The following is a 72,089-nucleotide window of genomic DNA, read 5'->3' as shown; positions in this document are numbered from 1 at the left end:
AGGTTGTAAGATATGGTCTCTCTCAGCAAGAGGGCAGCCATGGAATAGGTCAGATTAGGCTAGTATGATATCATCCATCCTAAAAATCTGTCATTTCCACCTTAAGATCTTCCTATCAAACTTATACCATTACAAAAACAGAATTACCTGGAAAACTCAGCAGGTCTGGCAGCATCGGCGGAGAAGAAGAGTTGACGTTTCGAGTCCTCATGACCCTTCCGCAGAACTGAGTAAAGTTAGGAGAGGGGTGAAATATAAGCTGGTTAAGGTAGGGGGGCGGTGGGGGGAGAGAAGTTGGGGGGGTGGTTGTAGGGACAAGCAAGCAGTGATAGGAGCAGATAATCAAAAGATGTCACAGACAAAAGGAACAAAGACGTGTTAAAGGTCGTGATATTATCGAAGAGAATGTGCTAATTAAGAATGGATGGCAGGACACTCAAGGTACAGCTTTAGTGGGGGTGGGTTGGAGAGACTGACAGGGTATTACAGTTATAGATTTAAAAATAATGGAAATAGGTGGGAAAAGAAAAATCTATATAAATTATTGGAAAAAACAAAAGGGAGGGGGAAGAAACAGAAAGGGGGTGGGGATGGGGGAGGGAGTTTAAGATCTAAAGTTGTTGAATTCAATATTCAGCCCGGAAGGCTGTAAAGTGCCTAGTCGGAAGATGAGGTGCTGTTCCTCCAGTTTGCGCTGGGCTTCACTGAAACAATGCAGCAAGCTGTGGGCAAGAGAGCAGAGTGGAGTGTTAAAATGGCAAGCAACAGGGAGGATTGGGTCTTTCTTGCGGACAGACCGCAGGTGTTCTGCAAAGCGATCGCCCAGTTTGCGTTTGGTCTCTCCAATGTAGAGGAGACGGCATTGGGAGCAACGAATGCAGTAGACTAAGTTAGGGGAAATGCAAGTGAAATGCTGCTTCACTTGAAAGGAGTGTTTGGGCCCTTGGATGGTGAGGAGAGAGGAAGTGAAGGGGCATCTTCTGCGTGGGCATGGGGAGGTGCCATAGTTGGGGGTTGAGGGGAAACTTTTACCATTATTGTGCTGGCTATAGCGTAGTGGTATTGTCGCTCTACTAGTAATCTGGAGACCCATGGTAATGCTCTGGGGACCAGGGTTCAAATCCTGCCACGGCAGATGGTGGGTGGAATTTGAATTCAATAAAAATCTGGAATTAAAAGTCTAATGATGACTATGAAACCATTGTTGATTGTTGTGCTTTCCCGCCGATGAGGGCTGACAATCCAGCAGTGGGGGGAGATGATCCTGGCGGGAAGGCTGAATAATGATATACTGACATATTACAATGAGATTCCCAATGTCTGATGGCAGAGAACGATGGTGGGCCAAGTGGACAATCGTGAACTGATTTCACGCCATCGTGAAACTGACTGCGCCATACTGTCCACTCATGCCATCAGACACGCCCAATGATGGCAGGCACAGAAAATCCCAGCCACTCTGATAAAAAAAATCTATTCACTATGCTTAAGTTCATTTAATCCCTTATAAAAACAAGCATTGGAATTCGTAGTCCCACTTTAAAAAGTCTATAGCCACTTGGAGCTGTCAATCAAACTGTGAACTGAAAGGCACCCCATTGTGATAATGGAAGGTTATGAAATCAGTCATGCAGCACTAATCCAGTAATGATAACCCTCAGGCATATGTCAACAAAAAGACTGAAATAACAGGCACTGAGTTTTCTAAACGCTGCAGACAGTTTTTCCACCAAATATTTAAAGGGCAGGAGTTTAAATTGCCTTGGCAGCTTGACAGTTCCTTTTGACATTGCTAATGAGCTTGTCAGTTCCAATGAACTTGAGAGTTTCAAGGAGTTTATGCACATTCACGTCTCCTTTTAACAATTCCAAATAGCACCTTCCTTTCCCATAGGGCCTCTGACCTCCCCCAAAAATGTCCTGGGATCATATCCATAGGGGTGCCATATCTCTCCAAAAGGGTACCCCACCTCTCCAAAGGAGTTCGCAAAGTATATACCTGCCCCGACCAGGTTAAATATGCACACGTTGTGTTTCTCACTCCTGGCTAATGACTGGAGGCTGTTGCTGTTTTATATGAGCAGCTGCCTCCATGGAACGTATATGCTCGAATCTCGTCCCCATTTAAGAGGCGGGATTTCTGGATTTCAGCCTCCTGCACCATTTTCACAATGATAGAGATACTTTCTATCATCATGAAAATCCAGGCCAGGGTCTTCCTGGTCTCTGTGGTTCAATCCAATCTGGCCAGTGCATTTACCAACTAGGCCATCAGCAGAGCTTGGCAGTTTTAATAATTAGCACAAGAGGATAGAAATTGAAAATAGTGGAAAACATTTGATAAAAATTAAAATTTTGTCTTTGGTTATTTACATCTGTAAAATCTTATGCAGTTGAAATAGTTTCCACATATTCTGTAATACTCAAGATAACAGAACAAATATACCAACCAATTAATCATTAACTGAATTGCTATTAAAGATCTGATTTAATCTGTCTTTCAATCAGAAAGAAGGAATACTGCATTAATTTGTGCACACTGTGGAAGACAGTTACAGTTATTTAATCATGAGGTACTACAAATGCGCAAACAAATGAATATCCCTGGTTAAAGTTCAACATTAATGCTCTATCGTTGTATTTTAATTTATTCCTGTTTTGCGTATGTTATGTAGCATTGTTTTTAAATTTAGAGTAATACATAAAATAATAATTTATTTGTCAAATAGCAAAACCGTATTGGCTCTTTGATCTATGATTGTGAGATCAAAGCGATCTTGATCTTTTAGCTGGATGATTTTACTGTTCAGGGAGTTCACTTGTAAAATCAGTTCAGAACAATTGCTGTGTCATGGAACTAGGATCCTTTCCCAGAATCCAATCAGTGCAGATGGATGTTTTGAAGAGGCTTTTAAAGTCACAAAGGACTATTTCAGTTCAACTAAAGTCCTTCTCAAGACTAAAGAGGGAGTTTGAAAAACATAAACTAACTCTCTGCATAACGCAAGGAGTGCTGTGTGATATTTGTAACTTCAATGACTATTTATAGCTGATGCTGCATTGTTGTTTAATTGGTAAGGAAATATTGCAATGATATTGATGTGAACAGTTCCAGGAATGTATGAAAAAAAGACATTAAAAGATCAGCTGCTTCAAGTCTGCCCTGTACTGACATGGTGTAATATCTGTACACATGAGAGCTAATCCTAAAAGACGTCTGTTCGCGGTAAAGCCAGAGGCAAAGGGGGTGCCAAGGCCAAGACTTGCTCCTCCAGAGCCAGTCTCCAGTTCCCCGTCAGCTGTATCCACCGGCTGCTACGCAAGGGTCACTATGCCGAGCGTGTCGGGTCTGGAGCCCCCATTTACTTGGCCGCCATCCTTCAGTATCTGACAGCTCAGATCCTCGAGCTGGCCAGCAACGCGGCCCAGGACAACATGAAGACCCATATCATCTCCCGCCATCTGCAGCTCACCATCCGCAACGACGAGGAGCTCAACAAGCTGCTGGGAGGGGTCACCATAACCCAGGATGGGATCCTGCTCAACATCCAGGCTGTGCTGCTGCCCAAGGAAACTGGGCACTCTAGCAAGGTTTATGCCTGAAGGGGCGAGATCAGAAAAAAGATCACACTCATATATCTCCCTGCCTACCTAAACCCCCCACCAAGAACCCATGGCCTCAACCCCACCCACAAACACACACCACCAACCAGCCATGAAATTTTCAGGGAGGGACAGAGCAAAACAGAATAAACTTTAGACTAATTAGGGGAAAACTCTAGGAAATTCCTTTCCAAACCTTGAAGGTGATAAAATAATTCCAGGAGATTATGGTAACAGTGAGACATAGACCTTAATACTAACCAACTTTTCACCTGCAGTTATGTTGCCACTTTTAGAAATTCATCCAACTTCCTTTTGAATACGTACAGCAAATCCACACACTCTCCGTGTGCTGGAATCTTGTTCAAAAGTTCACCAACACCCTGAAAAAACAAGTACCTTCTAACATCTAACTTGAAATGTAACTTATACTTATGTTCCCTGCTCCATCTTAACCTATCCAGCTTAAATAACCTATCCAGATGGAATCTAATGGTTGTTCTCTAAACCTTTCACAAATCTTCTATATTCCACTGTATAATGGACTAGATGAGATCCAACCAAGGCTTTATACAGCGATAGAATACTCATTCTTGTTTTATGTTTAATTGCTTTGGCAATACATCCTAACAGATTTTGCAATAGCCACTGATTTTACACGTGATAGCCCCGATATTTATCCAGAGGTGGTGAGGAGAGGAGACCAGGAGGGTGCTGGTGAGGTCGAGGGGAGAAGGTCAGCAATGAGAAGGCTGTGCTGGATGGGAATATCAGGTCAGCAACTGGGGCGTTGAGGTCTGTGATTAAGAAAGTTTAGGTAAATACTGAGGTGGATATTTCTGCTATTCTGAGAAACTGGAGCCATTAGGACATGCGTATTAAAATCCAACATGCAAATTATGGATTAAGTACATTGCAAATGACATTAGTTATAAAAAGCACAGTTGTTCATTGTGGAGGACAAGGTCTAGTCAGGGAAAATACTACATAACCGTTGATGAGAAAATGGCAGTTTAAAAGTGTTAGTCAAAATAAAAAATAAATTTTGCGCTACAATTTTACCTAATGCAGGTTAAATACATGACTACAGCCTTGATCCCTAAGGACAAGACTTCAATTGTGTCTGAATGTTGGGGGTGAATGGGTGGGTGGAAGCACTAAAAGTTGACACAAGTCAACATAACAGTGGGCTGTATTTCCGTTTGCATTTCATACAGGGAAAATTAGAAGATAGAATTTTAATTTCCCAACACTATTTCCACCTCCTTAGTAGACAATCATTGCCTACAACCAGTTTACCCAGGTGGCTCAGGGTGTCTGTGATGTGCACACATCTAACTATAAGATTCCAGGTCATAAAATGCTGGTTGTTGAAATTGTGTTATGTACATGTGAAAGGAAGTCTCCAAGTATGCAACACTAATTGAAAAACAAACAAATGAACTTGTATTTATATAGTGCCTTTCCTGACCTTAGCAGGTCCCAGGGCACATTACAGTTAATGAAGTGCTTTTGAAGTATCTGTAGTGACTGTTGTAAATGTAGGGAGACACAAGCAATTTGTGAACAGCAAGATCCCACAAGCAGTAGTGAGATAAATACATGCCCATTGCCCTTTTCATATGACAGCAAATTTCAAGACATCTGAGTACCCTGATAGCAAGAAGCAGGACTCACCATTATCATATTAAAATCAGGCTCCCTAGTGCAATTGAAAGCTTGATATCAATCTTACAATTGCTGAATGGGTTTCCCAGGGCATCAGAAACCCAGCAGTGAAACAGAGGCCTTTTACAGCATTCCTTCTGGGCCAAGAAGAGCACACCCCCCAGTCCATCATGTAGCTTTCAGCTCCCTCTGCTGATTGTGACATTTTTGTCGTAATTGATTTCCTCCACCCCAGAAGTCCCAATTTCTCACTCCTTCCTTCCCATGGTGGTCTCAGCCAAGCCCTAGCCTCAATCTCCCTCCTGTGATGGCCTTTCTCTTCCCTGCCGCTCATCCCTAATCTCTCACTCCCTCCCCCTCTCAATTTCTGGGGACCATTTCCAATGGTCCCTGGCTGCAGCCTCTTGTTGCTAATGTTCCCATCAGGGCACCAGGAGAGAACTCCCTTGCTCTTTTTCAAATGGTGTTATTTTGTACATCCATTAGCAGACAAGGCTATAGTTTATCATCTCATGCAAAAAGACCATACTTTTGGCACTACAGCACTCTTTCAAACTGAAGTGTTAACCTAGATTATGATCAGATCTACCGCCTGCAGCAGGGGTACAAAACTCACAGTATTGGATCAGCTGTTTTGTTTACAGCCCACCTGATATTCCTTTCCACCGACTCCAAAAATTAAATGGATATAGTTTCATGCTACACTGTAAAGATAGCGATGCAATTTATCCCCGGAAAGGAGAAGCAGTTGTAGCAGGTTTTAACCTGACTCCAGTATAAGAAAGTTATGGCTTGTAACCTTATGCACAGATATACTTTATAATTCATTCAGTGTGTGTTCACAAAGCTTGTGCTGGCTCCTTCCCTTAGAGTGACATTACAAACTTAATGAACTGAGGCTAACTGGGTTGAGAACTTGTCATTTAATGCAACATGCATCTGCATCACAACACTTTGTGCAAGGATTTTTACATCATTTACATAAAGTAGAATTCAATCCAGCAACTTTCACATGTATTTGTTACACATCAACATCCTTTTCCCAATGAGTAACTGTATGTTTCATTAACTGATATGAATTTCACAAATCCATCAGATCTTGGCTCATATTCAATGTTAAAATTTGAGGCAGGCGTGCGCCCGACCCGACCAGTTGTAAAATAGCACGCGATGACTTCAGGCGAGCGTTCCAACATCTTCACGCACTCGTGCGATATTTCAGTTGGCGGGTGTGCACGAGAGTTGGCAGCACAATTTGAGGCCTATTAAGGCCCTTAATCAATTAATTAAAAGCAATTTTTCGCTGCCTGTCCAAACTTACGGTTGGCAGCTGGGCGAATCAGCCAGGCGGCCTGTGGATGGTTTATGAAACTTCATCCAAGAGCAGGATGAGGCTTCCAAAAGTAATTTTAAAAAAGTAAAAATTTTTAGATATCATTTTTAATATGTCCCTGTTCATGTGAATGAGTCATATGTGGGGACATGTTTTTCTCATTTTTAAAATCTTTATTTCGTTCTCAACAAATCTTCAGCTCCCTGCTTTCAGGGAGCTGTCAGTGTGCACTCCCCCACGCATGCGCAGACTTCCGCGCTCGCATTCCTCCTGCCTCACCCCGGTAACGCTGAGGTTCTCAGCGCGCATTTCACGCTGGCTGGTTATTAATTGGCCAGCCAGTGTGAAATTGTGGTTGGGGGCCGATCACAGGCAGCAGACCATTTCCCGGCTGCTCCCGGGGCCGGGCCCACCCGCCCCATCCACCCGCCCCATCCACCCGCCCCATCCACCCGCCCCATCCACCCGCCCCATCCGCCCGACAACCAGGAAATCCTGCTGCTGATTTTTGTATCAAATTGTGAATTGCAGGAGAGTTACTTTAAGAAAATAAAACGGTAAAAACTGGAGGTCATTTGGCTGCAGTAATTCAAGATTTACGATGCCTGTATTTCAGAAAAGTTCAAATGCTGAATGGGTCCACACACCAACCCTCCCAGCTCTTTCCTAATGGGCTGTAATTCATTGTCTACAAAATTCTATGTCCTAAGGGCTGATTTTAACCTCAAATGCCAGGCAGAAACTAAGCATAGGGGCAGATAGAAATGACTAGAGCAACTTAGCTACATCGATCCCACAGCTTTCCAATGGATTCCAATAATAACCTGCTCTTTCAAGAAGGCAGAAGGGACACCAACCAGAAAGCAGAGATATCCTTTAAATGTGCAAGTCAGGCCCACTTGATGTCACTGGGGCCTGACTGCAATTTGGTAATTGGTAGCTTGCTCAGGGAGGTCATTGTGTCTTCCCTCAAATTGAGAAATGTTCTGTGAATAGCACTTCTATACATGGAATTTGCATGGTGGGCAGCATTAAAATTGGCCCTATGTACACATTTATGTAGATTTGAACTTGGAGATACATGCAAGGACATTCGCACACATACCTATGCACTGATACAGATACATAGACACACACAGACATGCAGCCACAGATACTTTCACAGAGATATGTCAATACAGGTGCACAGAAATGTATTTATAGACACACAGATTTAAAGGGTTTTAGAAGCAGGCGTTCATGTTCAAATGAAGCAATGTCAAATGGATATGGTTATTGCTGTTTCAAGCATATCGTTACTGCCTGATATCATGATCAAAGCAATCTGAATATGTTTCATTCCATCTGTACTAATAAGTAAGCACTGACATCTGACAAATGCACAAAAGGTCTTTAGTTATATCTTGGAACCCTTAGCGGTGTGAATGTGCCTGTATCCTACTGAGATGTTTACTTCTAAATACATCCAGTGTTAGGCTGCAATTTAGGATAATAAGATCCACAGAACAATCCTTGCACCTAAACTGACAATGATACAATTATGTATTATGGAACTGCTTAAAGTAATAAAAGGTGCAAAAAGAGAATATGAAAAAATGCTAGCAGCACTATTTAAGCTAATGGCAAAAGATTTTACAAATATATTAAGATGAAAGTGATAAATAGAAATGTGGATGCATTAAGGAGAGATGCAACTGAGACTATAATGGATAATAAAGAAAAGGCAAACTTGTTAAATTAAAACTGTATCTGTTTTCACAGTGGAGGAAGAAAGCAAAATGCTGGCGTTACAAAGGAACCTAAAAAAATGTCAAGGGGAGTAACATGCTGAATTTAAACTAATGTTAAAAAAAGAGTACTGGAGAAAACAGAGACATTTAAAATAGACAAATCTCTAGGGTCTGATTGTTTCCACCTTTATGTGGTAAAATAAAAAGTTGAGGAAATTGCAGGTATATTAGTCATAGTTTCCAAAACTCTACACTTAGGAATTGTACGCATGATTTTCAGTGCCCTTTTGCTGGGGCATGTTGCAAGTCCAATCACTTCCTGCATGGCACACCATCTTGGGAAGGGCAGCCACCTGACATGCCCACATGCACCAGAATAGGAATTGGAAGAAGCGCATTCTTGACATCACACAGCCCCACTAACTGATGTAATACCAGGAAGCCTCTCAGGTCCAGACAATTAATTTGTGTATGACTCTACAAAGAGCAAGCACTGAGCTGCAAGATGGACCTGGTATTCAGAATGCCAGGCACCTAACTTGCAGATAGGGCTTTTTGGAATTTTTGCCTAGGCTGAGTTTGTGGAATCACTGTGGAGTGCTTTTGGAGTTGGGATTTGAGAGCTGATACTTACAGTCAGGGAAAGCAGAAGAATCCCTGTCTCAGGTACAGGGGCTATGGTTGCAATGCCTCTTAATCTGCAACATAACCAGGAAATGAATCAGAGGGTGCATATCAGGTAAGCTCTGCATCAAGGGAGGAGGAGGAGGAGAACAGCAGGAGGCAGGGAAACTCTTTCGAGTTACCAACAGTCACAGATTGCAACTTCTTTCGAGTACAATCACAGTTCTTGGTTTTCCGGGAGTGGGACATGAACCCACAACCCTCTGATTCAAAGGCGAGGGTGCTATGAACTGAGCCACAGCTGACACCTCCGGGAGGCAGGGAAGAGGCATTCTAGACCCCACAGCAATTAAAAAATCAATGATTTCATTTTTACAATTTCCATAGACCAACATGAATGCATCATTCCCCATCATTACATCTACCTGAGACATTCAATCAGAGCATCCTCTTGGCCACCAGCCAAATAAGAGCTAACATTCACAACCTTATCATTGACATCTTTATCCAATTACACAAATGAAATGAGCTACTCACCCTTGTGCATTCCCTTAGTGGCTGTCTTGAGAGTGCCTTTGCCTGTCTTTATGTTCCTATGCAGTGCAACCCCAGTGGCTGCAGCATAGCTGATGGAAAGCTGCTGACTCACACTGGAGGACACTGCAGATGGCCTTTCAGGATGACCTCATGCAGCTCTGGACCAAGTTGGCTCAACTTCTGATGGCACCATATTGGCATGGTTTGCAGCAGTCTGGGCTGGCTGACTGAGAGGCACCAGGATGGCACTGGCAGAGGGGCAATGATGGGCGCATGAAGGCTATCATCTTGAGATATGAAGCTTTGAAACCCTGCAAGCCCCTTTGAGATCTGATCTATAGAATTGATGGGAGCAGTCTGAGTCTGCAGAGCACCACGCATGAACTCAGCCTGAGCTTCCACTGCAGCACTGGTCCATCAGTAGGATTTTGCTTGTTCTACGGTGGAAGCTGAGATAGCCACCACCAGACACTCCATCACTACTGGGTGAAGATATGGAGTTGGTCATACCTTCCACAGTGGAAAGGATGGAATCCAAGCTCTGTGCGATACCCTCAGCTATGATGGAGTCAAACTTCTCTATGTTCCTTCACAGTGACAAAAGATGCTGTGTACCCAGCATCTCGGTATGCATTATCATCAGTGCTCTCCTGGATGCCACCCCATCAAAGTCCTCATCTGAGTCCCCTGCTGCAGAACTCATCTGCAACCTCACCGTCCAGGAAGCTCGCAAAGGAACCACCCTTTCTCACTGCCTGCCTGTTGCTCATTCATGCTCAGTGATGCACCACGTACTGATCCCGATTCTAAGGTACGTGCACTGCCAGTAGCTGAGCTGGTGGCTGGAGTTTTAAATCAGGTGATGATGCCTCCTCATTACTTCCATGGGGTTGTTTTTCCTTCTAGCTGTGCTGAGGCTATCCAGGTGGTAGTTCTTGGCTATCTGAAAACATACACGCAGAAGGTGAGCGTTGGCGTGAGGGAAGAGGCTGGGGAGGAAAGCAGGGGGCTCATGATCGCACCATCTGCAGCTTGCACTTGATGACACATCTCGGGAAGAGGGTGCGAAGAGGCACAAGACAGTCACTTACCATCACCTCGGATAGTAACTGTGGATTCAGATACCATGGGCTTTGTTGCTGCTGACTCCATTATTCTAAGCACCACCTCCTCAAGGGGGTCCGAGATGGAGTCATGCTGGTCTCCAACAGTTCTCTGGATCTCCCTGTTGTTTTGGGCCACTTCCACTTGCGAGCAAGAGGACAGAATATCATGTGCTTGTGTTGAACTCTGTTTGGGTAATATCCCTCACATAGCTGATTAGCTGGAAATATGTGGAGGCAGCGAAAGGTGAGTGTGAGGCTGGTATTTGGAAGATGTGTGTGGGTGAGTTGGAGTATGTGAATTGGTGCGAATCTTGAGTGTTAGTGAGTGCTGCTGGGTGAGTAATGAGCATATGGCGCTGTGAGCAACTGGAGAGGTTGGTGGGATGGTGGGCATGGGATGTCTTTTGACAATACATTCAGTAACCTTTCCAAAAAAGTTGTGAGATAATTAAACTTCTAGTGGCACTGGTGCCAGATCCCCAGGGACATACTACAGGCATTCACCTCCCTTGCCACATGCTCCTATTCCCTTCAGAGGCTGTTGTTTGAGGATCTCCTAGCAAACATGGAAGCATGGCCTCTCTCCTGGTCACCGCCTGGGTCACCAGTGCCCCCAATCCAGCGTCACTAAATCTTGGCGCCCTCTCCCTTGCAAGCTATGCCATTTTGTTAGCCTTCAGTGTTATGAAATCACTTTCTGTCAGCCTTCAGTTCAGCGGTGCATTTTCCCTTTAAGAGGGACAGTCTGTCAAGCAGGAAGTTAGTTGCAATACATGCTGGCCTCGCACGTCTTAGGCCATCCCATTATAGGAGCATCAAGCCAGCAGCATGCAAACACCCAGCCGCATGCCACAGTTATGGTAGTGAAGTGATAGCAGCAAACGTAACTGCTGGCCACCACAATGGAACCAGCACAGATAGGTCGCAAGCTGTGGCCTTCATACCCGAAAACCAGGATAAGTCCATTTTTAGGCTTGGGCCTTTAAATTGGAAAATTGCAAATGTCACTTCCTTATGTAAGAAGTGAGGGAGGAACACCATAGGTAACTACATATCTGCCAATTCAACATCAGTTGTATGGAAGTTGTTGGCATCTATCATCAGAGACAGGGTGACTAGCACTTGGACAAATATCAGCTGATCAAAGAGAATCAGCAATGAATTTCAAAAGATAAAAGCAAAATACTGCGGATGCCGGAAATCTGAAATAAAAACAAAAATAGCTGGAAAAGCTCAGCAGGTCTGACAGCATCTGTGGAGAGGAAGACAGAGTTAATGTTTCGAGTCCATATGACTCTTCATCAGAACTAAAGAGAAATAGAAATGAAGTGAAATATAAGCTGTTTAAGCGGGGTGGGGCAGGTGGAGTTGGATGGAGGGACAGTGATAGGTGGAGGCAAAGGAGGGATTGCCAAAGATGTCACAGCCAAAAGGACAAAGGGGTGTTGAAGGTAGTGATATTAGCTAAAGGATGTGCTAATGGTAACATTAAGCGTAGAAAGCAGGATGAGCAAGTGACAGATGGCCTTAGTAGGGGTGGTGTGGAGGGAAGGGATTGAAATAGGCTAAAAGGTGGAGATAAAACAATGGATGGAAATAAATTTAAAAATAATAATAGAAATAGGTGGGAAAAGAAAAATATATTTTAAAAATATAATAATTATTGGAAAAAAGGGGATCGGAAAGGGGGTGGAGATAGAGGAGAGAGTCATGATCTGAAGTTGTTGAACTCAATGTTAAGTCCGGAAGGCTGTAAAGTGCCTAATCGGAAGATGAGGTGCTGTTTCTCCAGTTTGCGTTGAGCTTCACTGGAACATTGAAGCAGGTCAAGGACAGACATGTGGGCAGGGTGGTGTGTTGAAATGGCCATTGACAGGGAGGTCTGGGTCATGCTTGCGGATAGACCGAAGGTGTTCAGCAAACCGGCACCCAGTCTGCATTTGGTCTCTCCAATGTAGAGGAAACCGCATTGGGAGCAGCGAATGCAGTAGACTAAATTGACGGAAGTGCAAATGGAGTGCTACTTCACTTGAAAGGAGTGTTTGGGACCTTGGACGGTGAGGAGGGGGGAAGTAAAAGGGCAGGTGTTGCACCTTCTGCGGTTGCATGGGAAGGTTCCATGGGAGGGGGTTGAGGTGTAGGGGATGATGGAGGAGTGGACCAGGGTGTCCCAGAGCGAACGGTCCCTACGGAATGCCAACAGTGGGGGTGAAGGGAAGATGTGTTTGGTAGTGGCATCATGCTGGAGTTGGCGGAAATGGTGGAGAATGATCCTTTGAATGCGGAGGCTGGTAGGGTGATAAGTGAGGAAAAGGGGGACCCTATCATAGTTCTGGGAGGGAGTGGAAGGTGTGAGGGCGGATGCGTGGGAGATGGGCCGGACACGGTTGAGGGCCCTGTCAACCACCCTGGGTGGAAAACCTCAGGTAAGGAAGAAGGAAGACATGTCAGAAGAACTGTTTTGGAAAGTGACATCATCGGAACAGATGCGCCGGAGACGAATGAACTGTGAGAATGGGCTGTTCTCATCACATCCTGAGATCCCCACTCAGTGCCATGCGCCGCTATATGAACACATTTGACCTCTCCCTCAGCAGCACCGACTCACCCCTCTCTAAACTGTCCTTGCCCCCAGTTTCATTTTATTCTTCGTCTCATCCGACGTCTTAACAAGAAACTTTATCTCTTTCTTTCAGGTACAAAAGAATGCAAGCTCAATAACTCATCAACACCAACACCCATCCAGGACCCTCCACCACTGCCTGTCCCTCTGTCCCCATCCCGTCATCCAATCCCATCCCTGGCCGTGTATTCACCATACCCCCTGACCTTCCCCTCTCTGATGCTGAACGTTCAGTGCTCAGCAAATGACTCAGTTTCATACCCTTACGCCCTCATCTCAATGAATTCCAGGCTTGGCTGAACTCTTCTTCCACCGCCTTCATCTCCGTGCTCACTTCTTTGGGCAGGAGTCCTCCCCCCGTTCAACGGATCCTTTTACCCGTCTCCAATATTCTCCCTCTACCTGGACCCCTCCCTCTGGATTCTTACCTGCTCTTGATCTTTTCATTGAGAACTGTCAGTGTGATATCAGTCGTCTCAATTTCTCTGCTCCTCTCACCCACTCTAACCTGTCTCTTTCTGAACTTGCCGCATTCCGTTCTCTCAGGTCCATCCCTGACTTTGTCATCAAACCTGCTGACAAGGGTGGGGCTGTTGTTGTCTGACACACTGGCCTCTACCTCGCAGAGGCTGAGCTCCAGCTCGCAGACACTTCCTCCTACCTCCCCCTAGACCATGATCCCACCACTGAACATCAAGCCATTGTTTCCAGGACTGTCACTGACCTCATCTCCTCTGGAGATCTTCCCTCCACAGCTTCCAACCTCAGAGTCTCCCAACGTCGGATGGCCCGCTTCTACCTCTTACCCAAAATCCACAAACAGGACTGTCCCGGCAGACCGATCGTGTCAGCCTGTTCCTGCTCCACGGAACTCATTCCTTGCTATCTTGACTCCATTCTCTCTCCCCTTGTTCAGTCTCTTCCCACTTACATCCGCAATTCCTCTGACGCCCTACATCATATCAACAATTTCCAGTTCCCTGGCCCTAACCTCCTCCTCTTCACCATGGACGTCCAATCCTTCTACACCTCCATCCCTCACCGGGATGGTCTGAGGGCTATCCACTTCTTCCTCGAACAGAGGCCCGAACAATCCCCAACTACCAACGCTCTCCTCCGTCTGGCTGAACTTGTTCTCTCACGGAACAATTTCTCCTTAAACTCGTCTCACTTCCTCCAAATAAATGGTGTGGCTATGGGTACCCGCATGGGCCCCAGATATGCCTGTCTCTTTATGGGGTATGTGGTACATTCCTTGTTTCAGTCCTACTCAGGCCCCCTCCCACAACCCTTTCTCCGGTACATCGATAACTGCTTCGGTGCCGTTTCATGCTCTCGTCTGGACCTGGAACAATGTATTAATTTTGCTTCCAATTTCCACCCTTCCATCATTTTCACATGGTCCATCATTGACACTTCCCTTCCCTTCCTTGACCTCTCTGTCTCAATTTCTGGTGATAGACTGTCCACCAATATTCATTACAAGCCCACCGACTCCCACAGCTACCTCGACTACAGCTCCTCACACCCTGCTTCCTGTAAGGACTCCATCCCATTCTCTCAGTTCTTTCGCCTCCGTCGCATCTGTTCCGATTATGCCACTTTCAAAAACAGTTCTTCTGACATGTCTTCCTTCTTCCTTAACCGAGGTTTTTCGCCCATGGTGGTTGACAGGGCCCTCAACCGTGTCTGGCCCATCTCCCATGCATCCGCTCTCACACCTTCCTCTCCCTCCCAGAACCATGATAGGGTCCCCCTTGTCCTTACTTATCACCCTACCAGCCTCCGCATTCAAAGGATCATCCTGCGCTATTTCCGCCAACTCCAGCATGATGCCAACACCAAACACATCTTCCCTTCACCCCTCCTGTTGACATTCCATAGGGACCGTTCCCTCTGGGACACCCTGGTCCACTCCTCCATCACCCTCTACTCCTCAACCCCCTCCCCCGGCACCTTCCCATGCAACCGCAGAAGGTGCAACACCTGCCACTTTATTACCCCCTCCTCACCATCCAAGGGCCCAAACATTCCTTTCAAGTGAAGCAGCACTTCACTTGTGCTTCCATCAATTTAGTCTACTGCATTCGCTGCTCCCAATGCGGTCTCCTCTATGTTGGAGAGACCAAATGCAGACTGGGTGACCGCTTTGCGGAACACCTTCGGTCTATCTGCAAGCATGACCCAGACCTCCCTGTTACTTGCCATTTCAACACACCACCCTGCTCTCATGCCCACATGTCCGTCCTTGGCCTGCCGCAATGTTCCAGTGAAGCTCAACGCAAACTGGAGAAACAGCACCTCATCTTCCGATTAGGCACTTTACAAGTCTTCCAGACTTAAATTGAGTTCAACAACTTCAGATCATGAATTCTCTCCTCTATCCACCCCCTGTCCAATCCCCTTTTTTCCAATAATTATTATATTTTTTAAATAATTTTTTATTTTCCCACCTATTTCTATTATTATTTTTAAATTTATTTCAATCCATTGTTTTATCTCCACCTTTTAGCCTATTTCAATCCCTTCCGACGATACCACCACCACTAAGGCCATCTGTCACTTGCTCATCCTGCTTTCTACCCTTAATGTCAACATTAGCACATCCTTTAGCTAATATCACCACCGTCAACAACCCTTTGTCCTTTTGGCTGTGACATCTTTGGCAATCTCTCCTTTGCCTCCACCTGGCCCTCTATGCAGCTCCACCTGTCCCACCCCACTTAAACAGCTTATATTTCACCTCATTTCTATTTCTCTTTAGTTCTGATGAAGAGTCATATGGACTCGAAACATTAACTCTGTCTTCCTCTCCACAGATGCTGTCAGGCCTGCTGAGTTTTTCCAGCTATTTTTGTTTTTGTTGGAATTTCAAAAGGTAGGTTATGTTTAACAATCCCGTTGAATATTTTGGAGTTCACTTGCATTGTGGATAGGGGTGTGTCTACTTGTGTTGTTCATATGAATTTCCAGCAGCTATTTGATAAAGTTCCACACACAAGATTATTAGCAAATATGAAAGTGCAAGGAATGGAAGTAATGGACATTGGTTGGTAAATGATTGGAAAGTAGTAGACAGAGAATAGGGATAAAATGATTGTTCCGTCATTGATGGGATGCGGAAAAGTAGTGTTCCTCAGTGATCTGTACTGGAGTCTCGGCCTTTCATCATATATATTAACGAATTGGATAAAGGAACAAAGAGCTGCCTCTCCATATTTGCACATCTCAGGAGGCACAGTATACCGTGCAAATATATCAGAATGTTACAAGACATGGCAAAACTGTGGCAGATAAATTTCAATGTGAGCAAAATCCACAGTCCTCAGTTGTGCGAGTGACTTGACAAGCTTTTTTGCTTTTAAATAATTATTTTTATTGATGGCTTTGTAATGTCGGAATTCATTTTGTTTTTGGTGTGTGGAAATTAATATTACGATTGCAGTTTTTGGCAAGAACCTTTGGAGCTATAGAAACAAATGGAAGGGCTGAATTTTCTCACCATTTAAGAAGTCTCACTGCATGGATCGTAAGCAGGAACCAACCCCATGCCGGCGGGTGGCAGTACCCGGGGTTGGCATTTTGCTGATGGAGGCCAATTAAGAAGCTGCAGCCAGGACCATCATCCAATTGAGGATAGCTGCCCAGCTCCAGAGCTCCAAGGCCAATCAGAGGCATGACAGCTCAGAAGCCCATGCAACACCGCTGGTAGCATTGGCCACTGCTGAGGCTGCTGCAAATGAAGGAGAAGCCACTTCCATGGCAATGCACTCTCAAAGGCCAAGTAAGTTTATTTCAGAAAGCTGGGGAGTTGGCTGTGTGGGTCATATTCCAGCGTGAGTGCCTTAGCCACAGGGACATCCTTTGTTGCCAGGCAAAATTCCAGAAGGGACAGGAGGTGGTACATAATTGCTTTCATTGGCCACCCTGTGGGTAGCCACACCGCTGATAATATGTTGTGGCGACAGGAAGACATTGGGCTCCCCTCCTCACTCCTTCCCCTGACATCTTACCAGCCTTTCTGCCTTGCAGTCTGTCTCTAAAAGGCTGTTAAAATACAGCCATAGGTTTCCATTTCTTACATTGTGACACTAATGTGAAAGGCAGGGGTTGGGTGTGGGTAAGAGGAAAGAGGAATTTGTATATATTGGGTTATCTCCATTAATTAGAATATATATTGGAAGTGTTACAACCAATGTTCTCTTTAACATTTAGTTGATTGGTGCAGCTTATTTTTTCCCAGTGCATGGTCCCCTTTAAATTTGTTTGTGCAGCCTTGCACACATTACTTGTCAAAGAATAAGGCCTGTGTGGTACTTTTAAGGCTGCCTTGCAGTTGTGCACCTAAACAGCTTAGTGGGAACATTGGTTATAACTGAATGGGTGCCTTAATAGCTCACTAACAGAATTTATTCTCTGCCAACAGAATGTTTATCATTGTACAAAGTATTATTCAAAATACTGGGTGGCTTCTTTTCTCAGCAGAACTATTTACAATCTAACGAACAGCCTTTAGCTTTGACAGTTGGAAGCTGTGTCCTATTTTGGTCAAATTGCATTAATTACATACATTAATGCAGTAAAAACACTTTGAGCAAGGCTTAACTCCTTGATTCAGAAAAATAATGACTCAGCTGTCAATTCTATTCAAAATTAACAATCATTATTAATTCCAATTCCTAAAATTTTCACAGAGGTGTCAGAACATCCTGATAATAAATTGCTAATTCATGGAATCATATGGCACAAATGGAGGCCAATTGGCCAATCCTGCCTGTGCTGGTTCTTTGAAAGAGCTATACAATTAGTCCCACCCCCTTGTTCTTTTTCCATGGTCCTACAAACTTCTCCTTTCAAATGTATAGACATTTCCCTTTGTAAAGTTACTATTGAATATGTTTCCACCAGCCATTTAGGCAGTGCATTCCAGATCGTTACAACTCACTGCATAAAATAAAATTCTAATTTCCGCTTTGGAATTTTTGGCAGTTATTTCAAACCTGTGTCCTTTGGTTACTGAACCTTCCACCAGTAATACCAGCTTCTCCCTATTTGCTCTATCAAAGCCCCTCTTGATCATTGCTGTAAACACCATACAATTGTTTGTCACCAGAACAAATGTTAAAGAGAAAATTTTATGACTTTGGACTTGCAGTATTGATCTGTTGTGGGTGTCTATATCAGGGATACAATGCAGAACTCACAAACTCTTGCTATGAGCCACTGATGGGTAAAGCTGCACTCAGAACTTGAATCTTTAACCTGCTTCTTCTAATAACAGGCGTTTGCAATAGTTACTTTTTTTTTCATGAACTGCATTTTTTATTTGAAAACTTTGTGTAACTTTATAAGAGGCAATTCACAATACAGCTCCACCTTCATTTTAGAACTTTCAGGTATCTACAATCTACACTAGGCTGTGAACAACAGGTCAAATATATTGTTCAATTGCATATTTCATTCCACCTTCCTTATTCCAAAGAAGTTGGCAAATGCAATTGTACACAAATAATAGAACCTATTGGTAAGGACATAGAAAAATCTCAAATTCTAAAAACTTGCTGCCAATTAGAAAGATACCATTTAATTACAACACACAGGAAATTACACAGTGAGTGGTTGGGCCAGTGACAAGGGCCTGACATTTGGGGATGACAGGCACTGAAATCTGACCACTTCAACATAAAGCTACTTATCACCAGAGGTTGTCTGGAAGGCTGACAATCTGATGGCATTGTCAGCTCAATTCATAATTCATATATATTTATCAAATTAATTACGGAAAAATTTGTGCTGTTGCTTGCCATAAAAACAGTGGCTAAATTCATTGATTGTTGGCTCTGCTTACTCCTAATAACTGTGCTGTCAGTTTAATGAGCACGATGAGTGGGTCTTGTTTGAGTTGCATGACAGACAAATTGCTGTGCTATACAGAATGATACTGGTAAGTTAAGAGAAGAAAAGAAATATGTCATTGTCTGGTGACAGCCACAATCGCGCCCTTGTCTTGGAAATTTTAGCATCAATTCTAAAATACATGAAAGAGTGAATGAGGAATGTTTGTGGTAATCTTTCAAATACTTTTTGGCTTTCTGACCGAAGGTACGTTTTCAAATGTCTGTCCCTACTGCTTCTTTCGAAGGATTAAAAAGACAATCATTATCCCAGATGACAATGACAGATGTTTTTCTGTATATTTTACAAGATGGTATATATTAAACACCCTGTACACTTATAAGGTGCAGTGATGCTTCAGCCAGCTAAATGGCACTATCAATGATCAGGAACATTTAGACTGAAAATGTTCTAACTATTGTCCCAATGCACAACAGGTTAATACAGTGGCATGATGTGCTACACAGTCTTCAGACAGATACCTGAGATCAACCACCAGTGAACTCTCTGATCTGAGGGAGAGCTATCTGAGGAAGAAACAACAAGAGCTAGAGTGACTTTCATATATGGAAGAGAAGATATAGTAGAGAGGAAGAGTAAACTACAGTTCATACAGACATCTCACATCCAGTTACAGAACAACATTAGTAAAACCCGAAAGCAGGCCCCTGTGTACCCTCTATATTAATGTCCATGAAACCTTATTTACATGCAGGGAAAAATTACTTTGAAAAAGAGTACAAAAGAAATGATCTCATAGCTAAATATAAATTCAGCAAAGCGATGTAAATATATTTCTGTATCTGTGGCAATATTTATTTCTTAGTGTCAGCTTCATTCAGTGTTACCTCTGAACCTGAAGGTTGCTCTAGGACTTCTGACATAAACTGTGGAGCATTACCTGACATCAACACCTCTGGCAACCCATAAATTGCAACCCAACTTATCAAAACCTCAATAGTTTTTACATTTGTGATATTGGGCATAGATTCAACATTTATTCACTTAGCTATCAACCAAAACAAGGTACTCTTTCCCTTCCACTTCAAAGAAATCAACATATACTCATCTGGATGAGGCAGAATTTCACCCTTGTCGGGCGGGCATGGCGGGGGTGGGCAGGGGCAGTCGGGAAGCTGACCGCCACACGCGATCAAGGTCGGAAGGCTGCCTGCGTGGGCGGGGGGGAGGAGGGTGGGTGGGATGAGCGTGAACTTCGCGCATGTGTGCGAGTGAGCACTTGAAAATCTCCCTGAGGCACAGACCTGCCTCAGGGAAATGAAGGGTTTAAAAAAATTAAGAAATTAAAAATGTTATAAAACATGTCCCCTCAAGCAGCGACATGTTATTAATTAAGTTTTAAAATTTTTATTTTATTTTTATTTACTTTAGGAAACCTCCTCCCACCCATGGATGAGGTTTCCTAAAAAGTGCAAAGACCGCTTGGCCTTTTTGCCTGCCTGCCAACCGTAAGACTGGACGGGCAGCAAAAAATTTCTTTAATGGTCTCGTTAATGGCCTTAATAGGCCCTTTAATCGTCGGTGGGCGTGCTGCCGACCGAAATATCGTGAGATTGTGCGTTGGCGCCAGGACTCTCGCCCGACGTCAATGCGCATCATTTTGCGCTCGAGCAGGTCACGCACCTGCCCGCCGAGGTAAAAATTTTGCCCATACCAGAAATAGCTTCCTGTATTGCTTTCATATGGACTATGTTGTATGCTGTTAGTAAGGTTCCTCTAATAATCTCTCTCTAAGCCTTGATGAAATAATGACTTTTAAACACCACAGGAGACAGCCTTGATCTATTTTCAGTTCATTTTAATGTGTGAAATACTCTGGCAATTTCTCACCTTCACGCTCTTTAAACCACATATTCCTGACATAATTGAGCACTTTACTGAGCATCATTCCTTGCGCGTTTCTTCACTAATTTCTCTGGCAGACATTGGCATGTCAGTTGTTTATGTTAAGTAATTCACGAGTAACTTAGTGGTTAGAAATGAATCAGTCTTCATTTGTGGTGAGGCATCGCATGCTAAAACCAATTTTTTTCTTGGGACCATAGTGGGTCAGAACAGATTCACTAGTCAGTACTTTCTTCACTTCTTCAAATGCTTTATGACACTCCACAGACCAGTCCCAATCTATTCCACCTCTGAGCAGTTGATACAATAGAGCAAATGTGTTAGCTATGAACTTCGAACAATTCATATGAATGTTTTAAGTTCTTCCATCTATGCTCTCTTTGCTTTTAAGATCACCTCAACCTTCTCCTCCATTGGGTGGATATCTTCACCACCTATTTGGTGACAGAGGTATGTTATACTTTACATCATGAAGCAATACTTGTGCTTTTTAACTTTGATGCCATACTCTTGAAGTTGATCTAGGATTTCCTTCAACCTTACAATGTGCTCTTTCTCCATCTTATTGCTAATTAGAATGCCATCCAAGAATAAATACACTTTTTTCATTCCACTTAGTCCCTGATCCATGATACTCTGGAACACTGCAGGAGCAGTAGACGCCCCAAATGGCTAGCTGGTACAACCCTTTGTGTGCGCGGTAAGCAGTACCTTGCTCTTGCCAATTACCTAATTAACCTAACTGCAAATATGTGTTTGACAAATCTTCTTACCGAACACATTTCTATTGGCTAAATTAGAAAACAATTCTTCACTGTTGAGGAGTAAGTATCATACTCCATCACCATATTTACTGTTTGTTTTTAATCTCCACAAATCTGAATGAACCCATTTTCTTTTTGAACTACCACAATGGGTGCGGCCAATTCACTGCTCTTCACCTTCTTAATTGCCTTCGTTCTTTATAATTTATTTGGCTGTTTACTTACTGCTTCTAACTGTGCAAAAGGTACTGTCCAACATTACAAAATATCGGCTGTACATTGTCTTTTATCTTGACTTCAGCCTTGTGATGCCTAATTTTATCATTTGGTCCTCCTTGATCAAAGATCACCATGTGCTCTTTTAGCACTTTCTCAATGTCAAATGTACTCTTACTGATCCCTACTGTAAATAACTCAGCCAAGTTTAACCATATCTTCAGCCAATTCCTTCCCATCAGGGAAACTTTGTTCCCTCCACCTACTTACAATGGTAAGTAATAGGACGTATTATTGTATTCCACCCAACATTAACTTGATCTAGTGCTAGAATATTGTTATTGGAATAACTAGTCAGTTTCACACCAGCTTTGTATAAGGGAATATGACTTAGCAACTTTTTGTGCTCTCCGTCCGAGATAACACATCTGCAGCTGTATCAATGGTGAAAGTAAGTTGTGAATCTCTTGATTTTCATTTTTACTATGGCCACTGGAATTTTATCGTCAGCCTTATTGTTCTCATCTTCCATGTACTGTTTTTCTTGTTCTCTTAATGAGTACACTCTTGACCTTCCTGTTTGACAACTGTTTCCATATCTATCATATGCGCATTTGAGGATTTCCAGATTCCTTAACTAACTTTGGTTCTACCATCACCTCAACTTGTGCATGGCTGTGACCTGGAGAGTTATCACAGCCTAGAGTATTACTGTTGCCTCTACCCTTACATGGCATCTGGATATGACTGACTTTCCCACAGGGATAACACTTTGACTGTAAATGGGGCATTTAAAGGCTTGGTGTCTACCATGGCAATGCTAGCATCTAAATTTGTGACAATGAGACTGTGAACTTGGCTGCTATGGCCTGAATCTGCTGAAATTTATTTGATCAGGAAGAGAACACCCTTGCAATTTGCAACTATGGGGAGAATTTTCTCCCCGTCGGGGGAGGTTGGCTGGGAGCGGGCACGGGTGTGCGCGCAGCTGATCGCCGCCCGCGATCGGCTGGGTGCCACCATTTTACGTGGGCGGGCCAATGAAGGCCTGCCCAGCGTGACATGCACCCAGAAGTGCTGATCACTCCCTGTGCGGGCGGGGAAGTAGGCTGAGTCGGGGCCTGCGCTCTTTCGCACATGCACGCGAAAGAGCACAGAAATCTCCCTCAGGCGCAGAGCTGCCTCAGGGAGATTAGTTTAAGTTCCAAAATTTTTAATAAAGAAAAAAAAATTTTAAGACATGCCCCCTCATGTGACAGTGTCACATGAGCTGGGACATGTCAATGAACTTTAACGAACACTTCATTGCAATATTTAAACCAAATGGATTTTGATAAATGAAAAAATGTATTTAATTTATAAACCCTTTATGAAACCTCATCCCGCCCGTGGATTAGGTTTCATGATAAATGCGAAGGCCGCCTGGGCTCTTCACCTGCCCACCAACCTTAAGGCAGCTCAATTAATTATTTTAATTAGTTTTTAAATGGCCTTAATAGGCCTTTGACAGTTTGGCGGGCACGCAGTCGACTCCGCTGCACGCCCGCCAAACTGAGGATCAGAATGACGCGCGGTGACGTCTGGAGTTCCAGGGCTTTGACCCAGCAACAGTAAAGGAATGGCAATATAGTTCCAAGGCAGGGTGGTATGTGGCTTGGAGGGGAACTTGCAGGTGGTGGTGTTCCCATGCATTTACTACCCTTGTCCTTCTAGGTGGTAGAGATTGTGGGTTTGGAATGTACTGTCGAGGGTGCCTTGGGGAATTGCTGCACTACATCTTGTAGATGGTATATGCTGCTGCCAATGAGTGTCGATTGTGGAGGGAGTGAAGGTTTAGGGTGGTGCCTGGGGTGGAAATCAAGCGGGCTGCTTTGTCCTAGATGGAGTCGAGCTTCTTGGGTGTTGTTGGTGCTGCACTTATCCAGGAGAGTGGAGAGTATTTCATCATACACCTGACTTGTGCCTTGTAGAAGGTAGACAGGTTTTGGGGAGTCAGGAGGTGAGTTACTCTCTGCAAAACCTGCTCTTGTAGCCACAGTATTTATATGGCTGGTCCATATAAGGTCAAGTATGTTTTTCCCTCTTTTTGGTTCCCTCACTACCTGCCACATACTTAGTTTAGCAGTTATATCCTTTAGGACTCGGCCAGCTCGGTCAGCAGTAGTGCATTCCAACCACTCTTGGTGATGGATATTGAAGTCCCCCATCCAGAGTACATTCCATGCCTTTGCCACCCTCAGCGCTTCTTCCAATTGGTGTTCACTATGGAAGGGTACTGATTCATCAACTGAGTTGGGGGGTGGCTGGTGCGAGGGCATAGCTAGTAAACGGCAAGAGGTTTCCTTGCCTATATTTGACCTGATGCCATGAGACTTCAAAGGATCAGGAGTCAATGTTCAGGACTCCCAGGGCAACTCCCTCCTAACTGTATACCACTGTGCCTTTGGTAGGTCTGTGCTGCCAGTGGGATAGGACATACCAAGGGATGGTGATGGTGATGTCTGGGACATTTTCTGTAAGGTATGATTCCGTGAGTATGACTATGTCAGGCTGTTGCTTGACTAGATTACCTACATCCTCCTGCATACTTCCTCACAGTTTTCCATGCCCCCTAATTTGGTGTCTGCAACAAATGTTGACATTAATCCCTCTAGACCCTTGTCCAAATCATTTAAGCATAGCTCATGCACACTGTCCATGACAGATGAAAAAGGATAGGATAGAAGAGGGAATTTTATTCATATTGTGCTTCCAATTTTTAAAGAGGGGGGGCAGGAATGGAGTGCGCAACCCACAAAGTGGGGAGTGCACTTGGAGAGTCCAGGAACATGGAGACCAGTCTTATTTCATCAAATATGTCAAAATCCTGGAACTCCCTCTCTAACAGCACTGTGGGTGTACCTACATTGGTTCAAGAAGACAGCTCAGCACCACCTTCTCAAGGGCAATTAGGGATGGGCAATAAATGCTGGTCTAGCTAGCGATGCCCACATCCCATAAATGAATAAAAAAAACATAATGCTCCTAGATATACGCCTGAGCCCAGCCAGTTTCACCATCTGGCCAGTGGGCGGGATGAAGTATTTAGCAGTAAGAGGCTGTAGCTGGGGACCGGTGGGAACACTGTCCGGTGGTGAGTGGGAAATGGTGTCTGGAAGTGGGGAGAGTCTGTAATTGTGGGAGGCTGGGGAGGTTCAACGATCCCTTTCAGTGCCTGGGAAGAGCAGTCCTACTCCTCGTGGCCCACAAGGAGTTGTCAAATAAATCATGTTTAACACTCACCTTGGCCTCTTCTGGCCAGTCACTGCTTCTGCTGTGGTGATACAGTTTGGGACTCCCCCTCAACATTTTATTATGATCACATCATGGTACCAGTGGTGTCATTAGGCTATGATTTCTGAATTTGAAGTAGGCCCTCACCTGTCTGTTGCAGGAGCCTTGGCTGATTTGAAAGCTGGTGAAGGTGAAATGGCATGAGTTCAAGTGAGTACCTTGTCAATATGGTCTAATCTTAACCAAACTACCCCCCCCCCCCCCCCCACCCCAATGGATTAATCTCACTCACTGGAGGAGATTAAACTAGAAGCCTTTATGTATGATATCGTCTACTATTAGAATCATTTGCAGGTTCAAGAATTTTTCAAAGCACAGAAGCAAATAGGTCATTTATCTCATCAGGTCTTTTTTCACAGGCTATATGCAATCTGGCCTGGACTGCTCCCATTTTAATCAATCTTTCAAGGGAAAACTTTGTATAAATGGCCTTGATGGCCAAGAGTAAGCAAATAAAAACTATAATATTTATCCATCCTCCTGTCTCCATTATTCAATCCTAATCCATTTCCCTTCACAAGCATCACCTTCATTTCCCCACTGCCCTAAACAGCAAAGGTACCATTCTATTCTATGGAATTTTTAATCACCTTACTTTGTACCAATCCATGGAAGTTCCAAATTTACTTTCTGTTTTTGGCAAGATTCTGCCTTTAAAAATATGTACCAATATTTTTGAAACTCACAACCTCACCCAACAGCAACGCATATCAGGAAATCACTGACACATTGCTTATGATTTGTTCCTCCATTAAAAGGAATGAGTCAAGTGTTCAGCATCCATCAGGATTAATATTAAAAGAAAGAAAGGCAGTCATTTCATGCAGGTTTTTTACCTGATCTGGAACTGAGCATTTACAAATATTTACCAATCTACAAATTTCTCTCAACATCAACAAGTGTAATTGACTTCAGGATGTTTACAGCAATGAAGCTTTGTAAGTTTGAAGGAACATGGCTCAGCCTTCACAGCAGAGAATGCATTGCATGTTACACAACATAGCAGTTCTGACATTAAAAACAACATATAATCCAATTTACCATGAGCAATCCAGGGGAGGATATCTGGTTTTTCACCCTAGATGCATGAATTATAATTTAAATTTATTTTATGATTAAAGCATAATTAGACATTATCTCATTACTGTATTTGGGGCCTTGTGTATACAGTTTGGGTGTGACATTTCCAACCTTACAACAGTAACTATAGGAGGAATTTTATGTGGCCAAAATGGCACTGCTGTAGTCCCGCAGAAGCAAATCCGATGTGATCATGCTGGTCTGCAATAATACAGTAGGCGGTCAGGCTCTGAAATCGGCATTTTGAAATTAGAATTTAAACCCCAATTAAGGTACTGAACAGCTCAATTGACTGCCATAAAACATTGCCACATTACAATAAGGTGGGTGCACAGGAATCACAGCTGGTGAGAACCATGTTTTTTTTCAGGGAATGATGAAGGGGCGAATATAAAGGCTGAAGGTCGGTCGATGCCTGACTTTAGCAGGAGAGGCTGCTGAGAGTTAATTATTTGGGAAAATTTTGCTGTACAATAAACTTCAGGTCAGATTCAGGATTATTCCTCAGGGAAGGATCCAAAAAGTCAGTGCTGCTGTCATCTTTGAGCGCTGTACCATTTGTGGTGTCAAACAGTGTCCCCTGTGGGCATTCTGTGGGAGGCACCTCCTCCAATGAGAAAGACAGGAGAAGGAAATGGAAAAGGAGGAGGCCAGCTGGCCATGGCAGGAGCGACATGAGTTGCAGGAAGGTGGACAAGCTGGTGAGGAGCAAGGGTCTGCAGACGGGTGACAGCAGGAGGCACGCAGTCATTGACCATTAGGTTGGATGAGCAGCCAAAATTTTAATTTAATTGATTATTTAATGGCCTTAACAGGCCTTTTAATTGTTTGCGGGCGCGCTGCTGGCTCCGGCACGCACCTGCCGATCGAACTATTGCGCAACTGCGTGTTGATGTCGGCACGCTCAGCCGACGTCAACGCGCGTCATTTCATGCTCAAGCGGGTTGGGCGCACACCCGCCCACTGAGCAAAAAATTTCTGCCCCAGTATTGCATCCATGATCTGTTAGGTTTGGCTCACCATGATAGTCACCAGTCTGTCAATGAAGGGAGGCATGAGTTCTGTTGAGTGGGTCATTGCAGCACTCATGAAATTGATGGACCCCTCCAATGTCAGTGCCAGAACACGAAACCCTCCTGGTATCTCCGTCATATCTCCACACACCTTACGCTGGGTGACCAGCAGCTGCCGCCTAACAGATGACTCCAGAGGCTTGTCATTAGCCTGGGGTTTAGCAGCTAGATCACCTCCAACATTTCTCAAGTGCAGGACACTTGCTCCATCTCAGTCTCTGACAGCTGTTCGTGTGACTGTGATGTGCATTCACCAGTCCATCTATCCATTATAATCAAGTCGCACATACCCACCAAGGTGCGTGTTTCTGCACTCGTGCCAGGCACAGAGCAAGGATGTGATGCTGCACCCTCTGAGGCATCTTCTTCCTCCTGAAAGGTTGGCATTGGTCCCTCGTGGTTACTGCCTTCAGGTGCCGAAGTTGTACCTGTGTTGTAAACAAAAAGGAGAGTTAGGGCCATCTTCAACCTTTCAGGTGAGTTTGGTGAGACACTCTTTGTCCTTACAAAGGCATGTGCCATCGGGAGATGTGATTCAGTGTTATACCATTATAACCTTATACCATTCAACATGGAGGCATGCTTTCCTCCCTAATGTTAGTAAGCCTTCAAAGTCACAAACCACCCATGCTACCTCCAGCCAGCTTTCTCGGCTTCAAGCACCCTCCCAGTGATATAGTGGGAAATTTTGAGGTGCAGGAGCTCTAAATAAATGTGTTGGCCTTATCATTTCTAAATCTACTATTACATTGATTCCCTATGTATTAATCATTTTAGTCCCCAAACATCATTAAAGTGAAAAATATCGGTGCCAGTAGGGATTTTATTTCGAACAAGTAGTATTTTGAAACATTAGTCTTTTGCATAGCTAAAATTTTGCTATGCAACAGTTTAATTATTTAATTCAATTCTATTCAAAAATGAATTACAGAAGACTTACTTACTTCTGACTGGGGGTGGTATATGGAGGAGTTACAGCTTTTCTTGATTTATATTTAGAACCCAGATCTGGGTGTACAGGGCACAATTTCAAAATCTGAAGATGATGCAAGATTTGGAGGTATTGTGAACTGTGAAGAGGGTAGTGATAGACTTCAAGGGGACATAGACAGGCTGATGGAATAGGCAGACACATGGCAGGTGAAATTTAATGCAGAGAATTGTGAAAAGATACATTTTGGTCAGAAGAACGAGGAGAAGTTAAATAAAATAAAGCATACAATTCTAAAGGAAATGCAGGAGCAGAGGGACCTGCGTGTATATGTGCATAAATCATTGAAGGTAACAGGACAGGTTGAGAAAGTAGTTAATAAATTATACTGAATCCTGTGTTTTATGTTTAGGAGCACTGAGTACAATAGCAAGTAAATAATGAACCTTCATAAAACACTGGTTCAGCCTCAATGGGAAGGATGTGAAGGTTTTAGAAAGGATGCAGAAAAGATTTACAAGAATAATTCTGAGGATGAGAGTCTTCAGTTATGTGGATAGATTGGTGAAGCTGAAGCTGGGGCTGTTCTCCTTGGAGAAGAGAATGTTGAGAGGAGATTTGTTAGACATGTTCAAAATCACGAAGGGGCTGAAGAGTGTAAATAGGGAGAAACTGTTCCCATTGGCAGAAGGTCGAGAACCCTAAGGTGATTAACAAAAGAACCAGAGGTGACATGAGGAAAAACCCCTTTAGGCAACAAGTGGTTTGGGTCTAGAATGCACTGCCTGAGTGTGTGGTGGAGGCAGATTCAATTGCGGTTTTCAAAAGGGAATTGGATAATTATCTGAAGAGAAAAGATTTTACTGGGCTACAGGGAAAAGGTTGAGGAGTGGGACTAGCTGAGCTGCTGTTGCAGAAAACTGACACAAAGACAATATGCTGAATGGCCTCCTTCTGTTCTGTAACCATTCTATGATTCTAATATAGTTACTAGTATAGATACATTCAAGGAAGTTGATAAACACATGAGGAAGATAACGTGATGAAGAAGGGTGGGAGGAGGCTTTGTGTGGAACATAAACACCAACATAGATGGAGTAAGCCAAATAGCTTGCTTCTGTGCTTGCTGTAAATTCCATGTAAAGCTGCCAGTGGAGAATACAAACAGTATACTGTGACTCACAACCTCAAGCCATCACAGCCCCACCCTCTCTCCTCCTCCCCACACTCTCTCCCCCATTACACTCTCTCTTCCTCCACCCTCTCTCCCCCCACCAGACACTCTCTCCCCCCACTCTCTCTCCCCCCACCCCCTCACACTCTTTCCCCCTATCCATCCCCTCACTCTCTCCCCCCATCCTCTCACATTCTCTCCCCCATCCTCTCTCATGCTCTCTCTCACACAGTCTCCAGCCACTTACTCACATGCCAATGGGCCCCACTACTCCGGCTGCCTTGTCTGGGTCCCGCACTGCTGCTCCAGCTGCCTTCCCTACGCCCCACACTGCCACTCCAGCTAGTGAGCCTACTAGCAGCAAACGCAGGGAGGAACCAGCCTTGAATGGATCTAAGCAGCTTTACAGCATTTTTCAAATATCAGTCACTTGAATGACCAGGGCTGCACTGAGTTTACAAGTCTGCTTGAAATCGAAGGTGCTGGAGCGACACTCCAGCGTGCTCCAGTAGCACTACACCACTGCAACCTCCCCTCTCCAGCCCCGACAGCAATGTTTGATGGAATTACGAAAAAGTGCCCTTGGATTCTCTCCACACCAGGGCCTTCCCCCTATTTCGCCTCAACCTTTGGCCCATTGGTTGGCAGCCAACTCCAGGGTCTTTGCCTTAATACCTGTCAGGGTGGTGATGTTGGAGACACTCCTCCAGTCCTGCTTTCTCAGGCATTGTACTCTCTCTTCCCCTGCAAATAAAGAGAGAGGGTGATGATGATTTCCAGAAGGCATTTGATAAGGTGCCACATCAAAGATTATTATGGGAAATAAAAGTGCATGGTATAGGGGGTAACATATTAGCATGGATAGAAGATTGGCTGGCTGGCAGAAAGCAGAGAGTATGCATAAATTGATCTTTTTTCTGATTGGCAGTATGTGACAAGTGGAGTCCTATAGGGCTTAGTACTGGGGCCTCAACCTTTTAAAGATTTACATCAATGACTTAAGTGAGGGGAGTGAAGACATGGTAGCTAAATTTGCAGATGACACAAAGATAGGTAGGAAAGTATGTTGTGAAGAGGACATGAGGAGGTTGCAGATGGACATAGGTAGGTTGAGTGAGTAGGCAAAGATCTTGAAAATGGAGTTTAATGTGGGAAAATGTGAAGTTGTTCACTTTGGCAGGAAGAACAAAAAAGCAGAGTATTACTTAAATGGAGAACGGCTGCATAACTCTGAGGTGCAGAGGGATCTAGGTAATCTAGTACATGAGTCACAAAAAGTTAGTATGCAGGTGCAGCAAGTAATTAAGAAGGCTATGATACGCTATCCTTTATTATAAGAGCAATTGAACATAAAAGAAAGGGTGTTATGCTTCAGTTATACAGGGCATTGGTGAGACTGCATCTCGAAAATTGTGTGCAGTTTTGGTCTCCTTATTTAAGGAAGGATGTAAGTGCATTGGAGGCGATTCAAAGGAGGTTTACTAGATTGATACCTGGAATGAGTGGGTTGTCTTATGAGGAAAGGTTGGACAGACTGGGCTTTTTCCACTGGAGTTTAGAAGAGTGAGGGTGATTTGATTGAAGTGTACAAGATCCTGAACGGCTTTGACAAGGTGGACGTTGAAAGGATGTTTCCTCTTGTAGGTGAGTCCAGAACTAGGGGACACTGTTTTAAAATTAGGGGTCGCCCTTTTAGGACAGAGATGAAGAGAATTTATTTCTCTCAGAGGGCTGTGCGACTTTGGAATTCTGTGCCTCAGAAGGTGGTGGAGGTGAGGTCATTGAATATTTTTAAGGCAGAGATAAATAGATTCTTGTTAGGCAAGGGAATCAAAGGTTATCGGAGTTAGATGGGAATGTGGAAATCGAAACACAAGAAGATCAGCCATGATCTTATTGAATGGCAGAGCAGGCTTGAAGGGCCGAATGGTCTACTCCTGTTCCTATTTCTTATGTTCTCATGTTCTTATGATAATGCTGTGCTACAATTATGCCTTCAAAAGTGTGGCCATTGTGTATTTTGTCAGCAGCATACTTTATTCTATATTCTTTGCCAGCAAACAGGTGTGGGGGTTCCCACCCCCCTTCTTAACCCCCCCATTGCCATGCAGAGTAGCATGTATGCATCATACTACCTTGTATGCTTGGCCACCCAGAAGGAAAAACAATAAAAATTGGAAAATAAGAATACTGGTCTGAACTGGTCTTGCATACCTTAAAATGGAACACCAGTAAAAACTAGGAAATAAGAGAACTGGTCCAAACTGTTTTTCTCCTTCTGGGCAACACACAAGGCAATCCCATAATGGACCCACATCACACCTTCCAAATATGTCCATCTCCAGAATGGTGACACACTCACCCTTTCACCCTCCGATGGTCATTGAGTCTTTTGCGGCACTGCAGCCAGGTTAGCTGGATGACCCCAAAGCTGCTGAGCTCCACTGCAACCTCTGTCCAGGCTGCTCTTATCTGGCTGTGCAGTCTCCTCTTTCCATCAGCTGGCATGAGGACCTCCTGCCTGTCAATTACAGCCTGGAGGTGGGCTCGCAGAGAGTCATCATCAAACCTTGAAGCCATCCTTTATCTGGGGCCCTCCCCAGCTCCTGGCTTCATATCTCAGCCATGTGTGGAGAGATAAAGACCTGCTTTCAAATATTGCCCTAAACACTTGCTATTTATCGGGGGAATGGGTCAGCTACATTTCTATGTTCTTTCTTCCCTGGCAAAGGTCCAGAATACTTCCAAACTAGATGATTAGTCATGCATATTAATAAACAAGCTCTTACCTACTGCAACACTTTACAGGAATTCAAAATCTTCGCCACAAATTACTCAGGCACCCAAACATTGTTTCCTGGTGTAACTGACACAGTCCAATGCCAGGGGTCCCTTTAAATGGGTGGCCATGACCTTCTCCTGGATCACAGCCTATCCTCGTGTCCTCGGACATAACGCCTTGAGTTTCCAATTGGGCTTGCTGCCCACCATCTCTTGATGCTGTTGGCTGGCTCTCCACCAGGCGGCCATTAATTGGCCACTACGTGTATTATGCACTGTCTTTCAAAGGTGGGGCAGGAGTCAGAGATCTACTGACTTCCGCTCTGTCCTCCTGCCCACTGCTGAGCTACGTAAAATTTCGCCCTATACTTCCAAAGAAATTCATTGATTGTTAAGCACATTGGGATCTTCTGAGGTTGTGAAGGGTATTATATAAATGCAAATTCTTTTTTTCTTTGGAAATAGTTGAATGAAACATTAAACTGAGACCTGATCTGCTCACATGAATAACCAATATCCTTTAACACTATTCAAAGAAGAGCAGAGAGTTTTCCAAGTACCCTGGTCAACTTTCCTCCCTCAATTTACACCACCAAATAACAGATTAATTAGTTATTTTTTTCATTTCCATTTTGGGTTCTTGCTGTGTACAAGATACCATGTTTGTACATTCATGAATTTTAAAGTTTTTTATTGTATATGAAATGCTTTAACATTTTTCTGAGATATTTATGATAAGGTGCATTATAAACACAAATGCGACTTTCAATTGAATCATTTATGTTACATCCAACATTGATGAAAGGATGATGATGATGATGACGTCTTCCACCCATTTTGGGAGATGATGGACTGCGCCAGGATGTTTGTCACTTCTGGATTGAACATTGTCTGTTAAGGGTGTAGAGGCTGATCCATGAGTGGCAGTCCCTTCACAGCTGGCACAGATGAATAGCATTGGCCTGAGGTCAATTGATGTTTTTTCCTTCCATCGGGCTCGCTTTTCTGCCATCTGGTCATTTCTTTCATCCCCTGCTTTTTCCATGTCTCCAAGCACTCCAGTCAGCAACAAGGACTTCCCATGCCTTGACTCCAATCCTGGTCAACTTGAAGTCTCACTTGCAGACATCCTTGTTTTGCAGACTTGGACGACCTGTTGGTCTAGCAAGCTTGCCATAGAGCAAGACTTTGGTGATGCAGCTGTTGTTCATTCGGCTCACATGATCCAGCCAACAGAGTTGCCTTTGACTCAAGAGGGCAAACATGCTGGGGAATCTTGCGCACTGGTGTACTACCATATTTGGTACTCTGTCTTGACAGGAGATGCCCAATATTCATCTGAGACAGCAGAGGTGGAAGCTGTTCAGTTGCTTTTCTTGGCTTGCATAAGTTGTCCATGCCTCACTGCTGTAGAGGGTGTTGGGAACACAATACTGGTACAGACGGAGCTTTGTATTTTTGGTTAATTTGCTGATGGTCCATACTCGACTTCTCAACTTTGACATGACAACTACAACCTTAGCAATGCTGGTGCTGATTTTGGCATTAAGGGGCAGGTTGCTGGTAATTGTTCATCCAAGGTATGTGAAGCTGTCGATGGCCTTCCATGTGAGGTTGCCAATGTTGTTGGAAGGTGGGGTCTTTAAATCCTGGCCCATAACTTTGGTTTTCCTCTTGCGGATTGTCAATCCTAACTCCTTGCAGGCCAGGGAGAACCTATCTACAAGTTGTTGCAAGTGAACTTCAGTATGGGATACCAGCATGCTCCCATTAACTGGACCCTAGCTTGTTGACAATCGAAGAGTAAGAAGTCTCTCTGAGTCTTCTGAGAGCAGTTCAACCATCGCGAGTAAAGTGTTTTTAAATGTGAAACCCACTCCATGCTCATGTGTTGCCTCTTGAGTTTTCCCTTGCCAGAAGAACATGTAGTGTTTCTGTGTTAGGGATCTGCTTTGAGCGAGCCTAGTTTCTTGCAGTGCAGCAATGTCTAAATTTAACTTGTAAGTTCTTTGTCAATCACAGCTGTCTTGTGTGCTTCATTTACCTGCAGTAGGTCGTTGGTAGGACCAGGATGCATTGTTCTTACTTTCAGCTTGTGGTGCGAAAGACTGATGTATTGTCTTCTTTGTTGAGTTTGTCCTGCTTGGTGCATTGTCATGAAGAGATATTCATGTCTATAATGTTATTGGGAATTATATTTAAATTGGAATTGTAGTAGGGTCTGTGTCTATGTGTGTGTTTATGTATGCGTCTGTATGTGTCTTAATTGGATTAAAGCCAGCTAATCTGGGTGCTTTGATGTATAGTAGTTTGAGATGTTAATTAGATAAACGTAAGGAGGAGAAAGTAAAGTGTAAATTTGTATTTGGTTGAATAAACCATTCAAAAGAATGGGTAAAATCCTGCACCTAGCTGGGAGACACCAAGCAATGTGTTTATATCACTAATAAAATTGGTGGGATAAAAGGGTTATTGTTAGGAGATGTAAAATTTAAAAACCTAGTAATACAACGGAAAATTTACATTCAAAGGAAAAGCTAGGTATAAACAGAAAGGAATTTTTGTGTGTAAGTCAGAGGCATTTAGGATCTAACCAGCTTGTAAGCCTACAACTGTGTCTGCAAAAGAAACAAATTGAAAGAAACCTCATTCTGAATTTGTAAGATCAAATGTGCTTTGCCTTGTGTCTGTTTAAAGTCTATGGGTTACTGTTGCCTTGGTGAAGATTTACCTGGGAGTGATTAATTTGGGGATTTGTTTAAAAGTTATTATTGTAGTAATTTGTAGACATGTGTATGTGTTTAATTTGTTGTCAAATTAATAAATGTGTAACTTAGTTTTATATAAAAAAAACCTTTCGAAGCTCGGTGATCTTATTCCTGAATTCAGCTGCATCTCAGACATGCCAGTTGAAAATATAGGTTATGACAGTTGTTCAAGTTTCCCTCTGAGATTTAAACAACTCAGCCTTTACCAACTGCTGTGTCATAACAGCATTGATTAGCAACCTGCCTGTCAAGGGATGACTCTCTAAGCTCCAAGTACCCATTTAAAGCAAGCAGGTTGTGGCAGGACAGCACTAACTGACTGAGGACTGCCAAGCTTGAAGCGGATGGTAGCTATCCAATGAGATGTGATGATCTCTCCCACCATTGGAAGTAACCCCTGGTGCTCACGCGCTACATCAATCGAGTGAGAGCTTATAGCTGGTAACTCTTTCTTCCTGTGTTGTGCTATTTTAAACCATGAAGCTGAAGTCTCCTCTCCAGGGCACAGACCTGGGCAAATAGTATGGAGACCCTGAGTTGCCCAAGCACCTTTGACCTCCCTCATGGTATTGCTAGTATTGACAAAAGGAAAGGATGAAACCAGTACTGTTTGCCGCCAGTTCTGCTGTAGGAATTGCTGGAAATCTGCCTGATAGATGACAGATTACTGCCTACGGGACTTCACTCCAGATTTTCTGTCAGGGTTTACTCCCTTAGCTACCTTCTCTCCCGCAACGCAGTGGGGCTATTTATCCATAGCTGGGTGCCTGGTTCAAGGGCACCAGGGCATAACCACATGCCAGTGGGCCTGTATGCCAGGTGTCTGGTGACTAGGCTTCCTCCAAAACCCCTGTAGCTTAGCCTGGATCAACGAGGTATGCAGTTTACGTTGTCACCACAGGGATGCCCTACATAAGCCTTGCTGGTGAAGAGGCTGTGGACTGGCTGGAGAGGCTTACACACTCGGCTCTCTTTTCACAATAGTTATACTGTTATAGCCAGCAGTGAGAGTTGAAAGCAAGAGGTGACAAGCACACTGACCTCTACGCATCACCCACTATGCTAACATGCTTGACGCATCACATCAATCAGTGACACTGAAGTAAAACACACATCAATGCACTCTGAGTGAGAACACTTGCAAAAGATGTCGTTGCATTGATGAAAATAGGTATTTAAGGTAATCACATCAAAAAAGGTAATTTTTTATGAATATACCCTGGCAAATGCCCCACATTCTCAATTCAGTGTTTCAGAAGAGCTGATTATTTCTTCATCTCTTTTCAATTAGTGAGGAAATCGCTGGTGTTAAGGCTCACATGTGTGAACTGTACCTTCCCAATTTCACAGAGTGGGTGAACAGTGAAACATGGCTCCCTATTCACACCACTGTGCAAGAATCAATTAAGAATCCTTTGGTACAGGAGAAGTGGGACAAAACCTTTAAAGGAATCGCAGGAACAGAGGCCTTATATATGGTGCTCTGATACCACAATTCTTCACACATGACGTACCAGTAAAGTTTAACTTAAAATTGAAATATATTTTATTATCTTCTAAAATGAAGTTGAGCACCATCTACTGTTTGTACGTCCAGGAAGCAGAAATGGTACAACTATGATCATTAGAAACCCTATATCACAATTATTTTTCAATTAGAGATGTCTAAAAAAATGGAAAGTTATCAATATAGATGTGGAGACTGAGCCCATTCCTATGGATAGTGTTGCAGCTGGAACAGGAAATCTTAGCTCCTGCTGACACATTCTGAGTTTTTGTCCGCTTACGTTGAGAAAAACAGAAAGAGGGGCATGCATCACAGCAGTTGTAGTTTTCATCCTTCATTCAATGAGCAATTACACCCAGAGTGAACCACACTTACACTCTTACCAGAATAAGTAGGCAGAAGATTTAGAACAAGAAGAAATATGAAAATAAAAAAGACAATCTTTCCATTTTTTTTGCATAAAATTATTGCCCCTATTGACAAACTTTGCATATGAAAGATGTCAATGAAAGTTAGAGTTTTCACCCTGTCCTCAACAACCAGAAGAACCTGTGTAACCATTAGGCAAAAGTAGTGGATAAAAAGACTTTGGCAGAATCGTCCAGTCCTTTGGTTTGATGGTGGGCGTCATGGCAGGTGGCGGGGGGGGTGGGGGTGCAGAAATCGATTTCACGCTGGCGTGGAAGCACAGTAGGATCATCAGATGGTGTCATCTCCCCACATCTCCCACATCTGACTTACTGTTACGCCGGCGGGAAAACACGCCGGCCCAGAACACATCTGGTCAGGCGAGAAGTGCAGAAATTGAGACTCACCTTTGGGGTCTTGCTCAGATTACGGACATCCGAGGAGAAGGTGATACTGGAGCCCTACAGCTACTGGACCCTGGAGAAACATGTACATCGCGTGCTGGGTGGATTCTCTTGGATGTGGCTCCGCTGCGAAGCCGCTCACAGAAGGTGGAAGGTCTCCGTTGATTCTTCAGGTCTGCTTCAGAACATCACAGTCTTGGCCATGGGCTGCTATGGATGATCAGCGAGGGGACGCAGAGGAAGGTCTAGCTGTGAGTAGGAGAGGAAGGTGTATTGGAGGGGGATGGGGAGGAAGGTCTGGGTGTGGCTGGAAGCAAAAGATATACCAGGGGGTGGGGGGTGTGTGGGGGAGGGGGGGGGGGGGGGGGGGTGGAGTTTGGAGGGGGGAAGCTGTCTGAGGTACTCAGGTGAACATGAGTTTCAATTAGTGAGGATATCGCTGGTGTTAAGGCTCATATGTGTGAACTGTACCTTCCCAATTTCATAGAGTGGCTGAACAGTGAAACATGGCTCCCTATTCACACCACTGTGCAAGAATCAAGAACATGCAAGGGAGGGGTCTGTGGAGTCAATGATTGCCTCCTGAGGAGCGAACTGAGGGTTAGCATGGTAGGAGGGAATGGCAAGTGTGGGACAGGGCAGAGGGAGCCGGTAGGGTGGAAGGGTGTGGGTGCATCGGTAGCGCTAGAAGGGACTGCGAGGATAGATGGTGAGGACTCGGAGGCAGACACAGACCCTGGGGGTGGGAAGGAGGAGGTCGGGGAGGTCAATGTGAATGATGGGGGGTGCGATTCACAAGAAGGTAGGGAACCTGCACGTTCACCTGGATATCCTGAAAAGATAAGGGTTCGAGTTGGTAGGTAATGGTAGGGAGGTGGAAGGTGATGCCAGGGGGTTCAACAGGGATGGAGGACTGGACATGGTGACTGGGGGAGGGGAAAGGATGGGGTGTTGATCCAGAAATTCACTACGACCGTGGTTATCAAAATCGGAAGTGAGCGAAGCCTCATGATGGATAGGCACAGGTGCTGCATGGGAGTACAACCAGTGGGTGGACGGAGATGCAGGTCAGCTCAGATGGATAACTGAAAGCGAGCCCCACCAAACTGCACTGGAAATGCTCGGGACAGTAAAATTAATGTGATGAATGAAGGCTCTGCGTGCATGGCAGAGTGCTTGCACGAGGCTCCGAAAGAGCCTGCCACACACACACTTCTCCCTCCAGAATCATTCGTGGTCTGGCTGCGTGCAGTTGAACTGTTAGTGAGAGGGGAATGTAGTGGGAGGACTCGCGAAGCCTGTCAATGAAGCTGAAAGACAGCGTTACACATTATTCAGTCAAAGTGAATATATTTTCACACTATAAAGTGACAAAATGTGTTCACCCATGCAACCACATGATCAGAATTTCTTAACTTTTCTAGGCCTACCACTTCTTCCAGGTGCTGCCCTGACATCTGCAGCAGGGGTGGGGACAGCCTGTGCAATGGTTGGTCCTGTTGCCTCTGGTGACTTTGGCGTGTGGCCTCTGGAGAGCTGATGCCTTGGGGGCCCCGGCTTTCTTTGGCTGTCCTCCTATGGGCCAGCTGCTCCCTCTGTGGTGACAAAGGATGAGGTGAGGTTGAGGGGGTGACAGGTAAAGGGATCTTGGAGGGAGCAGACAGCCTCTGAGATTCCTGAGTGGATGGCCTGGACAGTCCAGCTTCCGCTTGTCCTCCCTTCGGGTGCCTGATGGCCTCGCCCTGACTCCTTGAGGGAAAGGAGCACCTGGAGGGATGTCAAGGTGCGCCATTTCCCACTCGCATTGCCCCTGCAGGAACTCACCCATGGCTACCGCAATGGAGTGCAGGTTATGCAGGCACCTCCACGTTCTGCTGGACTAGGGTCTCCATGGCGTCCACCATCCTTCCCAGGGAGACCTCCATGCGCGCACTTGTGGGCACCAGTTCATCAGGGAGCAGACGGATGCACTCCTCCGACTCGCGTGCCAGTCTGTTGAGGGCTTCAAACAGCTCTGCGTGATGTTCCCTCACCTTCTGCTGACTCTCCACGATGAGTTGGAAGGCCGAATCCAGAGGCTTGTCAGATTCAGAGGCTTGTCTGACTCAGACCTCATGGATGCCTCTTCCCCAGCAGTCCTCCAAATGCCAGGGAGCTTGGCTAAACCTGCCTCCTCCTGCTATGGACACGTGTCCATGCGGTGACAACCAGAGTGTGAACCTGAGTCTGCACTAGATCTAGGTCCCACCAAGGTGTGTCGCTCTGCATTAGTGGAGGGTGTGGGTAAGTGCTATGATGGGTCTTCCAGGTTGCTTATTTCCAGCTCTTAAATGGAGGAGGTGTCATTTTAACTCAAGGTGAGGATGTGGATGAAGCTAAGGGACTGGTTGGCTGAGGGTGTTGGTCGCTCACCAGAGCTCCCTGTGAACCAAAGTAGAGATAATTAGTGTATGGCTGCAGAGTCAAAAACAGGAGCGAGTGCATTCACAGTTGTGTTGAGAGAGAGATGACATGGTGTAGGATCCTCAGGTGGGTTTTCGCCAACAATCTTATCATCACCGCAGGCATGGTCCATGTCCTCACCAGTCAGCACGATGGCACGCTCCTCAAAGTAAATGAGGGGCCTAATGTGGACCACTCCACATGAGAGGTCTGGGAGCTGTTGTGAGCCAGCTTCTCCTGCATGAAAACAGGATCCATGGCACTCTGTGGAATGTTTGTGTGGTGAGCAGAGGAATGGATGGGATGAGGACGCGAGCTCCAGAGGATATGAGCCTGATGGAGATGTGAGGGTGTGTGAGAGTTAATGGTGTTGTCTCTTGAGGGGTGAGATCCTCGTGGATGTTTGATGAGATTGGGAGTGTGTGAGTTGAGAGTGATGAGGTGGTTGACTTACCCTGGCAGAACGGATGAGAATCATTCATCCTCTTCCTGCACTGGTTGGCTGACCTTCTCTGTGCTCCAGTGGCGCTGACTGCCACTGCCACTGGCTCCCAGGCCAGATTGGTGACTCTGGGGGACTTCCTGCAGCCAGAGAGGGGGTAGAGGACATCGAGGTGATCTTCCACTGCGTCCAGCAGGCACTCCAGAAAAAAGTCATTAAACTTGGAGATGCTGCCTTCTTTGCTTTGGGGGCCATCTGTTGCCTGGAGCAGTCCTGGTCTGTAGACATGAAATAGGCTGCACTCTTGTGTGCTTTAAATATGGTGCCTGGAGCGAGGAAGCCCTGAGATCACGGCATGGCTGGCAAATCCGAGCCTGCCCGCCAGCAATCTGGAGTGTTTTCCGCGAACTCCTTATTAATGAGGAGGGACACGGCAGGAAGGGGTGATATGGCACGAAAACCTGCCATTGCAACCGGTGGTTAAAATGACTTCTTTCATGCCCATTATCGCACTTAGTGCAAAGCTGGTGCAATTCCACCCTATATTTTTGAACATTTTAATGAGTTCAGTTATTAAATAAAAAATTAAAACTGAAGATATTAATTAGGATGAAGATTTCTTCTGTCGCTGAGGGTGGGTGGTGTTTGTGCAGAAGCTGGAAGTGGGAGGGGAGTGTTTATGATACAATTTGATGCTGAGCTCAAACACTGCAGCCTGAGTCAGTCAGGCTGGCACCACAGTGAATGACCAATGATTCAAAGTGCTAATCATCACAGACTTGGTGGTGTGAGAAACCTCTCTGGTGAGGTACTACACTACGTAAAGATTGGGAGAGGATGAAATCCTTTCTGATCATGTTAGTAACTGACGGGAAAGGTTTTTGTGAGGAAGGAGAGAAGAAGAAACAAATAAAAATAAATGCAAATTAATAAATACAGCAAATGCCTTGAGCGAACGAAAAATGCATTATATAAATAGCCAAGAGCAAGGGGTTTTGAGAAAGTTTGAACAAAGTTACTTCGAATCATAGGGCTGAATCTTAACTCCCAAAAAACAGCTGGGTTGAGGTTGCATCAGGGGATAAAATGTAAAAAAATCTGAAAGTGATCCTACCCATTTTTGGCTTTAATGAAGATGAGAAGAGGGGTAGGCAACTAGTCCACTTATAGGAGCCTGTTCCCTTAATAGTCATTCTACTTTTAATCGCAGATGGCCAGGTTACCCAAGCCTTATGAAACTCAGCAACTTTAAGGAGGCGGGAAGGGCTGAATTTACGAGGTCAGTGCCTTTACAGCAGTGCTTGTGGGTCAGGGGGAGCAGAATTGCTTCCTCTAGGCCCAAAAAGCTATCTGGTAAACCACCCACATCCCCACAATGTCCACTGGCACCTCCAAATCTGTCTGCTCCTACCCCACCATCTGCTCTCTCAACTATCATCAGGCCCTTCACCAAGATAAGGACCCCAAGACCACCATTCAACCTTGTGACTGGGATCACCAATCACCATTGGCCACCCCAAGCGATTTGAAACATCACTCCTGCAATTGGGACCCATCTCTTGTGATCCAGGCAGCTGCTGACATTCGGACAGTCTGGCCCCTGCAATTGGGACTCTTCCCCCATGATCTGGATTCTTCTCATCCCCCTCAACAACCTCCCTCAATCCCCCATTACATCTACCTGGTCTCATAGGCTTCTTGTAAAGCAGGCTTCCCATGTAAAAGGCTTGCAGCCTGTCGAGTAGGCTGTTGGTGAAGAAAAAATAAACCAGCCCTGCAGTTAAGTTCCACAGGACATTCGGTGAACCCATTCTTCCAGTCTTCCCAACCTCACAAAAGTGCCCTCCTCGCCCTGCCCCACTCCCTGCAAAGAACTCACTTCCAGGTTAAAAGCAATGCCATGGAATCTTAATGTTTAGAAGGAGGCTTCTCCATGGTGCCTGTGTCTCTACTTGTTTCATTAAGTTTTGTAAAATGGCAGGAAAATGATATTATATCTATGAGGCACATATTTTTCAGCATTTTTTCCATTTATTTTCAGATATGTACAACACTTAAAAGACCACATTTATTGCCCATTTTAGTGGCCCTGAGAAGGTGGTTGTGTGCCATCCCTAAATCACCATTGACCATTTGTCATGCTCCCACAAAGATATCAAGTAAGGAATTCCGGGGAATTGTTGACCCAACAATGATGAGGGAGCTGCAATAAAAGAGTAATTTTCACTTTTGGCAGAGAGTGAAACCATACCAACTGCCCTTTACACACCTATTTCCTTTTTCTTACTTTTAATCAGTTAATTCCCATTAGTTCAGTTATGATTTGTTGCTCTTTTAGGAATATGAAAATTGAGGCAATTAAGTACAAGTGTAACACAGATATTTCTATGTAGCAAAATGTGACCCAAGAAACGTGACAGGTAAAACTCACACTAGGGGCTGAATTTTATGTGCCTTCGCCAGGTGTGTTTTTGACAGTGAAGTGGGGGGTGCACATGTAAAATAGAACAGGTGCCCAGTCCACCACCTTCACACTCCCACCCCCACCCTCCCCCCACCAAGCTCATTCCACAACACGGTAGGTGGGCAGGTGCCGAAATCGGCATCCCACCCACCATATGTAAATAAATAATTAAGGAGGTTGTTAATGAGTCAACTGACCCCGATAATGCGCTGCCTATGCCATAATGCGATTGGTGTGGGTAGGCGGGCTGGAGTGGGCAGGCCATTTTTTGAAAAAAGTTTTTAAAAGGGCGGGAAGGAATTGGGGGCTACTATCTTCAGGGGGCACCCTTTGTGCATCAGTGGCCCTTTCTTCCTAGCCGCTTGCTCTCCAAAACCCACACCCCCTGCCCCACACCCACCCCCCCCCGGCCCCCTTGGTTAGTTGCCAAACCCACCCCGTCCAATTCCCTGGACTTACCTCATTCTAGGATCCATTGGGCCTTCTTCTTGGGGCTGGTTGCAGTCCATGCAGTGCCCACTACTAAGTTCTTGGCACTGCCTGGACTGCTGGAGCTGCAGGCCAATCCAATTGATCAGTAGCTCCCGAGGTCAGGTCTTCCAAGTGAGGGCAGAAGTCTCACTGTTAGATAATTTAGTCTGCCTGCAGCATATTATGGCTGGCTGCGGGGTGGGCTTACACAACTTCCAGCCGACTTTCCTTCCTGGGGACGAGCCGTCCACCCTCATGTAAAATGCAGTCCTAGATGTGTGCTTGCGTATATGTGTTGTCACCAAACTACAGAAACTAATCATTAAACTAATGGTTTGGGGCAAGCATTACTTGTTACAATGTTTGGCTTTCTGGATATTTCTGCATTAAGAAATTCCAGAAGGAGGCATTGTTTCATCATTTGTCAGCAAATTGAACCAAATTCTTGAGGACATAAGATGGCACCTAAGCATAGATAGACCAGATTAAAGCTTTATCCTACTTTCTTAAATTGATTGAAATTAATCAACCAAGAATCCAATATTACAGTTCTAACATAACATTGTGAGCCAGAATGCTGATGCAAAATTCAGCCTCATTGTAAGTAGTCTATATTACCCAGAATGAGCCAGGAAACTGTTAAGAGGAGAGCTAACCAGGTGCAATATTACATGTTGTATATCTCCAGACTATAGCAGTCAGTGTTCAGAACACTTGGCAGACGTTGTGTTTGTGGATAAATTATTGAAATATATCATTTCATTGGATTGAGTTCCCCTTTAAGCAGCTTCCAGACAGAAATCTCTGAAACATGATCAAGTTATTATGCATAATTTTGAGAATTAGAGCAAACTTTTTACTGATTGTTATGACTGGTGTAACCTCATGCCTCATTCTCTATATGCAGTGATAGTTTCACTAATGGGTTGCTCTTGACTGCATTACAGAGGAATGATGGCCCAAGGGTTTGTAGGGTGAATAGAGATCCTGTCAGTTCACGAGAAAGGGTGCAAAAGATGACAATGACATACCATGCTATGGAGTTGTCAAATCTAGTGTGTGCTGTAACAAAGTACTTTCTAATGTCACAGGCCTGAATAAACAACATTAACACCATGAAAAATGTAGCATATGGATTAACTCCGAATATAACTCAGTTTTTCAGGAAGTTTCAAGCTGGTTGTTTTTCATCTTATAGTCTGTAAATGGCAGTAGTGATTACTATAATATTAAATCACACACAACAAGCTTTGCACCAGATATACTGAATTATTAACTTTGTTTCTTTTTATGGTCAAACTCGGACAATTCCCAAACCTTGTAACTCCAAATCTCTTTACTCGTTTGTCTTTTATTTGTATGTAGAACTTCTTTCCCTTAACTAAGCTCTTGTCTCTCAAGATTCTTTTATTTTAGCTGATAAAAAGCAAATAGATCACACAACCTTAGAAATCTTAGTACAGAAAGCTGCTGTGAAATAAAATTAACTTTCTTCTGAAAATTATCCCATCTAACAAAGCTTTTGAAGGACTGACAGAAGAAAACACCACATGTTTAACTGATGTTATGTTGATATATGAGGTGATTTCTTTTTCAACCCATTACCATAGCATTTTCAAGCCAAAATGCTTACCGGAAGTGCAATGTTATTCAAATATTGATTTATAGAGGTCATGGCTACAAAAGCATAAGCTCCATACAAAAAAAACTTTTAACGGTAATTATTCAACAGTCTAAAATACTTTGCATGAAAATATTATAACTTATGGAACATGTGCAAGGACTTTGTTATAGAAAGCATCAGCCTGTGCTGCAATCAACTTAAAAGAAGATGGCTCTAAGGCATTAACATGGAGCAGCTGCTGCAACATTGTGAAGTCTGATTGTGGGTTTATGCCTGCAACTGCTCCCAAACTAAGTTCTCAATCCCAGCCACATGGTCAAGGAGAGATACACAATGGAGGCCGTGTTGTTCCCAGGGTTAGGAGAGAAAACTTGAGAGTAAAGCATGCCAGGCTGCCTCGAGCCACTAACTCACACACTGTTGTAGAGAAGCATTACCCATGGCCTGAATTCTATTTCAGCCAAGGATGGTGCATAGTGCACAGAAACTTGCAAAAAGGGTGAAAATACATATTTTTTTGGAGGTGGGAAGATGATTTGTTGCACTTACAAGAGCATAAGCTGTAAATCCTAGGGAATGTTAATCAACATCAGCATCAAGCACTCCTAGATCAGGTTCAAGAAATACTTGCACTAATATAGCTCCTTTCACCACCACAGGACATTCCAAAGTGTGTCACAGCCAATTAAGTACTTTGGAAATGTATTCACTGTTGTAATACAGGAAACACAGCAGCCAATTTGTGCACTTCAAGCTCCCATAAACAGTAATGTGATAATGATCAGGTTATCTGTTTTAGTGATGTGGATTGAGGGATTGAGGAATAAGACACTGTGGGTAACTCCCCTGTCCCTTTTCAAAACAGTGCCTTGAGATCTTTTATGTCCTGACAAAGCAGAGGGGACCCTCTCAGCCAAAAGATGGCACCTCCAACTTTCTCAGTGCTGCACTGGAATGTCAGCCTTGATTTTTGTGCACAAGTCCTGGTGTGGGACTTGAACCCACAACCTCCTGATTCAGAGGCAAGTGTTATCAACTGAGCCATGTCTGGCAAAATGTAATGCAGAATAAGGCTTCCTCTGGCTCAGTTATATTTTTGACTCCAAAAACAGCTGCAAGGTGATATTTCTATTTTCCATACCAGCCATATTTGTGATTTAAGAAAAATATTCACCTGTGTAATCCAGCTCCCTCCCCCTTCTCTATACAAATATTTGAATTGTTATTGGGTTCAGTTCCAAATTTAAGGTATTTTTGAAGCCAAAAATACTTCCTAAATACCTTTTTCATTACCACAACTGTACCAGTAGGAAGACAGATTTATTCTCACCTTTACACTGGAAAGGATAAGATTCAGAGACCCCTACCAGCCTTGGAACACTGTGGAAAGGATGTTTCTTCTTGTGGGTGAGTCCAGAACTAGGGAGCACTGTTTTAAAATTAGGGGTCACCCTTTTAGGACAAAGATGAGGAGAATATTTTTCACTCAGGGGATTGTGTGATTTTGCAACTATCTCCCTCAGAAGGAGGTGGAGGCAGGGTCATTGAATATTTTTAAGGCAGGGGTAGATAGATTCTTGTCAGGCAAGGGGATCAAAGGTTATCGTGGGGTAGATGAGAATGTGGAATTCGAAACACAAGCAGGTCAGCCATGATCTTTTTGAATGGCGGAGCAGGATCGAGGGGCCAAATGGTTTACTCCTGTTCCTATTTCTTATGTTTCTTATTTGCCAATTGATTTCTATTGGCTGGTGCTAAATTTGCAGAACTGTTGTGAGTTTTCTACTGATTCATAAAGCTGATGAAGTCTACAGGGTATGGGGTTGCAAATGGTGAAGGCCTTGGATCTTATGTCAAGGGTTTTGCTTAGACCACTTGCTTCCTGCCATGGCTATAGCTACCAACCCCCTTGGCCTGCATCATGATTGGAAGATAAAGCAGAAGTAACATAGAGGAGGAGAAGCCGCTCAAGGACGAAGGTGGGTGGAGGGCATTCGGGGTGGGAGAGAGGCCATATCCACACAAGGTGTGGATTTTCTTATGTCAAATTTAGTGAGGAATAGTATGTGCAACATCTTCATTTAACAGAGCAGACACATGTTGTAGCCTCAGAGTGCAGTGAAGATGGTGTTGTCAACGGCTGTGTAGGTGACTTTGGCCACGAACTTCTTTGCGTCGGGATCCTTCCAGGTTTAAGCAGGTGACATCTCTAAAATCTCAAAGTCTGCCTTCCACAGTCGTATAAGAGAGGTCACTGACACTCTGTGTGCCAGGATTGGAGAATACATTGTCTTCTCTCTGATCAGAGAGAAGCAGGTGGAGCAAGCACGTGGCTTTGCAAGAGTAATAGGTTACCAATAGTACAGGGTGTCATTGACTGCACACATGTTTATGGGTGTTGCATCTAAAAATTCAGAGATGTACTGCAAACAAAAAGGTTTCACTCTCAGAATGTAAAGTTGGTGTGTGGTCTTGCTCAGCATATTCAACTGGTGAATGCCTCATACCCTGACAACCGTAGTGATGTCTTTATTCTGCACCAGTCTACTGTACCATCAGTTGTAGGGACACAATGTAAAACCAGAGGGTGGCTGTTGCATAACGAGAGCTATCTGCTGACCAATAGAGTTCCTGGATAGAGTGGATGTGGGGAAGATGTTTCCATTAGTAGGAGAGACTAGGACCCGAGAGCACAGCCTCAGAGTAAAGGGAAGACCTTTTAGAACAGAGATGAGGAGAAACTTCTTTAGCCAGAGAGCGGTGAATCTATGGAATTTATTGCCACAGAAGGCTGTGGAGGCCAGGTCATTGAGTGTATTTAAGACCGAGATAGATAGGTTCTTGATTGGTAAGGGGATCAAAGGTTACGGGGAGAAGGCAGGAGAATGGGGTTGAGAAACTTATCAGCCATGATTGAATGGCGGAGCAGACTCGATGGGCCGAATGGCCTAATTTCTGCTCCTATGTCTTATGGTCTGATAGACTTATGATGTCAGCATGCAACCCAAGCACATGTGAGCAGCATGCATATAACAAGAGGCAAGCTATAACATAAAGTGCCATTGAGCAAACAATTGAGGTACTTTAGTGACACTTCTGATGCCTGAACCACTCTGGTGGAATCCTGCAGTGCTCAACAGAATTTGTGCCATGATTTTTTTGTGGTCTGCTGTATTGTACACAACCTCATCATCCTGAGGGCACAGTCCTTGCCATCAATTATACAGCAAACAGCTGAGGCAACCAACACATCTCCTTTTACCAGCTGTCTGGTATTTGGCTCGTCTGACTATAATACCAGTGAACACAACCCCAATTCCCAATTTAGCAACAATCCGATGCTTTTGCATCCTTCTATTATTGACCATCACAGCATTCTCTTGGCCACAATGCTGAAATAAAATCCACTACATATCAACAATTCAAAACCAACTTCATAAAACCAACCCTCCAATATTCCATACAACAGTGAATTTGGTCCCCTTTTGCATTCTCTTAGTGCCTGTCTCCCTATGCCTTTTCCTGCCCTGGTGTTCCTACGAGGTGCTACTCAAAGAATGCAGCATCACTGGTGGAAGGCTGCTGACTTTCGATGGGGGAGACTACAATATGTCTTGAGCAGCTTTGGCCTTAGAACGTGGTTTTGGACTCCATGGGTGACAGCAGGCTGGGCTACCTGGCAGACTAGCAACAGCAAGGGCACTAATGGAATGGCTTGGGTGGGAGGTTGAATGTCATCCTGAGAGTTGACAGCAGGTTTGTGCACTATGGAGACACTACCACTATGCATTATCTCGAAGATTCTAGTAACTTGTTGGAAAAAAGATTGCTGGATTGCTGTGAGACACTTCAATCTCCATTGAGCATAGGTATCCACAACTATGGTGGCAACAGTTTCATCCTGCATGGCAGCAAGCTGAAATTTCATGATCTTAGTCTGAGCTTCCACTCAGACTTTGGGTGGCTTCTGCTTTTGTTATAATGGAAGCTGAGACATCGGCTATTAGACACTGTGTCATGGTAGTGTCTGCAAATGTTTTCATGCAGTTGGCCACTATTTGCATGCTGAAAAGAATGGACTTCAAGCTCTACACAAATCTCTGGGCCAAATAGGTGTCAAACTCCTCCATGCATACTGACAATGGCAGTGGACTTTGCACCAAGCATTTCATTGTTTATACCCCTTTTTGAAATCAGCTCACCTCCAACAAATTTTTGCAGAGGCTAATTCATTGGTTTCAATACTTAGAAGTTGACATCCGCTCCTGCACCAAGGCTTCTAGTGGCTGTAAAGAGATTTCCATTTGCTCCAACGCTTAAGTTGTAGTGTAAATCCAGAATCAGGGCCCAACCTGACTTCGGAGTGAAGTGACTGAAACTTCATTGAGGATAATATCTCATTCCGCTTCACCTTAGAGGCATTTTGGGCCTTAAATCTGGACTTATGTTATAAAACATTTGTATTGGTACACAACAAAACCTCACTGCACCATTGCTATAGTTATAGTATGCCCTGTGTATGGAGCCTGAAATTTGGACTACATTGAGACACCTCTGCAGGTTTCCTTATTACCATTAGTTACCACATAAATGCAATAATAATGATCCATATAGAGTCATAGAGTCAACGAGGTCTACATCACAGAAAAAAGCGCTTCAGCCATCGAGTCTGCGCCGGTCAAACAAGTACCTAACTATTCTAATCCCATTTTCCAGCTCTAGGCCCATAGCCTTGTATGCCATGGCATCGCAAGTGCACATCCAAATATCTCTTAAACGTTATAAGGGTTTCTGCCTCCACCACCCTTTCAGGCAGTGAGTTCCAGATTCCCACCACCCTCTGCGTGAAAAAATTCTTCCTCACATCCCCTCTAAACCTCCTGCCCCTTACCTTAAACCTATGCCCCCTGGTTATTGATCCCTCCACCAAGGGTAAAAGTTCCTTCCTGTCTACCCTATCTATGCCCCTAATAATTTTATACACCTCAATCATGTCCCCCCTCAATCTCCTCTGCTCCAGGGTAAATAACCCCAATCTATCCAACTCTCCTCATAACTAAAACTCTCCAGCCCAGGCAACGTCCTGGTAAATTTCCTCTGCACTTTCTCTAGTGCAATCACATCCTTCCTATAATGCCGATTTCAGAATTGCACGCATTACTCTAGCTGTGGCCTAAACAGCGTTTTATACAGTTCCAGCATAACCTCCCTGCTCTTATATTCTGTAACATTTTAGGATTTCAACGTATCATAGCATGGTTGAAATTATAGTGAATCGCTGAGAAACTCTTTTGATAATTCCACAAGTCGTGATTATGGGATCACTCTTTGTTTTCTGGAAATTTGCAGAAGCCAAAAGCATCCATGACTGTATTTCAAATCCACAGGTTCTTCTCTCATTTGCATTAATCTAATATTAAACCCAATTTGCATTTCTTATCTAGAGATAAAAAATGCTCACAATGGTCATTATAAACATCTATTATACAGCTTTATTGTAGAATGGGGCACAGGTAAGGAAATGGTTGCTGACAGAGTTAATCAAGATAATAACATTAAAGAGCACAAGGTCACAATACTAAACTGTTCGGGCTCAGGATATATTGCAGAAACCTAGGCAGCAGTTAACACAGTCACGGTTTGACAATATGTTTAACTGGAAAGTCAGTTCTACAATGAACACTATTGCATTATTGAAATCAAATGCTTTCTTCAGACAGCTTTTCATAAAAAGAAGTTTTAAACGGCAGGGCGGTTTTCACTGACATTCCATGATGCAAACAGGAAGAAGAGGGTAATTCTAAAAGGTAACACAATAAGATTCTGTAACAGTCACAGGAGTATCAGTTACTATAGGCTGATCTGTAGAGCTGAGGGGCTTAAGGTGAGGATTACTGCCTATTTACTCGGTGTCATGCAGTGGAGATTCCAATCACTGCAGGCCCTATTTAATCCAGGTAAGAGTGTGCATTACTCAGAGAGATCAGTGAAAAAGGCAACAGACACTTTTTTTTAAAAATAGGCTGCCACAGAAAAAAGTACAAAGCTTTCAGACAGGGTTTTACTTCAGGGATTGCTTGAAAATATCCTAATAATTTCCCTAAATTAGCTATTAACCCTAATTATTAATGTATCACATTGCGATTAAATATATGTTTTATTGATCAAAACTTTAAGCACACCTGTACAATCCAATTTAATCTAATCCGATTTATTTTAAATCTACCTATATATTAACACTTTGCTATTTATGTCAAGACAATGATAACAAAAACTTTAAATCCTCAGCCATCAGCTCGATATTTACTCCAACACTAGAATTGTAATCCCATCTCCTTATGCTAAACCCAGACTTTTAACCTATAATTTAAACCTTGACCCTATTTCAGAAGTTTTAACCCTCAATTTACCTTGAACCTAACACCAAATTAGATTCAAAGGTGTATTTCGTAACCCCCAAATAACTTAGTTCACTGCATCATGGAAAGGCTTTTCCATGGAAAATAGCAAAAGTAAAAAAACAAGGACTAAAAGAGACATTATCGAAACGTTATTACTAGCACCAACCAGGACAACAATGGCACTGCAGATACCACTCCTAGTGAAATACTCATTCTTAAAAATTTGCATAAATTCAACGGCTCAACTAGGCTTTTCACAAATGTTTGTCAGGAACTGATGGATTTAATATTTGAAATACCGGCATCTATTTAAGGAAAACCGGTGCACAGGCTGTAGATTTTCTTTTCATAATATAATTAGCTATTCTGCTGGAGCTTGGAAATAGTGAGTAGAGATGTCAAGGCCAGTGAAGCACAGACATAGCAAGTTAGGGCCTTTTTAAACTGTACAATACTTGGTCAAAAGAGTCATTTTCAGGAGAAAAACTGGGGAATGTGGAAGCTGGGGGCTAAAAAGCAGCAGCACGTGTAGTGCCCTTCTTCACAATATGAATACATGGTGAATCATCAATATGAGTAGCATTGATTGCAAAATTGAAGCAATAACGCATTGTTCAACAGGAGTAAAATCTTCTACTCTCTCTGGTGGCGAGCTTGGAGGCAGGAAGGGCATTTAATTAGGTGGAATAGTGGCTTACCTGAACCACAACACCTTCCCACCCCTGCCAGAATTAAGTTCTGGGTGGGAAGGTCTATGGTTGACCTTCCTGCCCTACTGCCAATTGAGGTCCTTAAGTGGCCAATTAACGACTGCTTGAGGGCCTCATCCTGCCACCGCTTGTATTAACCCAGCTGCAGGGGGGAGGCCTGTTACCATGCGACATGCATGGCAGCTAAAACCGTGTGGCCAGCTTGTCATCTCCTGCAGGTAGGTCCCTCGATCAAAGGCACTCAGTGCCTGATTGAGGTACTGGACATCAGGAAGGAGGAGGCCTATTGAGAGCCAACCCCCTGCCCTTGCTGCTGACCTCCTTGCACCTCTCTCCCTGTGACCTCCAACCCATGAAACTCATCCCCCACCCCTCACATTACTTACCTGTGGCTTGGGTTACTCCTCAATACTGGATGCCTGTCCTTTTGGCAGCAGCCACAGCCTCCCCAGTAGCACTCCTGAGCCTTTGATTGGCCACCAACCTCTGATTGGCCAAAACAGCTCTTGGTAGGCAAGGCTTGGGCCCTTGGGCTCTTGATTTCAGGGGAAGGCCCGCCGCTGACCTCATGCTGGCCGATTGGCTTGTGGTTTAGCAGGCCTTCCTAAAAAGAGGCAGCGTGGGTCTCTCCAGCCAGCAATAAAGACCCCCGATACTACAACAAGATTCTGCCCTAGACTTCTAGTTATAAATTAGTATTTTTCTTAATGTTTCATTGCTATAATGTTTGCATTGACACCGGTATTGGGACTTCAACCTATTTTCGTAACGGTAGCAGCATTGTATTCACCATTGTCAGGAGCCAAGAAACAGTGAAGCATGTGACCAAATCACTGTAATTCCTGCCAAAGCAAGATGGTTGGTCAGTGCATGCACACTGTGCCACGCATGCGCAGAATGCCAATGACCATCATTCCTCTGCGATCAGCTTTCCAGTACACCCCTGTGCAAGCATGAGTAGTTCCTCCCTAGCTCTTTAGTGCTGATTTTTTTCAAGATTCATGACAGCGCTCAGCTGATGACTTAGTGGGTTGAAGCACCTACGTAATAAACTGGAGATGCTGAATTTGAATCTCAGCGGTGCCTCAGCCTAGATAGTAAAAACTATTAGCAAACCTTAAAACTCATCGGTATTACATTTGATAACAGTTATGAAATCCTTTTCCAATTTCCGCAATGGATTTAATTCCTAGGATTTTATTTCAATACACTATTCACTAGCAACTTCACCTCTCAACATTGGAATCCAAAAAGAGTACATGCAGTATTTTAGCAACTGGTTTCAACAATGTTTATTTAATAACAAGATCGTCAGGCAATTCTGCCAAGACTATTAGCTTGCTTTGTGTATGAGAGCTGTTAGCTGCAGCACCATGAATCGCAGGTAGCTCCCAGTTAGACACGAATTTAAACAGCTGTGTTCAAAATCTGGATCGTACAAAACAGGAGAAAACACTGCTGTGATTATTTGAGCAGTGCCATTATTAGTCCTGGTCGCTGCCGGCTAACTCCATCGCTTGCTATAACATAAGGGAGCACCACTGTTAACTGCTCATGCCTGGCATTGGCTGCAGCATTGGCAGTAAATGCAGCCATGACCAAAAGGCAATGGTGAAGTTTGGAGGTGGAAAGCCATTGCAGAAAAGTGTGGCCTTAAAGCCAGGAGGGAGTGAGTCTGGTAGCCAGAGAATGGACCCTGAAGCTGGGGGAGGTAGAGGGAGCCAATAAGAATGGCTGTACATTGAACAAAAAAGTCATGTCAAGAATAAAAGATCTAGTGGGAGATCCAGTGAATAGTAATCATCCAGTATTTAGAGGTGATTTGAGATTGTCTGTCTATCAGCACCCCAAGGGGAGAACCAACATGCAGAATCCAGAGAGACATGGAGCAAGTGTAGTTCAAGATTCATTCTGTTGTGAAATGTAAGACAAAAAAAAACAGGAAATGAGATAGTTGTGCATCATAGGTGCAGATGACTAAGATTATGGATATACATATACAATTAGATCAGTGGATCTTTCATCTTGGGTTCAGGGTCTAGGTGGGGTTTCCTTAGGGTTTGCCTGTTACTCTAAGAATGCTACCATAAAAAACCATACTCGTTTATTTGCAGATCTGTGTACATCTCAGTACTGTACACGAGGCTGTACTCCTGCTCCCCACCAGATATCAGTCTCTTAGTCATGTGACATTGCATCATAGTTACATAAGTAGTTACATCAGTATCAGATGCTCCTGATGTTAATCCTGTGCTCTACATCTCCCCCCAAGACTTTATCCCAGCTATATACATACTTCTACTTCTCACCCAAAAGTCTCAGATTTCAAAGGGTTAATCTCTGTGGTGCCTTGACCAATCTCCCTGATCTGGCCTTGATTTCGTTTTGAGGTTGATAGGAGTGTCTTCCACCTGGGTGGTTGTAGAGTTTTTTGTTCCTTGTCTCTATGCAGATCTAAATAGCATGTCCAAGGTTTCAGTAGTTTCCTTCCCAATGATATAAAGGCTCTTTGGTTCCTTCTGATATTTCCCTTGTCTGTCTCAATTCTGTAAGATCTCGGTTGTGCAGCTCTTTCTTTTACAATGCCTTCTTTCCGTTGATCTTGTATACACACTCTCTCCCAGGCTGTAGCTCTTTCAAGCCTCATGCTCAGTGCCTAAAGTTGAAATTCCAGGCTTCACTGTCTCTTTGTTGCTCCTAACACTTCCCAACTTTCCCACGATCATCTGACATAACGTTAGGTTGCTGTGCTTGTTGTAGAGCTGGAAGTTGTGTTTGCAGCTGTCCTCCCATCAATAATTCTGATGGCAAGAACCCATTTTTTAGCAGTGAAGTTCTGTAGTTAAGAAGGGCTAAGTTCCTTGTTCCTTTTCATCAATTCCTTGATTGTTTGAACTCCTCTTTCTGCTTTTCCATTCGACTGAGGATATCTAGGTAAACTAAGCACATGCATGAAACCATATTCCTACACTAAGTTGTGGAACAGCTCATTACCAAACTGAGGTCCATTGTCTGACACCGCAATGTCCAGGATGCCATGTGTCACAAAGATTCTTCTTAGTGATGTAATGACTGCTTCCACCATGATGCTATGCAGCTGACTCAGTTCAAACCATCTGGAGTAGAAGTCAATTATGATGATGAAAGCTTTGCCTTTAAACTCAAATAAATCCATCCCCATGCATTGCCATGGCCTCGAAGAAAAAATGGAGGGTGCCAGTGGTTCGCTGTGCTATTGGCTATTCACTGCACACATATGGCAATTTATGATTAACTCTTCAATGCAGTGACTGATGCCTGGCCACCAGAATGACTGTTGGGCTCCCGCTCAGCATTTTGCTATTCCCAAGAGACATTGATGGATTTTTTGGAGAGTGTCAATTGAAGTGTTTTAGAGATGACTAGTCTGTCATTAAAAATAAGAAATCATCAATGATTGTGAGATGTTTTCTCTGTTCAAAGTATTGGCGAAGTACTGGGTTGTTAGGGGTATACCCCTGCCATCTATTCTGGCAATACTTTTTTATTTTGATGCATTTGTCATCCTGCTGTTGTGCTTGCTTAATTTATTGTAATCTCTTTTCAGTGGCTGTTAGCTTTTAGGTAATGAGTGAAGTAAATGCTTCCACTTCCTCAATAAAATTTAAATCTCCAAGTTTGACTACTTCCACTGGTATACTTGATAATGTATCAGCTGCCGTCTGGTACTTGTCGTGAATGTACTCCGTAACGGAATCGTAAATCTTCAGTCTCGATCTAAAACATTGAATTGTAGGCAGCATTTTTTGCACTTTCCGTTAGGTTAAGAAGAGTAATCAAAGATCTGCAGTCTATTTCAATTTTAAATCTTAATCCCATGACATAATCAGAGAACTTTTCACAAGCCATATGGCTGCCAATGCTTCTTTCTCAATCTCAATGGTTGCATACCTCTTCTTTGTGTCCATGAGAGATCTTGAGAAGTAATAAACTGGTCTTCTGTGTCCATATTTTTGAACTAGAAACACCACTGCACCCAAGCCTGTAGATGATGCGTTCACTGCTATAATTGTTGGCAACTCTGGATCACAGTGCGCTAGAATTTCTGATGAAATTAGGAGGTTTTTGATCCTGTCAAAAGCATTTTGCTGGTTCACGTTCCAGCACCACCGTTGAACTTGTCTCAACAGCTGTTGTAACAGCTTGTTAATTTCAGCCAAGTTTGGTAAGAACTTGCCTACTTGATTGACCATTCCAAGAAAACTGTAATTCTGTGATGTTTGATGCCTGTGGGAACTCTCCAGTGACCTTGATTTTCTGTGGGCCAGCCACATTTCCTGAAGCTTGCACATGTGGCCTAAGAACTTTATCAAAGGTTTTGCAAATTCACATTTGCCATTTAATGCCAAACCTTTCTTGTAGGAAGCAGTCATATGGACTTTCGAGTCATACAGGCTCGAAACTTAACTCTGCTTCTTTCTCCACAGATGCTGCCATACCTGCTGAGTTTTTCCAGCATTTTCTGTTTTTATTTCACATTTCACATACAGCATCCGCAGTACTTTGCTTTTATCTTACTGCTTCTTGTAGGACTTTGAGGACTGCTGTCACTCGACAGTCATGTTCTTCCCTCGATGAACTGTGTATGGAAGTGTCGTTCATAAGGCATGTTATTCCTTCCATGCCTTCCAGGGTCTAAGGTGTTCTTTGGAATATCTCAGGTGCAGAAGCAATTCCAAATGGTAACCTGTTAAAACAATAATGACCAAATGGGGTGACATAAATAGTTAGCAATCTGGATTCTTTGTCCAGAGGCAAATGCCAAAAGTCACAACATCTAATTTTGTGAAGAGGGTGCTTTTTGCTAATTTGGAGAGACTTTCATCCACTGATGCCATTGGGTGGATCTCGTGCTCTACTGACTTATTTAATTGAGTCAAGTCCACATGGTTTCTAATTGAACCATTAGACTTTGGTACAATGACCATTCCAGACCACTTCATCGGTATGGTTACTGGAGTGATGATCCCTTATTGTAGCATGTGTTCAATATTGCTCTTGTGTTTTTTTTAAGAGTGGGTGAAGGACATTCCTCACTGTGAAGAGATATATAGGCTTAGCATCTGCCCTTAGGGTTATGTGATATTCTGTTTTCAGCTTTCCTAAGACTGAAAATAGGGATGTAAATTCATTCCTGAATACCTCACTAGACTGCTCGTCAGTAATTTCACCAACCTTGTAAATGAGCCTCAGCTGCAAGCATGCTTTCCTGCTCAGTAATGATGACTTCCTGGTTCTTTGTCAAATATGGGGGTTACGGCAATTTCTTTATCCTCGTATCTTAATATTACCAAGTGTTGGCCCATTACTTTTCATGCTGTCCCTCCTGGACCTTGCAAGGCTGGTTGTAATAAGATATTTTTAAGCCACTTCATCAGAGAATACTGAAACACCCATGCCAGTATCTAGCTTGAATTCTATGGGGTGACCATCAACATCTAATTTAATGTTCCAATAATTATTTTCTTTGTTGGTAACTTCTCCTAGGGAGGTTATTTGTTATTTCTGTGGCTCTTCCACTTCTTGGATTTGATTTGGTCTTGTTATCTCTTTTATCCTATGAGTTATAGGAACTTTGGATCTGCAGGCTATTTTAAAATGTCCTAACTTCCCAAAGTTGTGGCACTCAGCTCGCCCCGCTGGACATTCTTCCCACTTGTGTGGGTTTTGTTGCCACACTGAAAGTATCTCAAGATGGCGGTTGATGCGCTTTTTCCCAATTTTGCGGGTTTTTGCTTCACTGCACTTTCTCTTTTTTGTCCAACATATTGAATGGCTTCATTCATTGGGCGGGATTTTCTGGCCCGTCTGCCGCTGGGATCGTCCAGTCCCGCCAAAAGTCAATGGATTTTTGGCTGGGCCGTCGAATTTCCTGAAGTTTCTGAAAGTCCCGGCCATTGTTTTCTAAGGGACATCACTTTTCCCATGAACAACCGCTCTGTTTTGCTCCCTAAGCTCGGTGTGTCGCACTATTTGTGAGAGTTAGATCTTCCTTCATCTGTAAAAGCTCTGAAAGCACTTCATCCAAGACCCTAACAACTCTATGATCACATATTTATTCATCTCTGGGGATCCCATAGTCGCATTTCTCTGCGCGACTATATAGGTCATTTATAAATAAATCCATGGATTCTCCCGGTTTTTGCCTCCTCTTATTAAATTTCACTTGCTCAATTATCAATTTTTTTCAAACACTGATGTACGAATCGAATGCCTGGTGGATTTCCTCAAAGCAGCTTGAAGCCTCATCGACACCCTGTCTCGCAATATCATCTGCTATGGCCTCCACTGTGTAAAGCACAGACTTGATCCTTCTGTTCCTTCTTATGCAAACCTGAAACTGTTCCATATCTGGAGAATCTCTTCTTCCAATTGCTCCAGTGTTGAGCCTGTTGTGAGTGTTCAGCACTTCGGAACAGTTCTGGGAGTGGCAATGTAGATTCCATGCTTAGTCTAAGCTCTGAGTCTGTTGCTTCTTCAGAAATTTGACTTGTAAATTATGATCTGCACTCACTGCTGTCTGGACTCTGGGTCTGTGTGTCTGCTTGCATCTGTAGTACCCATGATGTTCTTTTTTCAGGTGATTCTCCAATCTTCTTTCTTCTAGTCCTTTTTCCAAGGATTTGTAGGTCTCTCAGGTCTGCAGTCTTCTCTTGGAGTTTTTCTGGGTCTTTACGCTCTGTCCTCTGTCGCCATGTTTCGGAAGATGCGCATGAACAGTGATGGAAACCACCACCTGCCACCATGTTTTGTCTTGGGTTCAGGGTCTAGATGGGGTTTCTTTAGGGCTTGCCTGTTACCATAATAATGCTACCATAGACCGTTATTCATAAAAAGCATACTTGTTTACTTACAGATCTATGTACTTCTCAAGACCCTACACATTCTGCCTCCCACCAGATCTCTTAATCATGTGACATTGAACCATAGTTACATCAGTATCAGATGTTCCTAATGTCAATCCTTTACTCTATAGTAGATATATGAAAAAATCGACTCCAAGGAGTATTTTGTGTAGATGACAATTATTGGCCACCTCAATGTTTCAGCTGCATGTGGATCTATGTGCAATTTATTCTCACTCAAAACTACACAAAAATCATTCTCTATCCCTAAAGAAGTAAGCTTGGCTGAACCTGTATAATGGATTTTTGATTTACCCAATAGAAACATGTGAATTATGCACATTGTGAAGGGAGGAATTACACAGACTCTTGAATTTCACCTTTAGGTAAAGAATTGCAGAGTGCAACAACTTATCAAAAACTAAACAACAATAAATTTCATCTACATAGCAACATAAAAGCATGTCTCAAGCTGTTTCACAGAAGCATAATCAAACAAAAATTTACACTGAGCCAAAGAAGGAGATATTAGGAAGGGTGACTAAAAGCTGGATCAAAGAGGTAGGTTTTAAAGAGAGTCTTAAAGGAGAAAAGAAAGGTCGAGAGGTTTAGAAAGAGAATTCCAGAGCTTATGGCCTAAATAGTTGATGGCACAGCTGTTAATGGTGGGACAAAGGAAATGCGAGATGCATAACAGGCCATTGTTGGAATAATGCAGAGTTCCCAGATGATTGCAGGGCTGAAGAGGTTACAGGGTATGGGAAGGGCGGGACCACGAAGGGACTGAACACAAGAATAAGAATTTAAAATCGGGGGTTTTAAGAATTGAGAGGCAAGGTAAAACAGTGAGCACAGACATGGTGGGTGGATAGGCTTTGCAGTGGTTAGGATACAGGCACCAGAGATTTGGATTAGCTGAAGCTTGCTTGTGGACAGTCAGAAGAATATTTGAAAGTGAAGATAACAAAGGTATGGATGAGGATTTTGTCAGCAAATGGTCTGAGGCAAGGGCAGAGGTAGGTAGGTAATGTTACCAAGCTGGAATTAGAAATCTTTGTGATGAAGAGGATATGGGAGTCAGAAGTTTGGCTGAGGGTCACATAGGAGGGCAAGATTGTGAACAGCTGGTTTCAGCCTAAGATAGTGGCTACAGAGGGAGATGGAATCAATGGGAAGGGTTCAGAGATTGTGGTGAGTGGCAAAGGTGGTGGCTTTGATATTTCCAATGTTTAGGCCAAGAAAATTGCACCTCAGTTAAGTCTAAATATCGGACAAACAGATTGATAACATAGATACAATGGAGGGGTGGGCGAACGTTAGGAGGGTTAGAGTGGGTGTTTTCAGCATAAATACGGAATCTAACACCCTGGGCAGAATTTTACGCTGACTGGGCAGGCGCATGAACAACCCGATCGGATGTGAAATCGTGCGAGATGACATTGGGTGAGTGTCCCGATGTCATCCCGCACTCGCGCGATATTTTGGTCGGGGACCTGCGTGGGCATCGGAACTGCGCCTGCCATCAATTAAGAGGCCAGTTAAGGTAATTGAAAAGACAATCACCGAAGATCGTCGCAAAGGCAAAACGGGCAGGCAGGCAGCCAACAATTTGCAAAACCTCATCCAAGTTCAGGATAAAAAGAGTCAGCAGCATTGCCAGTGTGAGTAGTGAGGAGTTTTGGAGATAGTTTGCTGCTGGTTGCTTATTGGTACTTGGCAGCTTCATCTCTGTTCGGGGCTTCATTCTTAGCATTTCCAGGCTTCATTTCAGGACTCATTGGTGTCTCCAAGGCTCCTGGAGGATTCAGACTGTGTGGCCCTTCCAGGTATCAGACAGCCTTCCCTTACCCTGATAATGGGGATTGTGGTCTCCAATGGTGGCACCTCCTCTGAGGAGGAAGTGGGGCAGAAGGAAGAGGAGGCCATGTGTCCCAATGCAGCGTCCAGGGGAGCGACCTGTGGGAGAAGAGATGCAAGCACAAGGGGTGCAGGGCCAGCAAGTAGTCCAGTAGTCCAGTGTGTATGGGGCCGCAGAAGACGCCACTATCCTGCTGCCAGGGGTTTACAGGCGATACAGCTACCTCAATATGTCCAAGGTGCAATGTCGAAGGAGGGTCTGCTCCTCAAGGGATTCAGTGATCGCCATTTGTCAGATGATTGGCCTGAGATCTGCTCCGACTGTGTGGGTGGACACCCCATGCCAGTGGCGCTGAAAGTCACAGTAGCCCTCAACTTCTATGCCTCCAACTCTTTCCAGGGGGCAGTGGGGGATCTGTGTGGAGCTCCCAGTCAGCTGTCCATAGTTGCATCAAGCTGGTGACAAAAGCTCTTTTCAGGTGGGTATTGACTTCCATTCAATTCCGTACAGACGAGGCCAGCCAGGCTGAGCAAGCTAGAGACTTTGCAGCGATTGCTGGGTTCCCCCGCATCCAGGGTGCCATTGGCTGCACACATGTGGCCATCAAGGCGACAGCGGGTCAGCTGGGTGCCTTCGTCAACAAGAGGGGATTCCACTCCATGAACGTGAAGATAGTGTGTGATCATAGGATGCATATTCTGCAAGTCTGTGCAAGATAACCTGGTAGCTCCCATGACGCTTACATCTTGAGACACTCCCAAATGCTGAGGCTCTTCAGTGCTCCAGCTCAACTGGATGGATGGCTGCTGGGTGACAAGGGCTATCTGTTGAAAAGGTGGCTTATGACACCTTTCCGCCACCCAAGAACAGAGGCAGAGCAGCTTTATAATGTGCCTCCACAAGGGCGGTGATAGAGAGAACCATAGGTCATCTTAAGATGTGCTTCCAATGCCTGGACTGTTCAGGGGAAGCACTACAGTACTGCCCAGAAGCTCAGGTGTCACTGATCATGGCTGCATGCTACACTCTCCGCAATCAGGCTCTGGAAGGGGGGACCTACGGGAGGAAGAGAATCTTGACGCAGCTCCCCAGGCCACAGACGATGAATCCAGTTGTGAGTCAGAAAATGGGCATGGTGAGGAGAATGCTGAGGGCGTGGAAGCAGACATCTGTAACCTCCAGAGAGGCAGGGGCACCAGGGATGCCTTGATCCAACGCTCCTTCAGCAAGGCTGCTTAATAACCACTCCCACCTCATGTCAGAGCTACCGCCTCCATTCAGGATGTCCGAAATGCCCCTGTCATGTGAACCCAAAGTCCACCCAGTGCCTGAGCAATAAAGTTTAGAGCCACTCATTACATACTGGTGTACCTTGCACCAAAATAAAAGGTGAAGTATACTCAAGCCATCACAACAAAAGCAAATTTAATGTCAATGTCACATTGAAATCACATTGACATGACCATTACTGGTGTTGATGTCCACACCAGTAGACATATAAACCAAACATAACTGAACAGAAGATCACCCATGAACAGTCTATCTTGTGCCCATAGTGCCTTAAACTTACTTTTGCGAGTGCTACGTCTTGATGCGCCCCCCCCCGCACCTCCCTCCCCCCCCACGCCCCCCTCGCTAGCAGCTGCACTGGAGGCAGCCTGCTGACTGTGCAGTTGTTAGCCTTGAGGACCTTGGCGGTCATCCTCTGGCCAGTGGAGCCTGTGCTGGTCCCACCTGGGAACGAGCAGCCAGTGCCATGGCTAGCATCTCCCCAGTCATTGCAGCAAAATCAGATGCCATGGTCACTGGCGGAGGGGTGGAGGAGCTGTTGCCGTCACTCAGAGCGCCCTGAGAGGAGCCCACAGAGACGCTCGTGTGCCAATGTGAGGTCGCTCTGGACCTCCCTGTTCACCATTGAGGGATGGGCACCTAGCTGGGATATTGGATGCCTCATCCATCTCCCACACTGAAACTGACCACCTGAGGTCATTGCCTGTGTGAGGGCTTGCAGGTCCGAGCGCAAACCAAGAAACCCCTGATTCTCTACCTGGAGCTGCATCTCCATGAGAGTCGCCACAGTCTCAATGGAGGAGGTAGTGCGCTCAGCCATGAGGGTCAACGCAATGTTCATGCTCCACATGGACTCCCCCACAACGGATATCATGGTACGCAGACTCTCATGGATTTCTGCCAGATCCTCCTGCACATCTCGCTGAACATCCAGCATCTGCCGCCTAATGGATGACTCCAGAGGCTCATCATCTGCCTTCGACCCAGCATTGTCCTGGTCCCCAGCAGTCCTCTGACTGCTGTCGCCCTGTGCACTCTCTGCATCCGCCTGCACCTCAAGCGAGTGTGAAATGCCCTCACCAATGTGCACTAACAATTAAGCCAATGGTCTAATGCCCATCGAGGTGTTGGTATCTGTGCTAGTGCCTGGTTCAGAGTGTGGGTGTGACAGAGGTGCAGATGAAGCCCGGCAGTCCTCCGGCACACCTGCACTCGGGGTCCAGAGAATGCATGCGAATCTAAGGGAGAAGAAGAACGTGTTATTAGTTAAAGTCTTCACACTGTCACTGTGCATGCCAGGCACCCTGGTGAGACAGTGGAGGGCTGCACCAAGGCACCATCATCTTTCAATGATCAATGGGGACTCCAGGTTTGAGGCTCCCATCAATTAAGAGACTACACTAGAATGGTTGCACAATCCGAAACTCTCACCTCTGTGCACTGTGCTCTTATCTTTGTCTGGCACCCACTCCTCTCCACGCCCGGTTGCATGTGGAGCTTTCCAGCTCAAGGATGCCCTGCTAAAACCTGGTCAGCAGCAACAGAGTGGATGGGTCTCCGCCCATCCGTGACCTCTCCAATTGGTTATGGCTTGTCTTCTCCTGAAACGACAGAGAAGCATTGATTTGTCCGCTCTCTACCTGCAGCGCCATTGCAGACTGGCCAACCCCACCTGAGGAACACCTTGCAGGGCACAGCTGGCTCGCAGCCCTTGAGCCGCAAGGCACTCAGTCCAAGTAGCCAGGGCTGACCCCCTTGGCCAGCTCCAGTGTCATTGACAGTTGGCACTCCTAAACTCCACGGATGAACAGCGAGCCCTTAACACTTCTGCACACTGATTCATGCCAACATGATACTCCCCTTTCCTGAGCGCAGCAAGTTATTGAGCATCTTGCGGCACTGCACCCATATGTGCCGCACCACGTCATGGCTGCTGATCCATCTCTGGGGACAAAGGTGACCCTCCTGGCAGCCACCTCCTCAGGAGCATGGTGAGGCACTCATCCAAAAAGCAGGAGGTCAAGTGCCCACCTAACCTGCCCTCCCACCTGGCATCTCCAGTTGTACTGGATTCCATAACTCTACTGTTGAAAGTGCAGATTATATGTTCTTCCATAGCAGCCTTCAAGGGGCTTCCTGTACTGTTTTTAACTGGCTGCAGAGTCGCCATTGGACCTGGTGGCCGGCAGGTCCCAGCCCCCTCGTCCCTTCCTGACCATTGGGGCGCCGCGTTTCATGCTGGGTGGGCCTTATTGACCCGCCAGCATGAAATCGAGGTTGTGGGCTGATGGCAGGCAGCGGCCCGTAACCCAGCCAATCCCAGGACCGCCGATTAGCCTGCCCGCCAACCTGAAAAATCTGTCCCATGTCTTTAAATGTTGTCACTGAGAAGGTGATGGTGTGTCTTCTTTACGAATCATTGCATTTCTTCCATTGATTGTAGTCTTCCAATGGTACCTGATAATTTGACAATTTCAATAGGTGAATGTAAATGAGTCTCAAATGATGTATTAATGTCCATCATGCCACTTCCCAGGATTCCCACTGGGATGGCAGTATTCATCTATCATATCACTAGCTCTTGATAGAAGCACTATTAAAGAGCATTACCTGAAGACGGTAAGGGAAATTTACAATTATTTTCTATTTCTTCTTGTCACTTAGCTGTTGAAATACCTTTATGGCAACTGTGAGATGACTAACACTTTTATCCAAGCTCATTAATAGTAGTGCAATGCTTCCCAAGAGAATCCCCTTATATTTCTGTTTTTTAGAAGGTGATCAAATAGATCTGCAAAGTATATTGCACCAGAAGTCCTCTGAGCCCAAGTACCAGTACCCTCACACCCACATTTCCAGAGTAAGGCACACGTACCTTAGTAGGTCAGAGGTACAAGGCTTGTACATGTTGGAATTCAAAAGGGAGGCAATGACTGAGTAATGCTGCATGCTGAAAATTGCAACCAAAACTAACTTGCTGGGATTTTTGAACAGGTAACGGAAAGAGCTGATGAGGTCAATGTTGTTGATGTGGTGTACCTGGGACTTCTAAAAGACAGTTGATACAGTGCCGCACACAGACTTGTGAGCAAAGTTATAGCTCATGGCATAGAAGGGACAGAAGCAACATGGATACAAAATTGGCTCAGTGACAGGAAACAGAGAGCAGTGGTTAATGGGTGTTTTTCGGCGTACAGGAAGGCTTGTACTGGAGTTTTCCAGGGATCAGTGTTGGGATCCTTGCTTTTCCTTATATAGATTAATGACCTAGACCTGTACAAGGCACAATTTCATAATTTGCAGATGATATAAACTTGGAAGCACTGTGAACTGTGAGGAGGGTAGTGCAGAACTTCAAAAGGACATAGACAGGTTGGTGGTATGGGCAGATAAGTGGCAGAAGTTTAATCTGGAGAAATGTGAAGTGATTCATTTTGGTAGGAAGAACATGGAGAGACGAAATAAAATAAAGGGTACAAATCTAAAGGGAGTGCAGGAGCAGAGGAACCTAGAGCAGAGGGTGTATATGTGTATAAGTCATTGAAGGTGGTGGAAAAGAGGAGCAGTCAATACAGTATCCTAAGGCTTTATTAATAGGGCCATAGAGTACAAGAACAAGGCGGCTATGCTGAACTTGTATAACACACTAGTTTGGCCTCAGCTGGAGTATTGCATCCATTTCTAGGTGCCTCACTTTAGGAGAGATGTGGAGGCATTGTAGAGATGCAGAAAAGTTCATGAGAATGGTTCCAGGGATGAGGAACTTTAGTTATGAAGATAGATTGGAGAAGCTGGAACTGTTCTCCTTGCAGAAGAGAAGGCTGAGGGATTTAATAGATGTATTCAAAATCATGAGGGGTCTGGACAGAGTAGATAGGGAGAAACTGTTTCCACTCGTGAAAGGATCGATAATGAGCTGGCACAGGTTTAAAGTAATTTGCAAAGGAAGCAAAAAAGTGACATGAGGAAAAACCTTTCCACATAGTGAGTGGTTAAAGTCTGAAATGCACTGCCAGAGAGCGTGGTAAAGTCAGGTTCAATAGAGGCATTCAAAAAGTAATTAGACTGTTATCTGAAAAAGAAGAATATACAGCATTATGAAGAGAAGGTGGGGGGATGGCACTAGGTGAATTGCTCATTTGGAGAGCCAGTGCAGATACAATGGGTGAAAAAACCTCCTGTTGCGCTGTAACAATTCTATAATTCTGAAAACAATCCATAGTCACATAACAGACACTGGATCTGAAGGTCAAAATAGCTCTTAACTTCTCTGTCTCCATGTCATTTCAAGATACAACAGACAGCACCAGTGATGTTAATTGATCTGCTTTACATACATATTTAAAACAAGTGATGGATTCTATTCTGAATTAAACTTAGCTGTAGATACTGTCCAAGGTTCAAAGGCATCAGTTGCTGCTGTAAGCAGTTTAGGCTTCTTGGTGGCAACATTCAACTTGGAAAGCACACAAAATGGGTGGTTTCACATTCGCTGTCTGTATATTGGGTGGGCAGTATCACATTTACATGTTTAGTAATCCGGATGAATTTCACTCCCTTCTTAGTTTATGGGAATTTACTCACACTGCATCTACTTGTACAATAGTGTAATCCCGGGATAGAACAATAATATTCCCTTGCAATCTGGAGTATATATTTTGGCACAGAATTATTTTTCAATCTCTCTGAAGGCAGACTGAGTTAACACTAGATGAGACAACGTTTGGTTTGAGGTGTAAACTGCTTTTTTCCACAAGGTACAGATCAATAGGTACGATCAGAGTCACTTATTTAAATCAGTACAACGTATATTCACATAATGATAAAAAATGAAGAACACACGATACTATTTCTACTTATGAGTCTTTTTACATAATTTAGCAGAATAATCCCTCTACATCAGTCATAAGCAGACCTGCACCCTCTCTCTTTTACTGTTTTCTGTTCTAAAAAGCCTCCCTCACTGTGTCAAAAAGCTTGCCCCTTTCATAGACTGCCAGAGACCAAAGGGCTTTCCAGCATCCAGACATAATAATGAATCACTTATTGTTACATCTCTGGGAGGAGCAATTTCTAATTAGTAAATTAACCATCTCTCATCCCAATGCCGATTTCAAATTTATGAAAATACACATTGCCTTTAAAATCCCAGCATTGAAATATACTCTTTTTTGCAATTTTTAAAGTCTTGGTTAAATAATTTTTTCATGATTTTTTTCTGTTTTGAAAGGAATACATGATATTGTTTGCTTTACCCACATATTAGTGTACTGAGAGATTGGGATTACAAAATTCTCTTGCAGTTATTTCAGTTGAAATAAATAGGCACATAAAACCGTGGAGATTATGCTGCACGTTATTATCACACAAATGCTTATTGTACTCATATCAAATTTGTTTGTCTGCTATATAATTGGAGCTGCTAATCCAGTTAAAATTAAATCAGGCTGAAGTTTTATTGACAAATATAGTTTCCAGGTTATAACTAATTAAGTACACAACTGAATTAAATGAGTTTCCAGAGACAAAATCTAGAGGTTGGATTTTTTGCGAAACAAAAATAAAAAGAAAAGAAAAAGATGCATTAAAAAGAAAACTACTGAGTGCATTGTGAATAGGAGACTTGGGCTCCAAAATTGCTCATCCATTCCAGCAGAATTCAAATAGGTCCCAGACTTACCCATATAGACATTACACATCCATACAATATTTGCTGAGGCCTTGTTTAAGGTCTACCTCTGACCTCTGCAAATTAGACCACTGATATAGCAGGGGCAAAGTCTAGAATGATTACTTGTATGTAGGGAGTTACCTCTTCCTCAATCTCAAAGAAGCCCTTCAGTTTGAAGACTGGTACACTAAGTGAAATAAGCCATACTACCCTTCTGATGGACAGAGGTGAGGCCCTACCAGGGGAACACAACTCAGGATCTTGAACTAGATCCCAAAAATCACAAGGAAGGATATTTTAGAAAATGTTTAAATCCCCCACCTCTGACACAAGGGGCTATGAAGGCCTCTGCATCTTTCTGGAGGGTAGTGGGGGGCAGGGGTGGGGTGGTGGGAGTGGTTGGTGATAGGATAGAGTCTAACATTTCAATCCCACCCCCAGGCAGGACAATTTCCATTGGTATTTCTGACAAATTCAGCAGGGGGTACCACAGATATCCTTCTACATCTCTAAAGCCTTGCCTCTGGAGACTCTCTCCCCTGACCTTTAAACTTTGGTGAGGTCAGCAGTAAAGTTCAACAGTGGGCATATTCTGCTTTAATTGATGGGATTGTGGCTCCGTGGCTTTTTGAGACATCATGTGGCATAAACCAACACCCTCACCCATCATTATATAATGTATGAATCATCTCCTGGCTAACAAGCAGAAGCGATGGCATACTGTGGCGGGAGCTGCAGGTGGACACTGGAGAGGTGGACAATGGAGAAATGGACAGCAGGGAGAGGAGCAAGAGAGAGGGCAGCAAATAAGGGATTGAGGTTTCAGGAGGAACAACCACATAACAGGCGGTGCAGGCCTCAATTTCCTTGAACTATCTGAAGAGCAGTGCTTCCAGAGGCTCGCATTGACATGCCAGGTGGTTGCAGATATCCTCAGCCTCCCAGAAGAAGAATTGTTTCCTGCTGGACCTGTTGGCTATGCATTGCCTGTCACTGTGAAAATCACCACTGCCCTCAATTTCTTTGCCACTGGTTCCTTCGAGACATCATCAAAGATGCAGTGAGGGTTTCTGATTTGCTGCACATAAACTCATAAAGCAGGTGAATGATAGGTTGTTTGCCAGGCAGTCGCCTATGTCAACTTCTTATGAGACAACAATAGCCAGAATGAGCAGGCACTTAAGAGTTGCATCTGTGGCTGGCTTCCCACAGGTACAGGGTGCCATTGGCTAGACACACGACACAATCCAAGGGGCCACCAGATCATCCAGGAGCTTTCATCAACCACATTATTAAATCAAGGCGCAACCCTTGACTGTCCCGAATCCATCGTGAAACTCCTACCTCTCTTTGTACAAGCTCCAACTCCTCCAAATGAATTGACCATTCAAATAATCGCATTGCAATCATATCATGTTGGTGTGCACCAGGTCCACTGATGCACAAAATCTGTAGGTAGAATTATAAATAGATTATCATGCTGTTGAAATCAGACATTATGATGTACCAAACTTCTCTTGGATTTGGTGCCCAATACATATCACATCCCCCTTGTTGATGTATAATTGTGTAATTACATCTTTATAAAGGAAGAATTTGAAACTCCCAGCTTGCAGGTATGTTCACAATTCTGGATGAATAGGATCTCTTCATTTTTCTAGGATGACTCAAACGTCTTTATATTCAATGAAGTTTGGAAAAATATTTGAAAAAATAACTCCAACTTAAATGTTGCGGATTTAAGAGGGGTGTGTTAAGATTCACATCACAAACAACATTCCATTCTATATAAAAAACTAATGCTTTAAAATAAATGAGCAAATGGACTGAGATTTTAATTAATAAACAGTAGTTCCATCTTATTGCCATGGAGTCTCGTTAAAAAATATTTCCTGTCATGTAAAAATTCACTGAATACAAAACATAGACCAGGCATTCTCTCCATCACAAACTATGAGTGTTGGATGTTAAACTACAACATTGAATGTTTTTGGCAGGATACAGCCTCTGTATTTACCCAGCTTCACCTTTTAAGCACAAGTAAAATGTATTATTTTGCTGAATGTTATATGGTAAGCAGTTATGCTGCTGTCCTACTCGAGATATTTGTTATAGTGCTGGCACACTACTGAAAATATATACATAAATTGCAGCTCAAGTTAATCCATGGATAACATAACTCCCTTTGTATATTGTCAGCTTTAGTTCATTTCTATATTCAGTTAACGTTGACAGCGCAAAATTGTTTCCAATTTGAGTACTGCATCTTGGACTTATGTCTTAAACACAGAACTATAATTAATCCAACAGGATTAATGCTATAGGGCAGGATTTTGGGTCGTCGGACAGGCGCGGCATGCGGGTCCGGGAGCGGCTGGGAAATGGTCCGCTGTCCGCGATCGGCCCCTGACCGCGATTTCACGCTAGCTGGCCAATTAACAGCGCACCTTTCAAGCTGGCTGGCTGAGAACCTCAGCGGTGTCGGGGTGGGGTGGGAGGAGTGCGAGCAAAAAAGTCTGTGCATGCACCGGGTAAAGCTCTAAAAGCTCCCTGAAGGCAGGGAGCTGCTTCAGGGAGCCGAATAATTTTAACATCAAAACTAAGGACTTTTAAAATCTGAAAAAAATGTCCCGAAATGGGACTTACTCACAATAACATAAACAGAATAAAATTCTGCCCAAAAATGTATATTTATTTTTTATTTAATTGTGGAAACCTCATCCCACCTGTGGATGAGATTTTCTAAAATATCCAAAGGCCGCCTGGCCAATTCGCCCGCCCACCAACCGTAAGGTCTGCTAATTGTCGGCGGGTGGGCTGCCGACTCTCACACGTACCCACCGACCGAAATATCACGCCCAACGTCATTGCGTGCTATTTTACACCCGATCGGGTAGGATGTGCGCCCGCCCGCGAGATGTAAAATCCTGCCTATAAAAATTGATAATTTCAGGATTCAAATTCAATCCTCAGCCTCGTCCAATCATTTAGCTTTGACCAACTCTGCTAATTCTTGGCCATCAAAATTGCTGCCATAGTCAACCCTGCTCATCCTCTTAAAGTAGGCAGCAACAGCAAGTGTCATAAAGGGAAAACAAATTGAGGAAATGTATAATGAAGCTAAAAAAACTCTATTTTAGTGGTATTAACATGCAACATTGAATAAAGTTTATACTTTTCAATATACAATCATCTTTTTTTATATCACATCGATCCTCAACACCAACCCCCCCACCTCAACTCACCTACATACATATACACCTACACATAGACATACTTGCAGTTTCTTTCTCTGTAAACCAATGGCTGAAGTTTCACAAACTCGCTTTATGCAACTTAGCTACTGTTCATTTATCTGTGACAAAGAAGCTCCTCTCACCTACATAAAAGCTAAAAACTGTGGATGCTGGAAATCCAAAACAAAAACAAAAATAAAAATACCTGGAAAAACTCAGCAGGTCTGACAGCATCTGTGGCGAGGAATACAGTTAACGTTTCAAGTCCGTATGATTCTTCAGCAGAACTAAGGAAAAATAGAAGAGAGGTGAAATATAAGCTGGTTTAAGGGGAGGGTGGGACAGGTAGAGCTGGATAGAGGGCCAGTGATAGGTGGAGATTGCCAAAAGATGTCATAGACAAACGGAAAAAGAGGTGTTGACGGTGGTGATATTAGTTAAGAAATGTGCTAATATATGACATTAAGGGTAGAAAGCAAGGTACAGATAGCCCTGGTGGGGGTGGGGTGGGAGGAAGGGATCGAAATAGGCTAAAAGATAGAGATAAAACAATGCATGGAAATACATTTAAAAATAATGGAAATAGGTGGGAAAAGAAAAGTATATATAAATTATTGGAAAAAAGGGGGATCGGAAAGGAGGTGGGGATGGAGGAGAGAGTTCATGATCTAAAGTTGTTGAACTCAATATTCAGTCCGGAAGGCTGTAAAGTGCCTAGTCGGAAGATGAGGTGCTGTTCCTCCAGTTTGCGTTGAGCTTCACTGGAACATTGCAGCAGGCCAAGGATGGACATGTGGGCATGAGAGCAGGGTGGTGTGTTGAAATGGCAAGCGACAGGGAGGTCTGGGTCATGCTTGCGGACAGACCGAAGGTGTTCCACAAAGCGGTCACCCAGTCTGCGTTTGGTCTCTCCAATGTAGAGGAAACCGCATTGGGAGCAGCGAATGCAGTAGACTAAATTGAGGGAAGTGCAAGTGAAAAGCTGCTTCACTTGAAAGGAGTGTTTGGGCCCAGGATGGTGAGGTTGCATGGGAAAGTGCCGTGGGAGGGGGTTGAGGTGTAGGGGGTGATGGAGGAGTGGACCAGGGTGTCCCGGAGGGAACAATCCTTGCGGAATGCTGCCAGGGGGGATGAAGGGAAGATGTGTTTGATGGTAGCATCATGCTGGAGTT

At 44.1% G+C, this 72,089-nt stretch overlaps 1 long non-coding RNA gene across 1 annotated transcript; it reads right to left on the bottom strand.

Annotated features, from left to right (window-relative positions):
- Nucleotides 1–27,485: 27,485 nt before the first annotated feature.
- LOC144694431 (uncharacterized) lies at nt 27,486–69,133 on the bottom strand. Its single transcript, XR_013579750.1, has 3 exons — nt 69,026–69,133; nt 30,232–30,300; nt 27,486–27,879 (listed from the first exon to the last, which is right to left on the bottom strand). It is a non-coding gene; the product is annotated as an uncharacterized LOC144694431 (long non-coding RNA).
- Nucleotides 69,134–72,089: the final 2,956 nt, after the last annotated feature.

Source organism: Cetorhinus maximus, chromosome 20 (genome assembly GCF_964194155.1).
Source record: "Cetorhinus maximus chromosome 20, sCetMax3.hap1.1, whole genome shotgun sequence".
In the NCBI taxonomy this organism is placed as follows: domain Eukaryota; kingdom Metazoa; phylum Chordata; class Chondrichthyes; order Lamniformes; family Cetorhinidae; genus Cetorhinus; species Cetorhinus maximus.
The sequence above is the reverse complement of the archived record's forward strand: the minus strand, read 5'-3'. Positions and strand labels throughout refer to the sequence as shown.